The sequence below is a fragment of the Chionomys nivalis genome, chromosome 1 (genome assembly GCF_950005125.1).
Source record: "Chionomys nivalis chromosome 1, mChiNiv1.1, whole genome shotgun sequence".
Taxonomy (NCBI): Eukaryota; Metazoa; Chordata; class Mammalia; order Rodentia; family Cricetidae; genus Chionomys; species Chionomys nivalis.
The window spans coordinates 112255330-112327418 of record NC_080086.1 but is presented as its reverse complement, the minus strand read 5'-3'; the positions used below and the strand labels follow the sequence as shown (position 1 = coordinate 112327418).

Here is a 72089-nt window from a genome sequence, read left to right as displayed (position 1 = left end):
TTTTCTTCCTTGCCTCCATTTCAGTTTTCAAGTCTTGAACTGTTTCCATTATCTGTTTGATGGTTTTTCCTTGGTTTCCTAGGGTATCATTCACTGATTTATTCAATTCTTCAAACTTTCTGTTATACTTCTCATCCATTTCTATAAGGGCATTTTTTACATGCTGTTTAAGGGCGTCAATCGCTTTCATAAAGTCAATCTTTTTCTACTTCTTCTTGATTAAGGTGTTCATGTCCTCCTGTTGTGAGGTCGCTGGGTTCTGGTGGTTTCGTGTTGTTTTTCAGATTGTTGGTTGAATTCTTGCATTGACGCCTGCCCATCTCTTCCTCCAAATGCTCCCCTGTGGATCTTCCTTTACAGGATCAGGTCTCCTTGTCCACCCATGTACCTTCCCAGTGATGTCACTCCCCAGTGATGGCTCTCCTGATGCCTAGATCAGATCTCCGTGCTGGTTGGGTAGCTCGTAAACAGAGGGCTTACCTTGCTTGCTGCAGGCAGGCTATTGAGACAAAGGAACTCCCGCATGATTCGGCCCCAGCGCCCAAACAGGCTGAGCTGGGTGATATTATGTGCCCCAAGAGGGGAGGGAGGCAGAAGAAAGGGGGGTTCTGGATGCAAGCTGGGTGGGATAAAAAGCAAGAGGCAGTATCCGGGGAGTCTAGCCCCTGCAGGAAGATCAGGAAGTATAGGGGGGGATGAGGAACGTCTGAGTTCCGTGTTCAGGCTGCTGCCGCAGGTCCGAAACCCACTCACCCCAGTGATGGCTCTCCTGGTGCGGAGATCAGATCTCCGTGCTGGTTGGGTAGCTTGTAAACAAAGCACCTACCTTGCTTGCTGCAGGCAGGTTATTGAGACAAAGGAACTCCCTGCCCACCTGGCTGCCCCGGTTGCCCTCATGATTCGGCCCTAGCGCCCAAACAGGCTCTGTAGAAGTATTTCATAGGAAGTTGTGGAACACACAATGTTGAGTTTGAGTGACTTTAAAAACAGAATACCACATTTCTAATGTTACTATACAGAAGGCGTAATATAACCTGCAAGGGGAAGAATACTATCCCTTCCCCATTTACAGGAAGATCCATTTTTATTTTTTGAAAGTTATGTACTAGTATTTTAAATTAATTTATGTTTTTATTGAGCAAAAGACATAGTTTTATAAATGAAGGTTGTTTTGTATCTAGTAATTGCATAATTTATATTCTAAGTTTGTAACCAGCCTTGCTTAAGTTGATTTTATTTTTTCATTAAATTTATTTATTTATTTTACATCTCAACTACAATTTCCCCTCCCTCCTCTCCTTCCATTCCTTCACCCCATTCAACCCACATCCACTCCTCCTCTGAAAGAGGCAGGCCTTCCATGGGTATCAACAAAACTTGACATATCAAGTTTCAGTAAGATTAAGCACCTCCCCTTGTATTAAGACTGGGCAAAGCAACCCAGTGAAGAATGGGTTCCCAAAAGCCAAACGAAGCATTTGGGACAACTCCTGCTTCTACTGTTACAAGTCAACAGACAGACCCAGCTACACAGCTGTCAAACACAAGTCAGTCCCATGCAGGCTTTCTAGGTTGATGGTCCAGAATGTGAGCTTCTATGAACCCAGGTTAGTTGTTTCTATGGGTTTCCTTATAATTCCCCTGAACCCTCTGGCTCAATCCTTCCTCCTCTCTTCAACAAGATTCCCTGAACTTGGCCTAATGTTTGGCTGTAGCTCTCTATATTTGATTCCATTAGTTGCTGGATGAAGCCTCTTTGATGCAATTGGGGAAGTCACCAATCTATGAATATAGCAGAACATTTTTAAGCATCATTATGTTGATATTCTTTTCTCCAAATGTGTTTGGTTTTATCCTAGATCACTGGGCCATCCAACCTCTGGGCCCTGGCACTCTAGGCACTCTAGTCATGTCATGGATGGGCATATTCTCATAGCATGGGTCTCAGGGTGGACCAGACATTGGTTTGCCATTCCCACAATTTCTGTGTCACCTTACTACAGCACATGCCATAGGCAGGACAGACTGTAGGTCAAAGTTTGTGGTTGGGTTGGTGTCTGAATACCTCCACTGGAAGTCTTACCTGGTCACAGGAGATGGCCAGTTAAGGCTACCTATCTCCTATTGCTAGGAGTCTTAGCTGGGGACAACCTTGTAGATTCCCGGGAGTTTCCCTTGCACCACGTTTCTAACTGACCCTGAAGTGATGCCCCTCCATTCCAGTCATCTCTTTTAGTACTCTCCCACTCCATCCATCCCCCAACCTGATCCCTCATGCTCCAATCTCCACCCACCCTCCAGTTCCCCCACAAGATCTATTTCCCTTTTCAGGGAGATCCATGCATCTGCTCTTTGTTACCTAGTCTCTCTGGGTCTGTGGACCGTAGCATGGTTATCCTTTACTTTATAGCTAATATCCACTATAAGACGATTTATTTTTATTAGCTTAAAAATGAATGTCTATCAATCAGAACAGCCAATGTACAGGTAATTTTGGGCAGGCAACTATTTAAATATGATAAATTCAGTGATTTTCTGACCATAGAATAAAAACTATTTGTATTTACATCCAAATGATTGCCTTTGGTGGAGTCTAAACTATCCTATGTTTTTGCAATTCAAATAATGAGCTGAGTGTTTTCAAATTTATTACTATTACCCAGCATTCAGCCTAGCTTCTCCCCACCTAACTCTGTTCTACCCTATCAGGCCAAGCCAGTTTCTTTATTCATTAACCAATAAAAGCAACACATAGACAAAGGGACCTCCCACACCACTAGTGTGTTAGAATCTAAGTACTCTTGTGGGCATTTTTCATGATCAGCCCTACCCACATCAAGTGAAAATAAAACATATAACAGGCAATTATAAGTGACAAAAATGTGTCTTTGGGGCCACCTGGTACAGAGAAGAAAACTGTATATAATATCACATGGTCCAAAATAACCTGAAGAAAATATGACCAGAAACAAAGGGAAGACCCTTGTCACAAGATGCAATTTCAGTCCTAAAGCGCACCTACATGGCATTGGGACTAAGATCAAGTCATCTGGCTTGTAAGTCATAACTTAATGCTGAAGGATTTCCAGAAATTTACTGACAAAGCTCAGTGTTTCAATGATAAAATTTTCTGTGTCTGGTCCACTCCTACCATTCTATAACAAGTTAAAAAATGTTGATGTCATAGAGTGTCTGGGTACTTTGTCTTCGGGGGATAAGTAATTCAAACTTCCCTCCTTTGCCTTTGCAACTTCCCAAAATGTCATCAAAGGAACCTTCACGTTCTCTCACACCGGTCTTCCTCACCTATGGAAATTTGTAAAGTTCAAGCAGTGTCCCAACATTTTCAGAGACCGCCAGTGGCGTTCCTATGAATGCAGTGCCGGACTTACTCTCCTTTTCACATCTGTAATTAGGGATGATGCTTTCACACCCTGTGCCTATGAGCCAAAAACGCTATTCTTCGGGTTCTCTTTCACTGAATGAAATATTATGTACCCAGAGTACTCAAAATGAGGTGAGTAAAAGATGGGAATTGTTGCTGATCTCCTAGGTGGCAAATACCATGGGCAAAATAAACAAGTAGTTTCTCAATTTGAGACTGTACAGAAGGCACAACAATGTTTATTTGGCAGACTCATAACTACAGATGTCAGTAAATGTTATACAGTAGCTGTTATAGGAATGATGCTAGGGTTTTCAAGACACCTATATTTTAAAATATCCCCGTGAATTTGTAAAATTAAAATAAGAGTGTTATGTCATCAGGATTTGGTGAAATGTGGAATTTGACTCCCTCATCTTCTCCAGCTTCACAATAGCTTGCATGATTTGCCTACAGACATTCAAAATTTGGTTCATGAGTCAAAATATCAAATCTTTTGGTACATTTTTAGCATGCGCAACTACAAAAACCAAGTATTTCTGCATTAAGCTAACAGTTTATTAATACTCTGCATTTCTAGCAAATCAAAACCCCACTACAAGGAACAGCTTGCCTCTCTCTGAGTTGTTGACTACTGAGTTCATATAGGACCCCCAAGCAATACAGGTTACTGCCAATAACCTGTATTTTTGGCTGTTCTTCAAAGCATGACAGGAAGATTTTGCTGCTAACGACACTGCATGCTTAAGTCACAACATGGGAAAAATCGAGTTGTTTCTCAGTTGGAAAGTGTATCCTTATTGTGTAGCTTGTAATGCCAGAATGTGCTATACTTGTTACTAGAGGAGAAAAGTGACTCTTAGTCTACAGAAAACCTACAAGATACAAAATGACTTATCTGACCAGATATGCCTACCAATGCAAGATTGTCAGGAATGTCATGGGAGTAGCCAGCTGCTTTATTATCACATCTGAGGTCCAGCACATATGGGAATCCATATGTACTGTTAAAGGGTCTAAGAACCTGTGGCTAGATCACAGGTTCACAGGCTCTAGGGGAGAGCTCACACTATGAGTCTGTCAAAGGCATTAAAATGACTCCTTGAATTACTGCTGTACTCATAGATCAGTGTATCTTTCATACCTCTTCAGAGAAGTCTCTCCTTGCAATGGATGGCAGTTAACACCTATAAGTTAGGACACAGACAGTAAGAAGGTTGAATATTCAGCCTAACTGGGACATGCACATCACACTCCTCCTTCCAAGACTTGGGGCATCCCAAAAGAGGAAGAAGGACTGTAACAGCCAAAGGTAGTCAGTAACCTAAATGATATAATAAATAAAATTCCAGACACAACATGGACATATGAACTCACAGCTATAGTGAGATCATAAATAAGACATACATATGTCCCCCCTAGACAAACTTCGTGCATTTAGGGGGGGGGCATAAAGTTCTTTCACTAGCTGAGGTGATCTTAGCTTATGATAGCTTCTGGGAGTGTCAGTTTTTAAATAATGGGACTCCTAGCAGGTCAGTCACATTCCATGGCAGGCTCCATTCCCCAAATTAGCTGGTCAACACAAACTGGACTCAGTGGGGAAAGAAGAAATAAAAATATCTCAGTACTGTCCTGGAAGGGATGGGGGAGGGCAGAAACTGGTTATTGCAAGAGTTGGAAATGGGGCAAAATTTTCAAAATACATTATATGGAATCCTCAAAAAAAATAGAAAGTTAAAATGTTGTTTAAAAGATGCACAGTTCATCTAACATATCTTTGCAACAATTGACATAACAATAGAATTTATCTTAGTGTATACAAGTGATGTGTGTTTGTTATATGTGCACGTATGTCTCTGTGTGTAAGTGCATGTGTGCTTGACATAAAAGGACCTCTGATGGTGTCTTCAGTTTCCACCTTGCTCGATACACTGTCTCTGTGTGGTTTCCACTGCACATACCAGGCTAGCTGGCCCATGAGCTCCTGAAAATTCTACTGCCTCTCTCCAGGAGCCATGGGTTTACGGGTATGCAATGCACCACCTGTTTTTAAGTGGACGCTGTCCTTCTACACCCAGTCCTCACATTGCAGTGTAGCAGTTACCCTCTGAATTGGCAGTTCCTCATTGTAATACTGATTTACAGTGAGAAAATGAACTTGTGCTATAGAAGGATCAAAATTATATGGAGGGCTATTATTACATTTTACAAAATAATGGACTATTCAGACAGGTTAGATTGTTCAAGGCTGTATTTTGTAAGTTCTTTGATTTGCATACTGAAGTATTTGTCCATATCCAAATTCTTTGAAGTGATTCATATAAATATAACATTATTTTCTTTATGTTGGAGAATCAATGGAGCCAGAGAAAAGTGCCCCTTTTCAGAAAACAGTTAGTAACCAAGGCCTCTCCTCTATCAAAAGTAATAGTCTAATTTCATCAAAAACTAAGTAACATTGTACAGACATGATCACATATCAATTTGACATAGGCAGTTCCTTAACTCAGGATCTTTGAGTAGGTTTATTAGTAAGCCTACTCTATTCCAAAGCATTTTAGTAGTATCAAAGCTTATTTTCTATTATTGTTCGAAACCAATTTCCTTACATTCTATGTGTTGCCTTCATTGGTTGAATAAAGAAACTGCCTTGGCCTTTTGATAGGGCCGAACTTAGGAAGGTGGGGTAGACAGAACTGAATGCTGGAAAGAAGGACAGTGTGGCAGACACCATGAATCTCCTGCCTGATATGGACGTAGGTTAGAATCTTGCCAGTAAGCCACAATCACATGGTGATACACAGATTTAATAGAAAGTAGTTAAGATGTGAGAGTTAGCCAATAAGAGGCTAGAGCTAATGGGCCAGGCAGTGATTTAATTAATGCAATTTCTGTGTGATTTTTTTCGGGTGTAAGATAGTAGGGTGGTCGGGCCGGCAAGCAGCTGGCTCGTGCCTACAACATTACATGCTAACTTAATATTTAATTTGAAAAATGTACTGCTCTGTCACACATTTCTCTGTCTGCCTGTTGTATACCCCCTCTCGGGGGGTTGCTTCCCATTTCAAAGCTTAGACTGCCTCTGCAAAAAAGGAAAAGAAAAGAAAAAAAGAATTGGACAAAATTGCAGGAAGGTTTTAAAACTTGTCACATCATTTTCTATTTAGGAATGGAAACATGTGCATTCATATATAACATAAGCTTATACGAGTTCGTACACAAAGTTAAGTGCCTCTGTGTAACAGGGCTCTAACTTGTTCAGAAAGTCCTGCCTTAAAATACCTTCAACAAAACCCTTCTGGTTTCGTTCACACAGTTTGAATGGGTATAATATACTGTCAACCAATGGCCACTAGAGGGCGAGAAGTCACAGTACTGTGGGATCCTTTGTGAGCAGCGAATGGCAAGTCAGGTATTGGCATACATCCCCAAGCTTTTGAGGTCTGGACGCCAGGGGAGACTATCATACAAGTCCCCCTGTGCTGAGCTGCTGGGGAGAGACACCTCTGGGAGGATGCAGATGTCGCCAGCACAGCTGGCCGTGGTGAGGGCAGCCCTGGCACTGGTAAAGGATGGAAGACTTGAAGAATTCTGAGGATTCCTGGAGGCAGGATTGCTGAACATGAGACTTGTCTCTTCTCATCTTATAGCCCTCTCTAGTGCTAGGATTAAAGGCATGTACCACCACTGCCCAACCTCTATGACTAACTAGTGTAACTGCTGGGATTAAAGGTGTATGCAACCACTGCCTGGCCTGTGTGGCTGACTAATGTGGCTGCTTTGTGCTGACCTTCAGGCAAGCTTTATTTATTAAAACACAAATAATATGCCACTATATTGCCCTTTTTGTCTAAAATAAAAAGGAAGTCTATGATTAACATAAAACTATATACAATAAGTACAATAACTATATACAATATATAGGCAATAAATAAATCAACAATATCTAGTACATTTGCACTTGACAAATTCAGAGAAAATACTCCATTATCTATCCTATCTTGGTGAGTCCAAAGTCTTTTACCTAATTTGCTTTCTTTCATAACTTGTTCTCTACATCTAGTAAACAAGGAAAACTATAACTATCTAGTCTTCAACTCACTCAGAGGCCCAAGAAGGAAATAATATTAACTGAGTAAGCAGAAAGTGCAAGCAATCAACTTCCAAAAATTGTGAGAAATGACAGAAACAGCTGACTGCCTGGACAGTCACCCACAGTTCCTCTGCAGCATTAGGGCATCCATTTTCAGCTTACAGACCTAGTATATCTGACAGACTTTCCTATGAGGCAGGCTATTTGAAGGGCTGTCCCACTTTGTCTTGGCAAGGTTTGTTAATCACTCTCTTTTGTGTCCTGCTTGTTCTGTTAAGACAGCATACTGTCAGCAGTTGAGGCAAGGGCACTTTCTTGCCCAATGGCTTACTTATTCCACAAAGAAAGCAAACTCCATGGAGTTTCTTTGATGCCAATCATCTTCTCTGAAGTAGATTGGTGCTGTCAGGAAGAGACATGTCTCGTCATAAAAAAAAAAAAGAATTGATGTTATTAAAACATTTTAAATGCCATATTCTGTAGATCTATGAAATATTTGAAGATGACCTGTCTACTTAAAATATATCTTTGTTTGACCGTGAAAACATACCTAATGTGAATACAAGTTCAATTATAATAGGTGGTTAACTACTAACCTGCATTTCCTTACTATCCTAAACAGCTGATAATAATAATTTCAAGGACAAGAAATTTGCATTACATTGTTAAATGAGTTGTATAGGCACAATACCTTGAACAAGAGTATAAATGTAAGCACAGTATGCTCTAACAAAATTAATCTCAAATTTGTATCAATATATAATTTGCATACAGTATGCAAAAATCCAATCCAATGTAAAACATTTAAAACTACTAGTTGCTTTTTAAAAGTAAATTCAATAATCCTTTTATCCTATTATATCTATATACTCCATCTTTCTTTTCAAAACAAGAACCTTGAATCTAATTTCCTTTGTTTAGCTTTTTCTTCTGTCCAGTACCAACAACAACTTGTAACCAACCCCCTTAAACAATAACAAATATCTATAACCCATTGAGTGACCAAAAACCACCCACTCCACAGGAATTGCTCTATGTGTTTGGGGTTTATATATCATTACACTGGATTCTAATTGTGATCGGTGCTACAATAAGGTGGTTTCCAAGAAAGGAAACTGAGGCGCCAGATCATGAAGTTTGTTAAAGGTTCGTCTTCTGTAGAGATGGGTCTCTATCTCTCCAGTTGTGTTTTCCATGTACACACTTCATGAAACTGTCAGCTCCTCTTGGCCTGCATGACTATAACCCTCGTGTGCAGAAGCTGAGGCAGAATGACCCCAAGTTTGAGGTCAGACTGAGCCATATAATGAGGCCAGTATGACACTCTGTCTCATAATAAAGCAACAAGCAAATGAAGCAACATGCAAATGCACACAAAGCAAAAACCAAAAAGGGAAGAAATTGCTTTTGGTGGCACAGGCCTACATGTGATCCTCGGGTGTGAGAGGTAGGGGTCAGGGAATCTGGAACTCAAAGCTATGATTGGTTATATAGTGAGTCTGAGGGTCTCATAGCCTTAGCTGACCTGAAACTTAACAGCCTCAGCTTGGGGTCCAACTGAGGTCTCCATACAAGTCTCAACTATCATTGTGCTTGCGACTTCTAGGTATCTAATTTACCCCACAGAGGCCCAACTCTCTTATCTGCAAAGTGAAACAACTCAAGAAAACATGCTAATTGTTTTTCTAGACAGGAGCTTGTACATAGCCCACACTGTTCTGGAACTAAATCATATAGCCCAGGGTGATCTCAAAATCACCATAATCCTCCAGCCTCAGCCCCCCCCCTAGGTCTGAACTGCTACACTCAGCTTAAGACAACATTTTTTTATATCTTGTAGAGTCTCGTAAAGAGGCAGATGGAGTTGGGTGGCACAAGTTAGGAGGGAGGTAGAAGCATGAGGCTTAGAAGTTCAACAATACATCAGTCAGTCTTGGCTACATGAGACCATGTCTCAAAAACTATAACAGCAAAATAGCTAGTCATACAGTAGCTGCTGATAGCACTGCAGGACTTATAGTGCATGAAGAGAGTTGCTGTTGTTTCTGGTTAGACTGTGAAATCAACAGCAGAACACTCTTGGAGGAAAACAAAACAACAGAGAAACAAAAACATTGTCGCTAGAGCCCTGTTTGCTACTTGTGAGGTTTTGGAAAGGTGGTTTTTCTCTCTGACTTCAACACTAGGATGATAACAGGCGTCCTGGTCAGTTCTTATTGTCAACTTGGCACAGGCATTCTGATAAGAAAGTCTCTCCTGAGCAATGGCCAAGATTAGGTTGGCCTGTGGATACGTCTAGGAGGAATTACCTTGCTTATTTATTGACATAGCTCCCTGTGGGCAGTGCCATCCCTAGGCAAGGAGGCCTGGCCTATATAAAAAACCAAACTGATCATGAGTCAGCAAGTGAACCAGCAAGCATAGTTCCTTCTTGGTTTCTGCTTCAGTTCCTGCCTGAAGTCTCTCAGTAACAGGCTACTATCTGGGAGTATAAGGCAAATAAATCTTTCCACCCCAAAATTGCTTTTGGCCGTAGAAGGCAAACTAGAACAGTGGTTCTTACCGCGTAGGATTACTGAGTGGGTTGAAACCAGAGTACAGTATGGATGAAGGAATGGTGTTCATCTCTATTACTATAATGCTTATATTTTATTATTTTTTTACTTGTTTTTTCTCAGTACCTAGGACTAGAAGTCATCCATCATTTTCAACTCTATTTACTTACTTAGCCTGTTTGAAATGTAGTCTCAGTATATACCTAGTCAGGCCCCAAAGTCATGGCAATTCTTTTGCTTCAGCCCCCCAGCTACTGAAGTTACAGTCAAGCAATACTATGGCTCTCTACACTGCTGTCTTGAATCTTATATATATCAGGCCAGTGATTTTTATCTTCACAATAAAAAACTCTGAAACCTTAAAAAGTTTTACTGCTGTGTATGGGTGTTGGTGTTGCACAATGCAGGGCATGAATGTATAGGTCAGGGGATAATTTCTACGTAATTGGGTCTCTCCTTCCACTCTTAGGAGGATGTAAGGGATCAAACTTGAGTCACTAGGCTTTGGAGCAAGTGTCCTTATGCCCTAGTCACTTCATGGCTCCTATTTTGGAGACAAGATGGGCTCATTCACCCTGGACAACTTCTGACCTGGAATTACTCCATTCACTCCCCTCGACAACCTAAGAGGAAAATTCAGTTCTCATTTGAAGTCACAGCAAGAAACTGGGAGGCAGCAGACTGTAAGACTGTGGCTCTAGCATCCAATTGCCAACTAGCTGACCTGAGTAGCTTTAGGCTGTGGGGGTCAGATGTTTCTCAACTCCTTATCCCTGGCAAGGAATGGATTCAATGGGGTCACTGAGACATACAAGAGTCAAGTCTTGGATTTGAGAGCATCTGCATGGATCTGACAACAGGGATCACACTCTAGTTTGGCTCTGCTGTTGCCAGAACATGAAACAGTGAGCTGGTGGAGAAATTTCCATTCCAACAGGCAAGAAAGGAGTTCAACCTTACTCACTCTCAGAAGGAGCAATAGTCTCAGCAAGAGCCAGAGGATTATACTGACATGACAAGATGAGGAGACCTTGCTCAAAATCAGGAAGTCTCCAACTGGGTCTGAGGCCTGGTTCTCCAACTTGCCTTCTGCCCTGGTTCTGACTCCTTCAGGCTGCCTTGCCCAGCAGGGGTGAATTCAGGACAGCTTCCTGGATCAAGGCCTGTACCTCCAGTTCCACCAGCACGGGAGCCTTGGCAGCTCCAAATTCCTGTCATCACACCGATAGTATCTGTCAGCACAGCACATCTGGAATAGGAGTTCATTAAACTCCTTTCTTCTTGGACTGGATCTACACATTGGAGCTGAAGCATGACATTGTGACATCACTGATCTCTAGGTATCCCAGGAAACTGATACCTTGTGCCCCTCCACAATAGCCTTGATCTGATAGTGGGGACAAAGCAGGAGTGTTGCAGTATGGCATTTGCCCTCAATAGGTGCTTGGCAGAGGACAGGGGTGTTCTTAGGAGATATGAGGTGTACTGAAGAGGTAATGTTCAAGCAAAGTAATATGGGGTGATAGTTTCTTCATCAGTAAATGGAAGGCTCATAGGTTGTTTAGCTTCAGCCAGGCTTTATGGTAAACTTACAATGCCAGAAGTGTGGAAGCAAAAATTCAGTGGGATCTTGAGTATGAGGCAAGTCTGTGCTACATGATGAGATCTTGTCTTTGATTGTAAATTTTGCCTGTGGGATCATGGGCAGGCAGTTTGCCCTGTCTCTCCGAGCTATAATTCCTACATTTGTAAAATGCCTTCCCATAACATGGTCATGATTGCCAAAACAATACAGCATCTGTCAGCAGACTCAGCACAGTGTAAGCTTTGGGTACAAAGCTGGCCTCGGTGATATTCCCCTGTAGTCACAGCACCAGAAAGCAGACATGGAAGTTTGAGTAACATAAGATACTAACTCAAAGAATAAAAGGACTTGGTGCAGAGTTCACTTGTCACACACTTACCTAGCAAGTGCAAGGTATTCAATCCCAATCTCAACAAAATATAAAGCAAACAAGCAAACCACCCAAACAGGACTGGGGAGATAGTTCTATGGATAAGAACGTGTGCTCTCTACGAACAGAGACCTGAGATGGAATCCCCAGCACTGGTATCAACAGCTAGGCATGGCAGTGCACACTTGCAACACCAGAATTACAATGTTAGAGACAGGCAGGTTCCAAAAGTTTACTGGCCAACAAGCCTAACTGAAACTGAACTTCTGGTAAGGTGAGAGACCCTATCTCAAAGAATAAGACACAATTTCTCTGCCCTCTGCGTGTTCACACACAGGCACAATCTCAGGTGCACACAACATACCACACACACACATATACATACACACAGACACACAATGAGAACAAAAAGTTTTATTAGGAGAAAGGTGACTTTTAATTAAAATTAATTTTATAAATAGTTCATGTGTTTGGTGGGTGCACGTGTGGAGGTCAGATAAGAGATAGTAGCAGCCACTTCTTTCTATCACGTGGGTCCTAAAGATTGAACTCAGATCACAAGGCTTGCTGTCAAGTACCATTTTGCCAGTCCAGAAAATGTTACTTAAATGATTATTTGTTAAAATAGAGCAGTGGAGCAGTTTTCACATAACACATTGCTCAACTCTACCTTCAGGAACGGTCTTGTGGTCTCCTTGGTAGGCATGTGGATTGATGCCTGCCTCTAGTGGTAGCTAGATACACAGAATGAACAGCAGAGGAGAGGAGGCCTTGGTTGCTTTCATCCCCATGAGTCTTTTCTGGTCGATGCGATTCTCTCAGCCACTGGTCTTCCATCCAGTGCTGTCCCTCTTTTTTTCTCAGATGCTGCACCGAGTCAGATTTTTGTTCCTGTAATAGTAAGTGTCTGATCCTTCTAACCTGGCTTGGAAGACCTAGCTGTATCTCTTAAGTGTCGAGCTCATTCCTCTAAGTTTCATCCCCTGAGTCATCATATAATGACTGAGAATTAAGTGTAAAAGCAGCGAAAATGTAGTGGGTGAGAAATCAAGTTTTTGGCATAGTTTCTTTACAGGCAGAGCCACCGTGCAGCATCTTCATCTTCTTCTGTAAAGATCCAGGCTCTTTTGCCAGACAGATCTGGAGTTGGCCTCTATTGTACCCTGAGCTGCAAGATTCTCTGGAAGCAAGTCCTCCTTCCTCACTAGTGAGGTTAGACACGGAGCCTGTCATAATTTTTTCTCAGGACACTCACTAAACAGCTGATGTCATGGTACCCTTGGGATAATAGGTGAGCAAGGGTCTTCCTAGGAGAGCAAGTCTGGCTCCCAGGAAGCTCAGGATGGGCTTAGATTGGATGTTCCACGCCAGGAACTGGGGTTAGCTACAGGTAGAAAGGGAAAGCTTGATCATCCAGTCAGCCAGAGAGAAGGGAAAAGGAGCAAGGACAAAGGTCCTGGCCAGGCGAGACAGTGTAGAGCTTTCATTACAACACACAGGAGGCTAAGGCAAGATGATTGCCATGAGTTTCAGACTAATCCATTTCTACTGACCTAGAATTCAATATGCAGCTTAGTCTAGGCTGAAATATGTTAGAATTCTTCCACTTGTTTGTCTGTTTTCTGCCATGGACCGGCTCAGGGGAGCCACTCAGACTGTGGGAGAAGCAGGGTCTTGGTAACAGAAAGGCACAAGTTTGGCAAATGACAGACAGACACAACACACAAGAGAGTGGTTGGAATCTGCTGCGATTTTACTGAATTCATGTTTTCATTATATAGTATTCAAACAAAGAACAAATCAGAAGGTCATATATCATTGGTTGCCATAGTATGAAAGCTTCTTTTAGTCACATCAGTGATATTTAAGAAAAGTATATTATCAAGAACAGGTGTTAGACATAAAACATCCTTAGAAGAGGAAATCTTGTCCTTGGGAATGTAAACCTAAGACAAGTGGTTTCATCTTATGAATAGAAAGTTTCTGTCTCATTATTGCTATCATGGCCCTTCCTCTTTCTAACCCTTTATTCCATCTAGTGACCAAATATACCTAATCAGTTCTCTGCACCTGTTGAAATATACTTTTCCATACCTTCTTATGCAGCAGACACTATAGGGGTTGGAATCTAGCAAGCCTATCCATAAAGTTCAAAGTATAATATAACAGTCTTTGTCCATCAACATTAACCCATCTATTCCCTTGCTCATCATACAACCTCTGTATGACAGAGGTTCTGCTGTAGTCTTATACATTCCCATACTGTGCTTCCTTATCCCAGAGCTGTTCCTGAAGAGAATGATCCTTGTCTTGTATATATAAAGACTATCATTATCATAAAAGAAATTGTGCAAAGCTCATATTCCACATAGCCAGCTACTCGAGAAACCCCGTCTATGCCTCAGCGGTGGCTAATACCGGGGCCATCTGCCATTGACCTCCAGGAAGCCTAGTCCCATAGGACACGTAGCTCCCGTCCGGTATAATGACATATGTCATGTCACACAGATGACACTGGAGTTGGTGTGGCAGTTTTCCCTGCCTAGCTCTGTTCTGCCCTGCTCTTCTATAAGCTCAAGACAGTTTCTTTATTAACCAATGGTATTCACAGCATACAGAGGGGAATCCCACATCAGGTCTGGTTTCCTGAAGTTTAACAAATACACAGAGCACTTCCATGCACTCTTTCATGGCTCAGTTTCCAAAATTGTCATTAGCATCCTCTGTGAATATTTGTTACAGTCCCAAACCATAAGATTACATATGCTGATGGTCAAAAGTAATACATTATTCACCATTCACGAGCATCCACTCTGTATGTCAGAGTTCATTCACTTGTCCCTTGCTTAATATACTTCGCAAGGGTTTATTCCTAAACACATGTCACATGCCTGCCATCACATACCTTAAACTAGTATGAAGCTTTTGTAGTAGCAGAGGGCACACATATCACTTGCTTCTTGCTCATTGCAGAGCCCAGTGTGTACTCTCTGGGAGCACACTGGACTGTGCCAATTGTGTTTCTAATAAGACAACTTTACTGAGGTGTCACTTCCCATCTCCATCCAAACCCCAAACGAGTTTCCTGGCAGCCGCCAATCTTTTTCAGTGTCTCTGTGGATTTCATTTCTCGTCATCTTAAACATTTGGAAGCACGTCTGCAAGTCTGATGGCAGAGGCTCATATCCTTTCTTTGGAGAGTTCTATGTCAGGGATGAGTAGGTATTTCACATTTGTGATACAAGGTGGTTAAGAAGCTGTCAAGGTCCCAGTGGTATCAAAGCTCCCTGCAGCTCTTAGACTGAGTGCCATTTCACAATGTGACATTCTTGTTAAGACACTTCTTTTGACTGTGCAGTTGTGTGGTTTTCATTACTTTCAACATATTTTATTAGGTTTCCATGATGTAAATTATGCACGAATATAACTGAGTGCTGAGGGAGGGTAAGCAAATACATGCTGGCAGAAACAAATCCTCCTGGAGAAACAAGTGGACCTAAGAGATTTCATGGTAAAAGCTTAGCATTAGTCTTAGGACAGTAAAAGAACTCCAGTTTGAAACCCAACTACTCACTTTAAGAAAAGCAAAGAAGGGACAGGAAAGATCACTTAGCAATTAAGAGCACTGTCTGCTCTTGCAGAAGACGAAGATTCAAGTCCCAGGACTCACATGACAGCTTACAACTATCTATATCTCTAGTACCAGTGGAATTTCATGCCCTTTTCTGGTCTTTAAGGGCACCAGGCATACATTCAATGCACAAATATACATAAAGGAATAATATCCATACACATAAAGACAAATTACAAACAAGCAAGCAAACAAATGGAAAATCTCAGCTTTTAGGCAAAGCAGAACAAAATTAGCAATATCAGCACTGTCCTGTGCAGATGGGAATGGCACTTGCAGATAATATATACTTCACAGCTCACACTTAAAGTACAGGTATCTCTGTATTTCAAACAGTAAAGATTTGTTGTCATTTCTATGACACCTCAACTCAATATGTGACTAACATTTAAATGTTTCTAGGTACTGGAGGATCTGAACAAGTCTCTCTCCCTCAGTGCATCAAACAGAAGAACAACATTCTCAATTCCAGATTCAGAGAGAAAGATGTTGTGAGTGGACTGAGGACAAGTGGGGATGGGAACATGAGCTACCAGATGGGGGAGGAAAGGGGAAGAATATCTAATGAGACAGTTGGGAGGGCATTTCAGGGTCAGGTGAAAACCTGCCACAAGGGAATTTCCCAGGAATCTGCACAGATGACTCCAGCTAAGACTCTTAGCAATAGCCTGAACTAGCCATCTCCTATGACCAGATTGATACCTAGCCCAATTGCCATCAGAGAGGTTTTGTCTAGCAACTGAGGGAAATAGAAACAGACTCACGGACAAACATTAGGCAGAGTTTGGGAATCCTGCAGAAGAGGAAGAAAAAGGATTGTAGGAGCCAGAGAGGTTGATGACATCACAAGAAAACTCGCAGAATCAACTAAGCTGGTCTCATAACGGCTCACAGAGACTGAACTGACAGCCAGAGAACTTGCATGGGACTGATCTAGGCTCTCTGCATATATGTTACAGTCGTGTAGCTTGGTCCTTTTGGGGGGACTCCTAACTGTGGGAACAGAGTCTGTCTCCTAACTGACTCTTGGGACCCTACTCCTGATACTAGGTTGCCCTGCTCAACCTTAATATATGGCGAGATGCTTATTCTTACTGCAACTTGATAGGCATGCTCGTGAGGAACTTGCCCTTTCCTGGACTGAAATGGAGGGGGAGTGGATGGGGGAGTAGGGATTTGGGAGTGGGGTGGGAAGGAGAGGCTGGGAGGGGGAGAGGAAACTGCAGTTGGGATGCAAAATAAATTAATTAATTTTAAAAATAAAATGAAAAAAAAACCAAAATTCTCAGTTCTGCCATAAAGAGGTATTTTGTGCAATCTGTTGCTCACTTTAACTATTGCTCTTTAGTGGAAATATAATGATTATCCAGTGCTCATGTAGAAATTTCCCACTTCTTTACAGTAAAAAAAAAAAAAAAAAGACGAGACCTAAACATGTATGCAAACTAGCACTCCAGGAACAAAAAGGAGCTACATGATTTTTCAGGAACTGAATATTAAGTGTAGAGATCTTTATTTAATCTCTCTCTCTCATCTGTGTGTGTGTCTGTCTGTCTGTCTGTCTCTCTCTCTCTCTCTCTCTGTGTGTGTCTGTCTCTCTCTCTCTCTCTTTCTCATACACACACACACACACACTTTTGTCATTTTCAAACATAATGTCTATTTTATAGTTATTGAAAACAAATGTGAAGCTGAAATAAGTTTTTTAAAAAAGAAAAAAATTAGTGACAACCAAAGTCATATTTTCAGTGCGGCGGTTATGTGGAGGGAATGGGAAGAGGGGAGGGAGTGGAAACTTGGATTGGCATATATAGTGAAAAAATACAGTTTGTTTTCTTTTTTAAAAAAATTAATTTTAAAAAAAGAATATGCTAGGGCAAAGGTGTCACCAAGCTTGTGGGTGAAGGCAACCAATGTCTGATTTAACTTAAGACCCACTGCACAAGATGGAGCTCGTACCCAACACTACTCAGGTGACCAAAAACCAGAGACTGTATAGCCCAGAGACCTAGGGTAAAACCAAATACAATAAAAGTAACAATGAAATGACTCCTAATGATATTCTGCTATAGTCAGAGATTAGTTCTTTATTCAGTCATCATCAGAGAAGCTCCTTTCTGCCACAGATGGGAACAAATACAGAGATCTACAGCCAGACATTATGAAGAAAGAGAGAGAGGAAGGGGGGGGAGGGAGGGAAGAAGGGACGGAGGGAGGGAGGGAGGGAGGGAGGGAGGGAGAGAGAGAGAGAGAGAGAGAGAGAGAGAGAGAGAGAGAGAGAGAGAGAGAATATCCTTGGAACATACAGATCTAAATGAGGATGTCTCCATCAATTCCTCCCCTCAGAGTTAGGGAACCCTAGGGAAGAGGTAGAAAGTGTAAGAGCTGGATGTAGAGGACCCCGGGAGAACAAGGCCCTCTAAATCAACTAACAAAGCTCAAATGAAGTCAGAGACTGTAGCAGCAAGCACAGAGTCAATATAGGTCTCCACTAGGTCCTCTGTGTTTGTATTAGAGCTTTCAGTTTAGTATATTTTACTATTTTTATGGGACTTCTTAGTGTGTGAATGAGTGTGTCTCTGCGTCTAGAGCCTTCTCTTGAGGCCTTTTGTCTTTGTGTGTTTGCCATGTCCAACCTTGATATGATGGTTTTTGTTTTATCTTATATTTTATTTTACTAAAACTGTTTCTAAAATACAATACTTTATAAAGAAAAAAAGAAAAATTAAAGAAGGGGCTTCATCTTAAGCCTTATAATGAGCTGGGGCTTGGCGATCTCAGCTCCAGAAATGTGCTGCCATAGCAGAAATTTGAGCAGATACCCTAAAAATAGCCAATAAAGAAGATAGGGAGCAGGGCCATAAAATTTAATGAGGTCCAAATGTTCCTAGGAATCCTGTCCTTGAAGATACCTTGTCAGTTATTAATGGCTCTTTGTTAGGTTATTGCGCTCAAAAATTGACCAATGGTTTCAGAAACCACCTTACTCTATCCCCTTCTTACCCAATCCCAAGATGACAGGACAAGAACTCCCCTGATTATGGTGTTTCCCCTTTAAAAGTTCTACTGTCCCCGGGCTCCCTGCCACACTTTCTGCACCCACCATGCTGGGGTCCAAATTTGAGTTTGAATTAAAAACCCTCATGTAATTTGCATTGGAAATCCGGCTCCGTAAATTCATAACCTGCTGGGGTTCCCAGCAATCAATACTCACCAAAGTCAACCCAGGCCAGTGACCGGGTGTTTTGTCTTATGAACTCAGAGAACAATTTTTATGGTCAATGAAAGGGTTAGTTTTAGAAAGTAGTTTTAATGTCAGATGATAGGGGGCACTTCCAATATAAGAAGCAAACAGAATTCCTGTAGAGCCAGAACAAGTCTGAGAAAGAGTTGCCACAAAGAGTCATTGCTGAGGACACTGTAAGGTTTGCCAGGAGGATACAAGCTGGCCAGCCTGGTTGTTACACCCGCTGTGTGTTCATGTACCTCTCCATCCTGGTACCTTGCCTGGAGTTTGGGGCACACCCATATATGTAACTTCCAAGAAATGTGCTCACTGCTGTGTGAAAGGACATGATAATAGCAAGAAACCAGAACACCGAACAGTGCTGCTATTTGCTTTTCTGTTGCTGGGCTATAATATCATTATCAAGGCCACATATAGAAGGAAGGGTTTATTTAGCTTTTGGTTCCAGAGAGTGAGACTCTGTCATGACAGGGAAGCACTGAAGTAAGCAGATGTCATGGCTAGAGCTGGAGATTGGGAATAAAGCATGGAATGGTGCATGACTTTTAGACCTCAAAGTCTACTACCAGCAACACACCTCCTCCAGCAAAGACTTACCCCTAAAACATATATAAACATTACCACCAAGCGGAAGGCAAACATTCAAGCACCTTAGCCTATGAAAAGACGTTCTTATGCAAGCCACTGCAATTGCCCTTAAGTTTTTTGTTTTTGTTTTGTTTGTTTGCTTGTTTGTGTGGCATTTGAAATGGTGGTAAGGACAAAACTGTGAAGAGAACTAAGACACAACTGGTAGTTAATGATAAGAAACAGAATGATAGGTCTTAGACCTAAAATGCTTGACCAGCTTTCTTCTCCTGTTCTCATCACTGGGCAGTCTATGCAAGAGACTGACACTCACTAGGTATCCTAAGAGGCATGGGTGTGGTGATGGTCAGACCCAAAGTGGCTGTCTTGAAACACAGGACAAAGAAAGGACTGCAGAGTGAATTGAGACAACACCATCTCATTAAGTACAGAGAGAGTCTCAACACAAGGGCTTTCTGTTAGTGTTTTTTACAATGGAAAAGAAAAGCCAAACCATTTGCTAATTCAAGTGTCATGTCAATGCATTATTCTCTCTGCATTAATCTCTTAGGAAAAGTGATATAAAGAAGGCTGGGGTATAACTTGTTGGTGGAAAGCTTGCCTCCCATGCTCCAAGTTAGTCACTAGTTTGGATCCCCAGTATGATAGGAGACAGAGTGGGGCTTTATACTCTGTGTGATGGAAGCATGTCTGTACTTCATTTGTCAGAAGGGATCAGCATGTATGCTAGTCGGTAGACAGAACTGACACTGATAAGGGCTGGTTTAAAGCTAATCTTTAAAGGTAGATATCACGCAACCAAGGAGCCTGCATGGAACTGACCTAGGCCTTCTGCATACATGTTACAGTTGTGTAACTTGGTCTTCATGTGAGACTCCTAACTATAAGAAGCTGTCTCTGACTGTGACATGATTTGGAACCCATTCCACCTACCTTGCCTTATCCAGCCTTAATAGAAGAGAAGGTGTCTAGTCTCATTGTAACTCGATATATCATGGCTGACTAATATCCATGGGATGCCTACCTGTATCCAGAGAAATAGTGGAGAAATGGATGTGGGGGTGGAGAGGATCTGGGAAAAGGGGAGCTGGGGGGGGGTAACTTTGATTGGGATATAAAAACACAAGCAAACAAAACAAAAAAACTTAGAAAGTACTATAATATTAAAAGTTAAAAAAGAAAGATAGAAAAGGTATATGTCATCCAAAGCCAGGTAAGGAAGAATCCAGGAGTGGCCTTAGCATATGCAGACCCTTCCTGGCTACACATGAAAAGACAATGACGAGGGAAAGTTTGGAGTCTCTGAGACAAGGCTTCCCACTTTGTCAGAGGGACAAGACTAACTTTCCAATGATGTATTGCTTTGTTCGGGTCGGTTATAAAACATGGTGAAGAGAGAAATCGTGGGAAAGAGCTTTTCCTCCGTCTCCCCAGATTCATTACTCTCTGAATAAAGTGGAAAGTTTAAAGATTTGATTCTTGGTTCTTTATTAATTGTGATAGATACTAACACTACACTACACACACACACACACACTCTTACACACACACCAAACAAACAAACAAAAAACCTCCACAAAAACAGAACAGGGTTTACTCCTAGAAAATAACACAAAATGGCAGTGGCTATTCCATAGATCCCAGGGCAGAGACACAGTTCCACTCTCAGCATACAAAGGTGTTTTCCTAACATTTTAGGAGCTTCAACTAAAACAAGATGTATATGACTTGGGCACATAAAAGAACTTCAATTGTAGTCAGCATATAAAACAAAGTTATGGATATTAATAAAGTTATTTTAACAAAGTTATTTTAACATATGCCTGAGCACAATATTTAAGAGAGATAATCAGAAGACAGACAGGTATGGGAGCACGGTAATGGGAATCACGGAGAGCGAGACACACACACATGTGGGTACCAATTCCTTAAAGGACAGTCACGTTCAATCATCTTAGTATGAGCTATGTATATCATTTTGGTGGCTTTCAAGTTACATCTGAAAAGATGCTAAGAAAACTTTCTTTTCTTTGTCTTTTTTCTTTCTTCTTTTTTAAAGATATATTTATGTATCTATTTGCTCTATTTGCACTTCTGTCTTCATGACAGAAGAGGGCATCAGATCCCATTATAGATGGTTATGAGCCAATTTGTGGGTGCTCAGAATTAAACTCAGCGCCTCTGGAAGAACATCCAGTGCTCTTAACCACTGAGCCATCTCTCCAGCCAATCTTTTTTCCTTCACATGTGATTTTATAGCGTAGTTCTCAAAATGCCTTATTTTGAGAATAATGAATTGTAATAGGATAAGGTAAACCCTTGCTGTGGCTATTCCATAGATCCCAGGGCTGAGCTAGGTTGGGAAATCCCTTCTGAAAGTCACAGGAGAAAATATGCATTTCATATAGTTAATAATAATATGGATAAAAGAAGTGAAGTGGAGGTTTACAAACATCGGGAAAGGCCACCACTCAGGTATCTATTACCTTCCTGGGAAGAGAGGGTGGAGGAAGGCAGAGGGCACTTCTGATATAACTTCCCATAAAACCATACTCCACTAAAGAGAAGGGAGACAGTGGGGATACTAAGGACCCCAGCTCCTCTCATATGGTAACCTCATAAGGACTCTGGGGCTCCAGTGACTATCACCCCAGAGCAAAGTTTGGGGTGAAAAGCTGTTTTAGAATTACAGGTCAGAAAAAAGCCTAAACTGTGAAGATCAGAACCACATGGCAGAATGGAGCAGCCATGGACTAAGAGGCACTTCTGATTATGAGGCTATCTCTGAGAGGCCCAACAGGCTATGGCAGGCGGCAAGACTCCACAGCCCTAACCTGTGACTCTGCCTCTGTCCCAGGCACCATGTCACACTGTCTTCCTCCACAGGCTCCTGTGTGTGTTGCAGACAGGTGACATATACAGTCATGAAGATCCTAGATTTGAAAGTGGGCAAAGCTCACAATGTTAAGGGTGGGGACTCAAATATGTGCTGATTCAGTTCTCTTGCAGGTGGCACACTACTCCAAAGCAAAGTGCTGAGCCTTGGCCAGACTGGAACAGCAGGCACTGTTGTCCCCCAAGGATTATCATAAATCCTTTGTCTCTTTTGGACGTCTATGGTTTACAACGTTAGCATTTAAGGATGACTTCATCCTGTTAACACAGTCTTTCTTCATTCTGTCTTGAGGCAAAATTGACCACAACAGAATTAACTGATTACAGAGACTCTGTGTGACAAAAAAAAAAAAAAAAAAAAAAAAACCTCACAGGCTCACAGGTATTGGTTTCCTCCTCTCTTCTACTCTGTCCCCTCCTGTGTTTCTTTCCTTCTTCCCTCCCTTCATTCATTCCTTTTTCCATTCTTTCTTTGCTTTTCCTCCCTCTTCTACCAGTACCTCCTTCCTTCCCTTCCTCCCTCCTTACCTCCATCTCTTTCTGCCCCCTTCTTCCTTGTTCTATTTTTTTAGCCTCTTACTTTTTCACTTCTGAACCTATACCCAAGACACCGTATAAGACAGACAATTATTCTGTAACTGAAATATGGACCCAGCCAACACTGAAAGGAAATTTATTGTTAGTGATTTCTAAAATAATTCTTTAAGAAATGTTGAAATATACTTCAGCAAATGGGCTCTCATTTCAAAGGTATAAGGGAAAGAAAAACTAGTAGGGGCTGCAGACAAGTCTCAGTGGTTAAGCACACTTCCTCCCACCCAAAACACTAGAGTTCAATCCCCAGTACCCATAACCACCTGAGATCCACAGAAGATCCAAAAATCTCTTCTGGTCTCCTTAGGCACCCACACACATGAGCATGTGTGCGTGCGCGAGTGCGCGCACACGCGCACACACACACACTCACAAAATAAAATTTAAAAATTAACAAAAGAGAGTTTCCGACCCGCGGCAGCAGCCCGGAACACGGAACTCAGACGTTCCTCATCTCCCCCATAATTCCTGATCTTCCTGCAGGGGTTAGACTCCCCGGATACTCCTTCTTTCTTCCTATCCCACCCAGCTTGCATCCAGAACCCCCTCTCCCTTCTGCCTCCCTCCCCTCTTCGGGCACATAACATCACCCAGCTCAGCCTGCTTGGGCGCTGGGGCCTAATCGTGCAGGAGTTCCATTGTCTCAATAGCCTGCCTGTACCAAGCAAGGTAGGTGCTTTGTTTACGAGCTACCCAACCAGCATGGAGATCTGATCTAGGCATCAGGAGAGCCATTACTGGGGAGTGCCATCACTGGGAAGGTACATCAGTGGACAAGGAGACCTGATCCTGTAAAAGAAGATCCATAGGGGAGCATTTGGAGTAAGAGATGGACAGGCGTCAATGCAAGAATTCAACCAACAATCTGAAAAACAACACAAAACCACCAGAACCCAGCGACCTCACAACAGGAGGACATGAACACCTTAATCAAGAAGAAGTAGAAAAAATTGACTTTATGAAAGCGATAGATGCCCTTAAACAGCACATAAAAAATGCCCTTATAGAAATGGATGAGAAGTATAACAGAAAGTTTGAAGAATTGAGTAAATCAGTGAATGACACCCTAGGAAACCAAGGAAAAACAATCAAACAGATAATGGAAACAGTTCAAGACTTGAAAACTGAAATGGAGGCAAGGAAGAAAACACAAACAGAGGGCCAGCTGGACATGGAAAATCTAGGTAAATGAATAGAGACTACAGAAACAAGCATAACCAACAGAATACAAGAGATAGAAGAAAGAATCTCAGATTTTGAAGATACCATAGAGAAAATAAACACACTGATCAAAGAAAACAGCAAGTCCAACAAACTCTCATCACAAAACATTCAGGAAATCTGGGACACAATAAAAAGACCAAACCTAAGAATAATAGAAGTAGAAGAAGGAGAAGTGCAGCTCAATGGTCCAGAAAATATATTTAATAAAATTATAGAAGAAAACTTTCCCAACCTAAAGAAAGATATACCTATGAAGGTTCAAGAAGCATACAGAACACCGAATAGGCTAGATTTAAAAAAAAAATCCCTTCGTCATGTAATAATCAAAACACAAAGCATACAGAATAAAGAAAGAATATTAAGAGTTACAAAGGAAAAAGGCCAAGTTACTTATAAAGGTAAACCTATCAGACTTACACCTGACTTCCCTATGGAAACCATGAAAGCCAGAAGGTCTTGGATAGATGTACTGCAGAAACTAAGAGACCATGAATGCAAGCCCAGACTACTTTACTCAGCCAAGCTTTCATTCACTATAAACAGAGAAAACAAAATTTTCCAGGATAAAAACAAATTTAAACAATATGTAACCACAAATCCAGTCTTACAGATAATAATAGAAGGAAAATCACAAACCAAGGAATCCAACAATGACCACAATAACTCAGACATCGAGAGACCCTTCACCAGCACAACTCAAAGAAGGAAAACACACAAACTCTACTACTAAAAAAGTGACCGGAGTTAACAAATACTGGTCATTAATATCACTTAATGTCAATGGACTCAACTCACCTATAAAAAGGCACTGGCTAAGAGATTGGATACAAAAACAGGATCCAACATTCAGCTGTTTACAAGAAGCACACCTCAATCACAAAGACAGGCATGTACTCAGAGTAAATGGCTGGGAAAAGGCTGAGCAAGCAAATGGACCTAAGAAACAAGGAGGAATGGCCATACTAATTTCTAACAAAGTTGACTTCAAACTTAAATAAATCAGAAGAGATGGACAGGGACATTTTATACTCATAACAGAAATAATTCATCAGGATGAAGTCTCAATCCTGAATATCTATGACCCTAATATAAAACAACCCACGTATGTAAAAGAAACATTACTAAAACTCAAGGCAGCCATCAAACCGCACACACTAATAGTAGGAGACTTCAACACCCCTCTCTCACCAATGGACAGATCAATCAGACAGAAACCTACAGAGGAATAAGAGAATTAATGGAGGTAATGGATCAAATGGACTTAACAGACATCCATAGAACATTCCACCCAAATAGGAAAGAATATACCTTCTTCTCTGCAGCTGATGGAACCTTCTCAAAAATTGACCACATACTCGGTAACAAAGCAAACATCCACAGTTACAAAAAAATATTAGTAACCACCTGTGTCTTATCAGATCACCTTGGATTAAAGTTAGAATTCAACAACAAAGCTACCCCTGAAAGCCTACAAACTCATGAACTGAACAGTCAACTACTGAACCACACCTGGGTCAAGGAAGAAATAAAGAAAAAAATTAAAGTCTTCCTTGAATTCAATGAAAATAAGGAAACAACATATTCAAACTTATGGGACACTATGAAAGCAGTCCTAAAGGGAAAGTTTATAGCACTAAGTGCCCACTTAAAGAAAACAAGAAAGCACACGTTGGAGACTTAACAGCTCACCTGAAAGCTCTAGAAAAAAAAGAAGCAGACTCACCTAGGAGGAGTAGAAGACTGGAAATAATCAAACTGAGGGCTGAAATTAACAAAATAAAAACAGAGAAAACAATCCAAAGAATTAATGAAACAAAAAGCTGGTTCCTGGAGAAAATCAACCAGATTGATAAACCCCTAGCCAAACTAATAAAACAGCAGAGAGAGAATATGCAAATTAATAAGATCAGAAATGAAAAGGGTGACATAACCACAGACACAGGGGAAATTCAGAGAATCATAAGATCTTACTACAAAGACCTATATGCCACAAAACTGGAAAATGTAAAAGAAATGGACACTTTTTTAGATAAGTACCATATAACAAAGTTAAACCAGGACCAGGTGAACAATCTAAATAGACCTGTTAGTCGTGAAGAATTAGAAGCTGTTATCAAAAACCTCCCTACTAAAAAAAGCCCAGGACCAGAAGGTTTCACTGCAGAATTCTACCAGAACTTCCAAGAAGACCTAATTCCTATACTCGTTAATGTATTTCACAATATAGAAACAGAGAAGTCATTGCCAAATTCCTTTTATGAAGCTACAGTTACTCTGATACCAAAACCACACAGAGACTCAACCAAGAAAGAGATTACAGGCCAATCTTTCTCATGAACATCAACGTAAAAATCCTCAATAAAATACTGGCAAACCGAATCCAAGAACACATTAGAAAAATTGTCCATTATGATCAAGTAGGCTTCATCCCAGAGATGCAGGGCTGGTTCAACATATGCAAATCTATCTATGGAATCCATCATATAAATAAACTGAAAGAAAAAAAACATATGATCGTTTCGTTAGGTGCTGAAAAAGCATTCGACAAAATTCAACATCCCTTTGTGATAAAAGTCTTGGAGAGATTAGGGATACATGGGTCATACCTAAATATAATAAAAGCTATTTACAGCAAGCCGACAGCTAACATCAAATTAAACGGAGAGAAACTCAAAGCCATCCCACTAAAATCAGGAACACGACAAGGCTGTCCACTCTCTCCATACCTCCTCAATATAGTGCTTGAAGTTTTAGCAATAGCAATAAGACAACATAAGGGGATTTGAATTGGAAAGGAAGAAGTTAAACTTTCGTTATTTGCAGATGATATGATAGTATACATAAGCGACCCCAAAAACTCCACCAAAGAACTCCTACAGCTGATAAACACCTTTAGTAATGTGACAGGATATAAGATCAACTCCAAAAAATCAGTCGCCCTCCTATACACAAAGGATATGGAAGCAGAGAGGGAAATCAGAGAAGCATCACCTTTCACGATAGCCACAAACAGCATAAAATATCTTGGGGTTACTCTAACCAAGGAAGAGAAAGATCTATTTGACAAGAACTTTAAGTCTTTGAAGAAAGAAATTGAAGAGGATACCAGAAAATGGAAGGATCTCCCTTGCTCTTGGATTGGGAGGATCAACATAGTAAAAATGGCCATTCTACCAAAGGCAATTTATAGATTCAATGCAATTCCCATCAAGGTCCCATCAAAATTCTTCACAGATCTTGAGAGGACAATAATCAACTTTATATGGAAAAACAAAAAACCCAGGATAGCCAAAACAATCTTATACCATAAAGGAACTTCTGGAGGCATTACCATCCCTGACTTCAAACTCTATTACAGAGTTACAGTAATGAAAACAGCGTGGTACTGGCATAAAAACAGAGAAGTCGACCAATGGAATCATATAGAAGACCCGGATTTTAACCCACAAACCTATGAACACCTGATTTTCGATAAAGGAGCTAAAAGTATACAATGGAAGAAAGAAAGCATCTTCAACAAATGGTGCTGGCACAACTGGATGTCAACCTGTAGAAGAATGAAAATAGACCCATATCTATCACCATGCACAAAACTCAAGTCCAAATGGATCAAAGACCTCAATTTCAACCTGAACACACTGAACCTGATAGAAGAGAAAAGTGGGAGGTAGTCTACAACATACGGGCACAGGAGATCGCTTCCTATGTATAACCCCAGCAGCACAGACATTAAGGGCAACATTGAATAAATGGGACCTCCTGAAACTGAGAAGCTTCTGTAAAGCAAAGGACACTGTCACTAAGACAAAAAGGCATCCTACTGACTGGGAGAAGATCTTCACCAACCCCGCAACAGACAAAGGTCTGATCTCTAAAATATATAAAGAACTCAAGAAACTAGACCGTAAAAGGCTAATCAACCCAATTATAAAATGGGGCACTGAACTGAACAGAGAATTCTCAACAGAAGAAGTTCAAATGGCCAAAAGACACTTAAGGTCATGCTCAACCTCCTTAGCGATCAGGGAAATGCAAATCAAAACAACTTTGAGATATCATCTTACACCTGTCAGAATGGCTAAAATCAAAAACACCAATGATAGTCTTTGCTGGAGAGGTTGTGGAGGAAGGGGTACACTAATCCATTGCTGGTGGGAATGCAAACTTGTGCAACCACTTTTGAAATCAGTGTGGCAGTTTCTCAGGAAATTCGGGATCAACCTACCCTGGACCCAGCAATACCACTCTTGGGAATATACCCAAGAGATGCCCTATCATATTACAGAACTATTTGTTCAACTATGTTCATAGCAGCATTGTTTGTAATAGCCAGAACCTGGAAACAACCTAGATGTCCTTCAATGGAAGAATGGATGAAGAAAGTGTGGAATGTATACACATTAGAATACTGCTCAGCGGTAAAAAAAACAATGACTTTTCGAATTTTGCATGCAAATGGATGGAAATAGAAAACACTATCCTGAGTGAGGTAACCCGGAACCAAAAAGATGAACATGGGATGTATTCACTCATAATTGGTTTCTAGCCATAAATAAAGGTCATTGAGACTATAATTTGTGATCCTAAAGAAGCTAAATGAGAAGGTGAATCCAAAGAAAAACATATAGTTATCCTCCTGGATAGGGGAAGTAGACAAGATTGCCCGGCAAAAAATTGGGATCTTGGGGGTGGGGCGGGATGGGGGTAGGGGGAGATGGGGAGAGCAAAGTGACAAGGGGAGGATGGGGGGATCTTGTGGAGATGGGATGATTGGGATAAAGGAAGGGCGCATAAGGGAGCAGAGAAGCACTTATCTTAATTAAGGGAGCCATCTTAAGGTTGGCAAGAGACTTGAACCTAGAGGGGCTCCCAGGTGCCCAGGGCGATGTCCCCAGTTAGTTCCTTGGGCAGCTGAGGATAGGGAACCTGAAATGGCCCTATCTTATAGCCATACTGATGAATATCTTGCATATCACCATCTGGCGTTGGATGGAGATAGAGACACAGTCCCACATTGGAGCACCAGAACGAGCTCCCAAGGTCCCAATGAGGAGCAGAAGGAGGGAGAACATGAGCAAGGCAGTCAGGACCGTGAGGGGCGCACCCACCCACTGAGACAGTGGAGCTGATCTATTGAGAGCTCACCAAGACCAGCTGTATTGTGACTGAAAAAGAATGAAATAAAACCGGACTCTCTGAACATGGCGGACAATGAGGGCTGATGAGAAGCCAAGGACAATGGCACTGAGTTTTGCTCCTACTTCATGTTCTGGCCTTCTGGGAGCCTAGCCAGTTTAGATGCTCACCTTCCTAGACTTGGATGGAGCGGGGAGGACCTTGGACTTTCCACAGGGCAGGGAACCCTGACTGCTCTTTGGACTGGAGAGGGAGGGGGAGAGGAGTGGGGGGATGGAGAGAGGAGGGGGAGGAGGGGGAGGGAAATTGGAGGCTGGGAGTCGGTGGAAATTTTTTTTTCAATAAAAAAAATACTTTGACTTGTCCCACACACACACACAAAAATAACAAAAGAAGAAAAGCATTTTGTTGTAATCTAAGCTATTATGTGTTGAAAAGTTGCCTGGAAATTGCTTTAAAAAGGTTCTGTAGGAGCCTGCTTGCTGGGGCAGGACACAGACTCCATCTGGGGTCTCATTTAGCCTGTAAGGCCGTGGTTTTAGTGACTTCATTTGTGTTTGCAGTGACCGCCACAGTCGATTTTAGCACATTGTCATCTCTGAAATCAAAGCAATGCAGGGTCATCCTTAGTTTTGGCTTCACCCCCTCTCCACATTCTCACACTAGATTCCAGACAAACAGTAATCCAGTTTTGTTAGATGTAGTTGTCCTCTTCTGCACTTTCTAGGAAAGGGATTCAGTATCATTTGGGCTCTCAATGGCCTACTCCCAGAGCATGGTGTTCTCTAGGGACATCTATGTTGTAGCAGGGATCAATACTTCATGAAAGTTTAGCATCCTTCTGGGGGTATTAAGGATTAAATTCAGACTTTGTCTTAAACAAAAAAAGGATGAAACTCTTATTTAAAATAAACACTAGGCACTTTGACTCTGTGGAAACAATAACCAAAAATGCTTGGAAAAGTGTGCATGAGACTGTCCTAGAGACAGAGAAAATATTGGATACTTATATCCCCCAGCATCTTAGAATAACAGCTGCGTGCTATTAGGTTCACAGTGGGACATAGGTGTGTGGTGCTGCACTGGCTTCAGAACTCAGGGTGGTGCAGGGAATATTGCGAGTTCAAGATGAATCTTAGTTGTGATGTGGCTTTACGGCAGTGACTACTTTAAGAACAAAAAGGAAAGAATAACTAAATAAGATTCCTTGACTTTTATCCTTGTAGTAAACTCTTATCCTTCCAGAATGGATTTTAGTATTTTGGGTCAGTTATTAATATTTTAACACGGCAAGGACCCCTATATATGTCCATTTTTTGCTTTAATTTGGTGAATGGCGTGCTCTTCTTTCACAGTTTTTTATTTAAACCAAATGTTCACTCTTAAATGTTCACTCCATAAATATCAGTTTTATGTTAGGGCACTTGGCACAGCACCATGTACACATAATTGGACACTTGTAAAACTGTGTTTAATCCGGGACAAAAATGAGTAGCAGAGTTTGAGTTGGATAAATTATGGTAAATGGTTAGTGGGCACGAGTGAAAGGCCACAACTCATCAGCAAACATGTTCGTATTTAATTTAGGAAACCATTGGCAAGTAGCTGGATGCAGAGGATGCTTGCGCATGGTGGTTTGGGAATGGCCTGCCATGTTATTCTCACCTGGAGAGTTCCAAACAATGTCTGTGCCAACGTCCTACTGCCTGGATTCTAATTTCATTGTAAGTGATGTTTGGAAGACTTAAAAAGTCCTAAGGGCTTATAATGTTCAGCCATCAGTTAGAGCCATGAGTCCAGGATCTTGGATGAATTAACTGTGCATTACACCCATGTGTGCTACAGGGCTTTGCCCACCACCGCGCATCTCATTCTCAGGTATCAAAACTGCTTTGCCCAGCAAAAATCAAATTCAAGACACACTCTTCATATAGAAACGTTTCTGCTAAACAAAATGCATTCTCAGTGGATGACACATCTCTCTTAATGTCCTTAGCGTTCCTCCAAGACTTTTCAACAACAGTTTTGAAATTGTTTGGTCATAAATAGAACACAAAAAACAAAGGGAATAGAAAGAATTTGCATGAATGTAGGGGTTCTTTATACATGTTTTAATTTTTTCTCGTGCAATGAGACATAAATTATGTCATTAATCTTTGATATTGTTGCTATTACAGTCAGTTTTACCCGTTTAGATTGTAAAAACCTGACATTTCTCAGAATACATGTGAGCTGGAGCAGAGACACGGGAGAGAATACAGAACAGAGAATGATGAGAACAAAGTATAACGACACTCTTCGGAAGACATCACGGTGCATACTAACCTAAATAATTAAAGGACTTTTAAAATTCTGCCTGCCACGTTGCTTGTATCGGACATTGCTGCCTTACAGAACTGCTTCCCATTTCAAAGCTCAGAGTTGGGAAAACACAGATCAAAACTGCCACGATGTGATTTCCACTTGTGAATAAGATAAATACGTGTATTTCAGTCGTACATCCGTAAATCCTTCCGTTGTAGGTCGAGGGCAATTGTTCAATACGCGGCTCTGATCTAACACGGGGTGGGGGATGGGGGAGGAGCCCTGCCTGGCAACACCTGTGAGCTAGAACTTGCTTTTATATTTATTTATTTACTCATTTATTTATTTATTTTATTGCTTGACTCACGCACTAATTGGTGCTGTCTACTGTCACTCTAGCCAAGCCCGAAGTCCTGTCCAATCGAATGCAGCAACATGCGATCTGCCCAATCAAGCACACAGACTGATCGCTGCGGGCAGGCCTTCGCTGCTTCCGCTGTGGCCTTTGTCTGTCCCCAGCCATCTTAGATCTGTAGTTTATTCTCCGGTAAGCGATCTGGAGGTTTGGAGACTGCTGAGCCCTCTGTCTCTCGTGACAGTCGCTGCGGGGAGGTCCGCGGAGGACGACAGATGTCACAGCTCGCTATGGTGAGTGCGGGCGTCCCGCAGCGGTGAAGCTGTCTGCAATCCCCTGCCACGGTCCTGGGCCCGCCCCTCCTGCGCCTGGTCCGCCATCCCGGGCCTTGGGTGCTGGGCCAGGGTGTGTGTGTACTGTAATCCGCAGATTGCCCGAGAGGACCGGGAGGGAGATGCTTTGAATCTCTTCTCTGCATTGGGGGTTGCTTCCAGAGAGGAGCTGGGTCGTAGAGTCTGCAGTCCCTCATCTGTCAAGGAGTCGCAGCCCAGTGCGGCGACTAGTGAGCTAAGTAGAATCCCCTTCGGGGACCTCCCACTCACGTAAAGCTATGACAGCAGCTGGCCAAGAGAATTTCATGATAAGTTCGAAAGAAACAAAATTAATTTATTAATCAGGGATAGATTAAAGCCCGCGCTTTTAGAGAAAGTAAGATGCCCTTAGGGCTTCGCAGTGGCTTTCTCTGTGTGTCATCTTGTGGATTTCTCAGTTAAGGTTCCCTGTAAGTTGATGTCCTTACATCAAAGTACGGTGCTTAGGCAAATACTAAGAGTCAAGTAAATTTTAAACACTAAGGTAAATGTTTGGTTTTCTCATTTGTCTGTAGAAATCTCAGATCTCACCTTAAAAGGATTAGGAAAGAGTTTATTCTGGGACAAATATGAGTCACCCTGTTCAGAAGCATGTATTTAAGTTGCCCTAAATGACAAGTTCCAACGTGGATGTGGTTACATGAGCTTTTATAATGCAGAACAAAGGAAAGTCATAAGTCAAGGGATTTATCAAAGACACTAGTGGGCACATTAGGTTAGTTAGATCACAGCCAGGTGGTGGGAACTGCTGCAGATCTGAGATATTATCTGATGGCGGTCTTAGCTTTTGGTTTGGTGGAGGCTGGTGGTCTGCTCTGTGGATACATGCCCAAACTTTAAGCTAATAGTTGATGTTAGGCCTCATAGAGCTAGCGAAGATGAATACTAAATGGCTGTTAAAGGAGCTAACAATAACAACCAATTCTGGCTCACTTACAGTGTCTGACTCTCCAAAATCATGATGTTCCAATCAGGCAGGAAGGCTTATAAAGGCTTTAAAACACATTTGGAATTTTTTTCTCAGGAGGAAGGAGACTTGAGTTTCTACTCTTTAAGAATTCTCAGGCTGAGGAGTTACCATCAAGCCTGACAATGTGAGTTCCATCCCTGGGACTCACATGCTGGATGGGAAGAACTACTTCCTATGAATCGACCTCTCCACTTACGTGTTGAGGAATGATGACAGAAAGTAATAAAAGTCATTGTTTCAACAATTAAGCCACCATGCTTCTATAAGAGCAGAAAACTATAATTTCTAGCATACTGGTCTCAAATCAGAACCAAAGTATTTCTGTTGGAGTGCATGCTGCAGTGCCATGTGTGGTCTGAAGGAAGGTGGCAGGGAAGGTGCCAGATGTAGCCTGCATGAGCATGGCCAGAAACACCTGGATGCACTAGGTCTTTGGTTTTGAATTCATTTCAAGTCATTGGGTATTACTTTTGCCCATTATTTTCTGACTCTTGTATTCAATGACTTTGTAAGGAATAGGACAATTCTGTGGTGTCTTGGATGAGGACCCCACATGCCCTTGTTCCATCTAGACCCGCTGCGTACCACTGTACTACACCACCAGCTTTGGTGATTCTTTACAGATTTCTTGTTGCCTTTATATGGTTGAGATGATTTAAGACATGTACTTAACCTGCTGTCTTACTGTATTCTCACTCAGCCTGTTTGACTTTAATGTGCTTTAAGAGAACAATCTTTCTATGCTTTGGATTACCCATGCAGTCAGTGTTTACACCCTAAACTAAAAGTATAGTTTTAATCTTAAATTATGAATTCTTCCATGCCCCTGAGTAATGTATCTACTGTGATAATCATTTGCTGAAGACAGCAAGAGGTTGAAAGTAACCTTATACAGCAAATATTCACCAAAAATGTTGGAAGTAACATGTGGATATGGTTTGATAGCATCTGTTTGTGGTTATGTTTGCTGTTCTGGTCTGCTGGGAGCAGTAAAGTAATATCTTCCCTTGTAAAACTCTGTTAAAATTTTCCATAAAGAACCCCTCATTCCTTTCCCATACCATATTTTCTGTGCTGTTCAGTAAATACACAGTGAAGCCCTTTGTAAGGGGCAGAAGGACAACACAGGGAAAGAAATGAAGAGTTAAAATTTGGGCTCTCTCAGTCAACTTAATAAAGAGAGAGCGTGTGTGTTTTCATTCCTTAATGTGTTATCCATACCCTGTAGATTGTTTCTGTCACAATTCCTTGGAGAGTTCTTTGCTCATAGTTTTGTGATTTCACGTTAACTAACAAAAACAGTGTTTGTATTGACTTTGCTTCCTACGGCGATAAGAGACACACTGAACTGCTGCTTCTTTAAGACACTGCCAAGTCACTCCTACACAGAGAAGAATAAACCCAGTTTTTGTTCCCAAGTATGAGGATTTGGGCTCAAAGGAAGTGTTGCCATTCCAGGAGTCGGTGTCATTTGAGGACGTCGCTGTGTACTTCACCTGGCAGGAGTGGCAGGACCTGGACATTGTCCAGAAGCTGCTCTACAGGGATGTGATGCTGGAGAACTATAGCAGCCTGGTGTCCTTGGGTGAGTGTGACTCCCTGTAATCCTCTTAGCAGTTGTTTTCTGTAAGTATGGGAATGCTCAACCTTAGTATTGTACTCTAATTTTAGCTGATACATGAGAATGACACACATTTCTGGAGGGCAGTGTGGTTTTGTAATATACTTTTTTTTTTTTTGGTTTTTCGAGACAGGGTTACTCTGTGGCTTTGGAGCCTGTCCTGGAACTAGCTTCGTAGACCAGGCTGGTCTCGAACTCACAGAGATCCGCCTGCCTCTGCCTCCCGAGTGCTGGGATTAAAGGCGTGCGCCACCATCGCCCGGCGGTTTTGTAATATACTTACACAACATGTAGTGATCAGATAATAATAAATCATCACTCAGAAACACTACTTCTTTGTAATGGGGAAAATTTAAATCTCTCATCTATTTTGAAATATTCAGTTTGTGTTTGCCCGCCATATATTTACTTTCATATTATAGACCCATAAGTTACTCATTTCTTTCTACATCTATCCCAGTAAATATTATGTATCCTCTCCTCCTGACCCCCATACCTTTTTCACACTGTGTAACCACAGTTTATTTCCCCAATTTCAGTTTTTCCCCTTTAGCTTTCTCATGTACCTAGAACACACAGCATTTTTCTTTTTCTGACATAGCTCACTTATATATTGCAGCTTTCCTAGGGATACACAGGATATCTGTTCACTGTGGATACAGGGGGACTCGGGGACCAAAGACATGCCCTATAACTTCCAGCTTTGCAAAGAAATGCGTTTAGTAAGGTTAAAGAATATAGCGGGGGAAATAGGTTGTCCGGAAACTTCTTGCCAAGCAAGTGTGAGGGCCGGAGTTTTTTCTTCAAGCCTGTGTATATTGTTATCTTTGTTGTTGCTGTTATGAAATACCCTGGCCACAGCTTAAGGAAGGGAGTAATTATTTTGGCTTAAAATTCCAGGACATAGTCCATTACAGCAGAGAAGTTTTGACTAAGGCCTCTGGTTACATTGTCTCCCCAATAAAATTCTAGGACATAGTCCATTACTACAGGGAAGTCGTGACATCAGGAGGCTAAGGCCTCTGGTTACATTGTCTCCCCAATAAAATTCTAGGACATAGTCCATTACTACAGGGAAGTCGTGACATCAGGAGGCTAAGGCCTCTGGTTACATTGTCTCCCCAATAAGGACACCCACTGGAGTGATGAATGCCCCTGCTCAGTTAGTTTCCTTGCCCAGGGAACCATATAACTTATCCCCCTCCACTACACCATCTCCCCAGCCCCTGTGTTCCCCTCCTAACATTTTGTTCCTAGTTGTTTCTTTTTTAATGATTTCTTGTGCTTAAGTAGCATGCGTTGTGTTTGCAGTTTCATTGTGTTTGCTTTCTTAGTCTCCTCTGTTTATTTCAATATTCATGTTATTTGGAGTTGTGTATCCTGTAGTCTAATGCCACTTAAGGATAATAGCCTCATCTGTGAAGGGGGTAAGTAAACACTTTCTAACAAAGTCTCAGATTCATGCCCTGGAGCCAGTTCTTCTCATGGAAGGGTATCTGTCATCGGGAAACCTGACTACAGATTGGCAGAAACTGGACTTGATTTCTTATTTACAGGCTGCTGCATGATCAAGCCTGAGTTGATCCTCATGTTGGAACGTGAATTTGGGCCATGGACGGCAGCAGATACCTCAGTCTGGAACATTCCAGGTCAGTCAGTGTGTACTGGATAAGGGAAAGGGTCATCAAATACCTGTCCTGGTGAGCTGGTCTTGCCAGATTTTACCCAGAGCCAGTCTTGAATGAGGCTGGCCTTATGGATCAAACAGAGCCCAAAGAGGTTTCTCCACTTAAACCCCTCTTCCTGTTTTGTTGCTCAAGTATGTTTTGTAAAGATGTAGTCTCTTTTTTGAGGTCAAGTTTAGCTAGCAAATGTAATGACAACATGCATGATTTTATGTTGTTGTTTTTCTTGACATGTTTTCTTTTCCTGTCTCAATGTGTTCCTAGGGAGTTGAAAAGAAATACTTATTTGTCCTGTCTCAGAGTTTCTATTGCTGTGATAAAAATCCATGAGCAAAAGCAACTTCTAAAAGAAAGTATCTGACTTTATGGTTTCAGAGGGTTAGAGAACATGATGGTGGAACAAAGGCATGATAGCAGGGACAGCTGAGAACTCCCAGCTCAAACTAAAAGTAGCTGGCAAAGAGGCACACTGGGAATGGCACCAGTCTTTTGAAACCTCAAAGTCTGCCCCCAGGGACACACTTCCTCCAGCAAGGCCACGCCTCCTAATCCTTCCCAAACACTTATACCAAATTTAGACCAAACATTCAAACATGGGCTAATGCAGGTCATTCTCGTTCACCCAAATGTGTAATTCCTCACTAGCCCACACAAAGATTCCATTCATTCCATTTGGTAAACAAATGAGATTTTTTAATATTAAAGTTAGAATATAGAGGTAGCTTTGAGACAGTAGTATCATGCCCAAATCTTAACCCTAGATAGTTCTTACCTCTTTATGTCACATGAAGTTGGGCAGAGGGCATCCTTAGTGAAATCTCAGTTGACTATTGCACTGGTAAACTCATAATGGCTATGATTGCCTTACACAAGATCGTCATAAGGTAAGTCAGTCAGCATTCTAGCGTGGGGTTTGTGGGGGGGGCGGACCCTGAGCCCCTCACTCCTTGTTAAGAAACTATTGATGGTTGATGACTGTTGAGGAGGTAGAGTCAGTTTTCTTTAGGGGTGTGACTCCTGATAGGTTGGGCATGCTTTGTAGATGACCCCACAGACACCCATGGGTATATAGTAACACACATTACAGTCAGTGGGTTATTAAAGGGGAGGGGAAGGGAAGATATGAAGTTATGAGTGAGGGGGGTGGATGTAGAGGAGTTAAGATGAATCACAATGGATATGATCGAAATAAATTATATATTATGAAATTCTCAAAAAATTTATAAGAATATTATAATTTTTTTAAAAAAATCTCATTTGAGGGGTTTATGTCAGCCTTTTGAAAGAATGTAAAAGCCACATTGCCACTACCATGGACCTAATATCTGAGATATATTTTTCTTTATTTCATTGCCATGACTGAACAGATGGCAATGTGAGATGGTGATGCACATTTCAAACACAGAGGAAATAGCTGTGCTACTCTTAACATAATGCCCTTCGCTCCTGCCCATCCACTAGGACAATATTTTTGTTTTAATGAATGTTCAAGTGTTGACATGTGCCATCTTTCCTTTGTCTATTCCTATGCTGATTGACATCTACATTGATGATGTATCTTGACTTTTAAAACAGTTGCTTCAGTAAATGGGAGTACAACTGTCTTGGCATAAGACTGACTTCATTTTCTTTTCCTCCATATGGCCAACTGGAAGATCGTGACAATGTATTTTGATCATATAGTCCACCAAATCCAGTCAGTGCCATGCTTATGGAACAAGGGCACCCAGCCAGGGACTATTTCACTGAAGAGCACTGGCTTTCTTTCTCCAGCAGGCTTCAACTACCAAAGCTCCTCAGCTAGGAGTGGAGATTTATGAGTCCCTCTCCATCCATGATGGAAATTCTGTCCTTGATCTTGTGCACGTCCTGTGTAGGTCCAGTTAGTGCTGCCAGTAGATCCCTGTGTGTATTACCACCTACTTGTCCGTAGGTAGTCATTCAATGACCTCATCTCTAAAGAAAATAGACTGTCCTTTCCCAAAGGCATTAATTTCCCAGAAGCCAATCACCACTCAGCTTGGGTGGAGGGAACTTTATGACCACCTCCCCTCTCCATGATGGTATTTTGCCTGGCACAATCTCCATGAGTTCATATATTTGGTTTCTTAGAGGCAGTGCTTATGCGTTAAAACATTCTTTATTTCTTTTTCCCAGCTTAAAAAAAATCTGATTATATTTATTTTAGTTGAATGAGTATTTGCTTGGATGTATATATGTATACCAGGCATGTTTCTTCCCCTACAGCTTTTTTTTTTTTTTTTTTTTTGGTCTTTTTTTGCTCTGCCTGCTTTATTTTCTATGAAGTTATTTTGTATTTTACTTACTTCACTAGTTGAGCTATTTCCCCTGCAAATTTTCTGGGTATTTTTTTGTTGTTGTTGTTGTTATTTTTGATGTTTTTATAACCTCATCTAATTCAATTGCCTTAAGTATGTGTGGTTTTTCAATTTCATTGTGTTTTTTATTTTTCTATTCTGTTTACTTAAGTTTAAGAACAGTCATTATTTTAGGCTATAGTGCAGCTTAATGCAATTTAAGGGCAATAGTCCACTCAGTAAAGAATCTGAATATAAATTGTGTCTCCAGAGAACTTCAAAATTACACATCTTAGCAGAATTCCTGAAGTGAGCTTGCTGTCTTTCATTGTTGGTGCTAACTTGGCACATTTGGATAAACTACCTCATTTCCCTTTTGCAGGGTACTGCTTGGTAAGACCAGAGTTGAATACCAAGCTGCAGCATGGATTTGAGCCATGGAGTGCCTCACAAGCCTCACTCTGGAGCATCCCAGGTTTGTTGGCACATGCTGTCCTAGGGAAGGCAGCAGGGTAAAGCTCAGCAGATACTGGTTATGTTGATTGATCTCTCTATACACACTCTCACTGAACTTAACCTAAGAGACAACGGTCTCCTGGATCTCTCAGACACTTTATGCAGTGCCCAAAAATGGTTCCCCATGCCTTCCCATATCAGATCTTCAAAGAAGATCTAACAGTAACACTCAAGTTACTCAACAAAATAGAAACCAAAGGAACATTTCCAGATTCCATTCATAAAGCCACTATATGATACCAAAGGGACCAACGGAAAAGGAAAATCATAAACTAATATGTCCCTTGTGAAGACAGATGCAAAAATTCTCAATAAAATACTTTACAAACAAAATCCAAGAACCCATATAAAAGATTATCACACAGTCAAGTCAATTTGACCCCAGAGGTGGAGGGCTGGGTCAACATCTGTCAATCAATAAATTTAATCTACATAAACAGACTAAAGGTTAGAAAACACATGATCATCTCAATGGATGCAGAAAAGGCCTTTGACAAATTAAAACCCCTTCATGATGAAAGTCCTGGAGAAACTAGGGATACATCAGGCCTATAGCCAGCATCAGTCTAAATGGAAAATCAAATTGTTTTCCCCAAAATCAGGAACAAGAAAGACTGTCCACTCTCTATATCTTTTCAGTATATAGTACTGAAAGTCTTAGCTAAAGTGATAGGACAATGGAAATCAAGGGGATGCAAACGGGAAAGAACCCAAAGTTATCTTTGTTTGCGTATGATATGATTTTATCCATCACCCTATTTTATTTTTATGTTAAAGTGTGTCTTCCTAGATTTTTTTTTTCCAGCACATATATATGTTGGGTTTCTTTCCTCCCAGTCCTGCAACCATTCATGTGGCTTGGTACCTTTATCAGTGAGGCATTCTCATCTTGCTTGCTCTGCATCTGGGTGATGGCTGCAGACTGTCTTTTTCTCTTCCCAGAATTCTCCTGTTCTCGTCTCTCCACCTCTACTTCCTGCCTGGTCACCCTGCCTATACTGCCTGCCTGGCTACTGGCCAATCAGCATTTTATTAAATTAAACTATGTTAAAACAATACAACTGAGAAATCTTTAAAGGGTTTAAGATCATTGTCCCACAACACCCCCCCCCTGTTTTTCAAAACAAGAATTCTGAATCTAATCTCCTTTGTTTAGCTTTCTTCCTGACCATTATCCATAACAATGTATAACCAACACTCTAAACAAAGAAAAACATCCATAATCCATTTTTGAGGAATGTAGGCATAGTTTTCAAGGCTACTTCCTGCTGATTGGGGGTACTGATAATCTTATGGGGATCTAAAAGAAAAGTTTGAATTATGGTCAAGTCCTGACTAGAATATTCTGTGAGGGTTGATCATCTCAGCCAGCATTCTTGAAAATGTTCTGGAGGCAGAAACTCCAGCAGAGGTCCTCTGAAATGTTGAATCATCTGGACCATATGCTCTTATTGAAGATTCTTTAGGGCGTCTTCCTTGATCAAACCTGATTTTTCTTAACCCAGAATAAATTCACAGCCTCTCATTTCCTGTGGAAACCAAAGAAAAGCCTCTTCTCCAAAGTAACATATCTTTTGAAGTCAAGGTATTTTTAAAATACCTATCTTGGATTAATTTAGCAGCATTTATAAACAAATGTCTTTTAGCAGCTGTTGCTCCTTTCTCATCATTCAAACAATTCAAAGAGAACATAATAACATATAGTATCCAGGTTCTCTGTGTTTTCTGTCTTTACGTGACTTTATTTTAAATTCTATTTCTTTTAATTTTACTTTTAATTTTTGGTTTTTTGCAACTACATTTCTCTGTGTATCTTTGACTATCCTGGCTCTTACTGTATAGACCACGTTGTCCTTGAACTCACAGAGATCTGGCCTACCTCTGCCTCCCAAGTGCTGGGATTAAAGGTGTGTGCCACCACACTTAACTACTCTCTTTCTTTCTTTTTTTATTTTAAGGACTTTATCCTTTTTCTTTTCTCTAGCAAGCCTACATATATTTTTAAACACTCTCTAAATTTTTTAGAAGTTTTCTTCATCTTTGAATCTATCTTTACTGTATATCTCGCTTTTTCTGACCACATGAGTCTCTAATTTGCTAAGCGACATGGCTAGCATTAAGGTCATGACTTTGACGGCTAGATATACCCCATTCCTAAGCTTTCTGAGAGTCTAGCCTCATGGTGGAGGTATTGACCAGAGCCATGTTTATTGCTGCAACTCTATGGAGTTTCAGGGTCCCTGCCACCACCAAGAAGCATGCTATTGGCTACTTATACCCACCATTTAAGCATTTGGTGATGGAGCCTCTTAAAAGAGCAGCAAGGTTTTTGCTTCTAGAACTGAGTCAGGAAGCCTCTCTTAAATGAGGTGCACTTACCTTTAGCAAACAGAACTCACCTGAGAAAATGCTACCAAGAAGCCATGCTTAACTCTGTTCTTTTTTGTCTAGAATTATTTCCCAAACTCTCTCAGGTTTTAAGTGGATTTAGTTGTTCACGTTGGTGCCATTCTCTCCTGCCTGGTCCTGCAGCCGTTCAGCCCCAAAGAAACACACAGAGATCTACATCTATGATAAACTGGTTGGTCTAATTAACCAGGCTTCTAATTAATTTGTATAATTTATATTAGCCCATAATTCTTGTCTGTGTTAGCCACGTGGCTTGGTACCTTTATCAGCAAGGCATTCTCATCTTGCTTCCTTTGTGTCTGGGTGATGGCTGCAGACTGCTTTTCCTCATACCAGAATTCTCCTGTTCTCATCTCCCTACCTCTACTTCCTGCCTGGTAGCCCCACCTATACTTCCTGCCTGGCTACTAGCCAATCAGCATTTTATTAAATTAAATTACATTAAAACAATACAACTGACAAATCTTTAAAGGGTATAAGATCATTGTCCCACAGCATATATAGGTCTTTAAAGATATTTTTGTTGGTTAGCTACTTTACCTAACAGCTTATTTGCTTTCTTTCCTTTTAAATCATAGTGGGTTTTGTTGACACACTATTCTGTTTTCTCTTTGATTGCTTTGTAGACAGTTTTCTTTGTGTTAATGAGGAACCAATAACAATAACAAACATTTTCTTTAAAGGACTTAAAATCAGTGAGACAAAACTGAAGGACAGGTATGATGTATAGTGGTGAGATGTAACTACAAAGAATGTTTACCTGGTGGAAAGGAAAGAAATATATGTTTTGTTTGTTTCTTTTGTTTCTAATCTTAGAGACGATATTAAAGTGACCTACATTTTAAGTAATTATTCATTGCTTTTATTTGAACTTTGAGATGACAGATTTTTTCTTTTATCAAAAACGGATTTTTTTTCTCACATAATATATTCTGATTATAGTTTCTCCTCCCTCTACTCTTCCCAGTTTCTGACTACCTCCCTTCCCATCCAGATCCACTCCCTTTCTGTCTGTCATTTCTAAGGGCTAATTAAGTAAAATAAGAAAAACCAAAAACTAACACATTGGAATTGGATAAAACAACAAAACAGAAGGAAAGGATCCCAAGAAAAGGCACAAGAATACGAGAACCCTTGTTTACACACTCAGAAGTCTCATAAAAACACTAAAGTGGAAGCCATAGTATATACCCAGACCTGTGCAGACTCATGCAATTCCTGTGCATGCTGCCTCAGTTTCTGAGCTTTGATCATATTGATTTAGAACATCTTGTTCTTCTGATATCCTTTATTTCCTCTGGCTATTAGACATGTTATACCCACTTTTCCTTGGGGTTCCTTGAATTCTGAGGAGCGGGATTTGGTGGAGACATCAAATTGAAAGCTGTGAGTTTAAGATCTCTCTTTCTCAGAATAATACATAATTCTTGCAGTGGGTCTCTGTATATGCTCCCATCTGCTGCACAAAGATGATTCTCTGAAGATGATTGAGAAGGGACTGATCTATGAGTATAGCAAAATGTCATTAGGAGCCATTTTATTGCTTTTCATTTTTTTTTTTAATGTTTGATTTTCCCAGAGGTCTCTGGACTGTATAGTCTCTGGTTCTTAGTCACCCAAGCAGTGTCTGGTTTGGGTTCCATCTCGCTCACAGAGTTGGACTTAAGTTAAATCAGACATTGGTTGGTTACTTTTGCCACCATTGCCCTAGCATATCTCCCAGGCAGGATATCATTGTAAATCAAAGGATTTGTGGCTGGTTTGGAGTTTACATTTCTCTTTTGATAGTGTAGTATACAGAATACCTCTCTGTGCCAAAGATGTCAGAACCTAAGTGATGTGGGATTCCCCTCTGTGTGCTGTGAATATTCTTTATTACCATTAATTAGCAAAGAAGCTGCTTTGGCCCATGGCAGGGCTGAATAAAACTAGGTGGGGAAATTCAAGCAGAAATGTATGGAGAGAGTAGGCAGAGTCAAAGAGATGCCATGTAGTCTTCTTCCTAAAATGTGGAATTGCTTTGAGTTTCTTTACATTTAAGTTAATGTTGAATAAAGCTAGCTGTAAACTACCATTATTATGTTAAGGTATAGTCTTTGTGTCCCTAATTTCTCCAGGTCTTTTATCATTAATGGGTTTTTGGATATTGTCAAAGATGTTTTCTGCCTCTAATGAGATGATCATATGCTTTTTTCTTTCAGTTTGTTTATATGGAGGATTCCATTTATTGATTTACATATGTTGAATCATCCCTGTATCTCCAGGATGAAGCCTACTTGATCAGTGTAGATAAACTTTTTGATGTGTTTTTAGATTCATTTGCAAATATTTTATTGCGCTTTCCTATCTGTGTTCATAAGGGGCTCAGTCTGTAATTATCTTTCTTTTTGGAGACTTTATGTGGTTTGGGTTGCAGGATATCTGTGACTTTGTTTTGAAAAAAAAGTGGGTGAAGAGGACAATGTTCCTTTTTTTTTAATTTTGTGAAACAATTTTTGAATTTGTGAAATAATGAGAATTGATATTAAGTCTTTGAAATTCTAATAGAATCCTATGCTAAAATTCTCTGGCCCTGGCTTCTTTTGAGTTAGCAGAGTTTTAATAACTGTTTTGATTTCACTGGGGCCTATAGGTCTTTTTAAGTTGCTTATCTATTTTCATTTAACTTTGGGAAGTGATAGATATCAAGAAAATTATGGATTTCTATTTGATTTTTGAGCTTCCTAGAGTACAGATTTTTAAGGTGTGTTTATTCTCTGAATTTCCTCATTGCCTGTTGTTATGTCCCTATAATTTTTTCATTGATTCTTTGTCTTTTTTCTTTTTTGTTTGTTTCTATTTTATTGATTTCAGCCTTTAGTTTTATTCTTTCTTGCCATCTACTCATTTTGGTTATGATTTTTCTTTTCTCTTTGTTCTAAAGCTTCCAGGTGTGCTGTTAAATTACTAGTATAAGATCTCTTCAATTTTTTTAAATGTAGGCATTTAATGCTATGATTGCTTCTTAGAATAACTTCCATTGTGTTCTAAAAGTTTTGGTGAGTTATGTTTTCATTTTCTTCAATTCTAGAAAATCTTTGATTTCTCTCTTGACCCATTTTTTTCTTTTTTTTATTAAAAATACTTTTTATTTTACATACTGTCCTCAGTTACCACTCTCTCTTCTTCTTCTGCCCCTAGCTCCCCCTTCCCATCTCTTATCCACTCCTCAGAGGGGTTGAGGCCTTCCATGGGGAGTCAACAAGGTCTGTCATACCAAGCCCCCTTTCCCATGAAGACTGAGTAAGGTATCTCACCATGGGAAATAGGCTCCAAAAAGCCAGTTCATGTACCTGGGATAGGTGCTGGTCGCACTGCCAGGGCTCCCCTCAACAGATCAAGCCACATAACTGTCACCCACATTCAGAGGATCTATTTCTCTTGACCCATTTTTTTGTTAGTAGTGAGTTGTTCATTTTTCATGAATTTGCAAACTTTCTGTTGTTGTTTCTGTTGTTGTTGTTATTGTTGTTTTGTTGTTGTTGTTGTTTATATCCAGGTAGATTTCATGGTGGTCAGATAGGATGCAGAGTGTTATTTCAATTTTCTATTACCTGTTGAGACTTGTTTTGTGTCCAAATACTTGGTCAATTTTGTAGAAAGTTCCATGAGGTCTAAGAAGGTATATTCTTTTGTGTTTGGATGAAATGTTGTGTAAATATCTGTTGGGTATGTTTGGTTTATAATATCAGCTAGCTCCAGCATTTCTCCATTTAGTTTTCGTTTGGATGGCCTGTCTCCCCTACCAATGTTTTTCAGTGTGTGATTCAACCTGTAGTATTGTTTCTTTTATGAACTTAGTACCCTTGTGTTTGGTATATAATTGTTAATAATTGCAACATATTCTCTTTGTGGAATTTTTTCCTTTGATGCATATGTAGTTTTCTTCCCTATTTCTTCTTATTAGTTTTAGTGTGAAGTTTATTTTATCAGACATTGAAATGGCTACACCAGACTGCTCCTTAGGTCCGTTTGCTTGGAATATCTTTTTCTAATGCTTTTACCCTGAGGTGATATCTATCCTTGATGTTAAGGTGTGTTTCTTAGATGCAGCAGACAGACTGACTCTGTTTTCAAATATAATATGTTAGTCTTCATATTTTATTGGAGAATTGAGGCCATTGATGTTGAAAGTTATCAATGAGCAGTGATTGTGAATTTCTGTTACTTTGTTATTGTTGTTGTTGGTGTTGTTGTTGGTGGTGGTGGTGGTGGTACTGTGTGTCCCTTCTTTTGACTTTGCTGGTCTGAGACAATTCCCTGTTTATTCTTGTTTATAGTTAATTTCTTCAGGTTGGAATTTTCCTACTAGTATGTACTGTATGACTGGATTTGTAGATATTGTTTAAATTTGGTTTTGTCTTAGAATGTCTTATTTTGTCCATGTGTGGTGATTGAAAGGTTTGCTAGGTATAGTAATTTGGGCTGGCATCTGTGAGTTTGCAACACATGTGTCCAGGCCCTTCTGACTTTTAGAATCTCCATGGAGAAGTCGGGTGTATTTTTAATACTTCTGTCATTATATGTTTTTTTCCCTTTTTTTCCCCTTACAGCTTTTAATATTCTTTCTTTGTTCTGTACACTTACTGTTCTGATTATTATGTGTCATGGGGACTTCTTTTCTGGTCTGGTCTATTTGGTGTTCTATGTTCTTTTTGTACTTTGATCAGCATCACCTTCCTTAAGTTAGGGAAATATTTTCTATGATTTTGTTGAAAATATTTTCTGTGCCTTTGACCTATGTTTCCTCTCCTTCCTCTAGTCCTATTATTATTAGATTTGGTCTTTTCATAGTCTCCTAAATTTCCTGGATGTTTTGGGTCAAAAGTTTTTTAGTTTTAACAATTTCTTTGACCATGGTATCCACTCCTCTGTTGTGTGATCAATGCCTGAGGTTCTCTTTTCCATCTCTTGTATTCTGTTGGTGAGGCTGACTTTGAAGTTCCTGTTAAAGAACCTAAATTTAAAGATTTATTTTATGTGTGTAGTAGGGGCTGCGGGCCTCTTCCCACAGCCCGGCTCATGGTTGCCTGGCTAGCTTATGCCCCAAAATAACGACACACAAACTCTATTCTTTTAAACACTGCTTGGCCCATTTCTGTTCATGTATGTAGAACCCCAAGGAGCGCTTACCGGGAAGATTCTAGCCTACGTCCATCCTGGGTTGGAGTTTCATCGCGTCTGCCGGGGAGAGGGGAGCATGGCGTCTGCTCCAGATAGCAGAGCTGTCGAGTCTGAGCTCACTTCCTCTTCCTTCCAGCATTCTATTCTGTTTACTCCACCTATCTAAATTCTGCCCTATCAGATGGGCCAAGGCAGTTTCTTTATTAGCCAATGACCTTCCTCCATCATTTCCCCTTTTTCTGTTTAAACCAAAAAAAAAAAGGAAGGCTTTAACTTTAACATAGCAAAATTACATACAACAAAACAGTTATCAAGTAAAAATTACAATATTTACATCTATTTTATCTTTATCATAACTAAGGAAAACAATAACTATCTATATATTCTTTAACTCCCTCAAAGACTCCAGAAGGATATAATATTACCTAAGCAAACAAGAAATAAGCAACTTTCAAACTCTAGAAATGACAGAGACATCTTGCTGCCTGGACAGCCACCCAAAGTTCCTCTGTACCGTTGGGGCATCCATCTTCGGCTTACAGGTCCATAGTGTCCAGCAGACATTTCCATGAAGCAGGAAATTTCAAAGGCAGTTCAGTCACTATCTGCTGTGTCCTGCAGAATGTCTCTCATGAATTCATGTCTCTTTCATGAATCAGGAACCCCAAAAGATCATTTCACCTTTAGGCAAGTTCAGCAGTCCTCTCTCTGCGGGTTCTTTGTGTCCAGTTTATACAATAGTCCAGGCAAGAGCAGTTTCTTGCCCAAATAGCTATCAAACTCCCTAAGAATCCTCTTCGATGCCCATCTTCTTTCTTCTTGAAGTAGATTGGTGCTGCCAGGAGCAGAGTGTCTCATTGTCATGAAAAACCCTAAGTTATTAAAACATTTAAAATGCCATATTCTGTAATCTTTGAAAGATATGATGAATGCCTATCTGAAATATATCCATGCACATCTAGAAAATCTAACTAACATGACTACAAACTTGACTATTATAGATAACTATTCATTAACAACTTATATACATTACATTTTTAAGTGAACTACACAATCACAATACCTTAATATCAGAAATACATATACATATAATAAAATTGACCTTAAATTAATATCAGTAAACCAAGATTCATATCAATGCAAATTATTCACATCTATATTATCTCCCTCTTTAAGTGTAAAAGAACATTTATGAACAATATATGGGAACATGGGCGCAGTTTTTTCTCTCCAAACTGCTTCCTGCTGAATGGGGGCGCTGTTATTCGGGTCTTTTATGGGATAACCTGTCTGCTAGGTTCATCTCAGTTGGCAGTTGAGCGAAGCAATTTTTTAAGGGTGTTCACAGCAACCCTTCAGGAGGGCGTGGTCTATCATACCATATTGGGATCGAAGAAGCAATCCACAGTGTCCCATCCTCTGTGAAAACAAAAGAAGAATCTCTTTTCCAAAGTATCATATCCTTAGATCCAAATTCTGAAGTCAAGGTATTTTGAAAATATCTATCTTGGATTAGTTCAGCAACATTTATAAACAAATATCTTTTAGCATCTGTTGCTCCTTTCTCAGCATTAAAACAATTCAAAGAGAGCATAATAGCATACAGTATCAAGATTCTCTGTGTATTTTCCATCTTTGTGCAGCTTTATTTTAACTCTATTTTGTTTACTTTTACTTTTGTTTTATATTCTCTGTATATATTTGTCCTGGAATAACTCTGTAGACCAGGCTGTCCTTGAACTCACAGAGATCTGTCTGTCTCTGCCTCCCAAGGAAGTGGGATTAAAGGCGTGTGCTACCACACCTTGAAGTCTCAGAGGTCAATCTCCCTCTGCCTTCCAAGTGTTGGGGATTAAAGGTGTGTACTACCACACCCAACTACTCTCTTTCTTCCTTATTTTACTTTTAAGAACTTTAACTTTCAGCCTGCATATATTTTTAAACACACTGTAAATCATTTAAAGTTTTCTTTTGTCTTTGAATCTCTCTTTACTGTATATCTCTCTCTCTTTTTCTGACCACATGAGTCTTTAATTTACCAAGCAATATCAGTAGGACGAAAGTCGTGCCATTCCTTAGCTTTCCAGCCTCATGGCGGAGATACCAGCTGTAGCCATGTTTATCACAACTCTGTGGCGTTTCAAGGTCTTTGCCAACAAGCAAACTGCAGCATTACATCCACAGACAACAATCAAGTCCTCTCTCTGTAGTCGGCCCTCCTGCCTCAAACAGTCAAGAGTTTTCCCTGGCAGGATGGCCCAGAAAGCCGGCATTTTAAAACAGCACAACTTTTTTCCTGCTACGGCTGAAAACCGAAAAGCATGCCTTCAGCTTTTCACCAACACCGTTTTAGGTATTTCGTGGCAGGACCTCTTAAATGAGCTGCAAGGTTTCACAGCTGAAGCTGAGTCAGGAAGCCTCTCTTAGATGAGAGCACTTGCTTGCCTCTAGCAAGCAGAGCAGACCCGAGAAATTGCTGCTACCAAGAAAACACACTTTACTCTATTCTTTCCCAAGCTTTCTCAGGCTTTCTGTGGATGCAGTTATCCACGTGGGCGCCATCTGTAGTAGGGGCTGCGGGCCTCTTCCCACAGCCCGGCTCATGGTTGCCTGGCTAGCTTATGCCCCAAAATAACGACACACAAACTCTATTCTTTTAAACACTGCTTGGCCCATTTCTGTTCATGTATGTAGCACCCCAAGGAGCGCTTACCGGGAAGATTCTAGCCTACGTCCATCCTGGGTTGGAGTTTCATCGCGTCTGCCGGGGAGAGGGGAGCATGGCGTCTGCTCCAGATAGCAGAGCTGTCGAGTCTGAGCTCACTTCCTCTTCCTTCCAGCATTCTATTCTGTTTACTCCACCTATCTAAATTCTGCCCTATCAGATGGGCCAAGGCAGTTTCTTTATTAGCCAATGACCTTCCTCCATCATATGTGTGTGAATATATATATATAGTATTCTGCCTGCATGTATGCCTGCAGGCCAGAAGACAGCACCAGATCTCAATATAGATGGTTGTGAGCCACTATGTGGGTGCTGAGAATTGAACTCAGGACCTCTGGAAGAACACACAATGCTCTTAACCACTGAGCCATCTCTTAATTGCAAAGAACCTAAATTTTTAATTTCCAGATTTCCCTTAGTTTTCTTTTATTGATGCTATTTCCACTTTCAAGTTTTGAGTTGTTTCACTTATCTCCTTCTACTTTTTTGGATTTTTCCATACTTAATGGATTTGTAAAAATACTTTTTAAAGACCTCTGTTATATTCACAAAGCATATTTTAAGGTTGTTTTCTTGCTCTCCAGCTATGATGGAATACTCGGGGTCTGCTGGACTATAGTGGAAAAATATAGTTCTGGTTGTTATCGATTGTATGTTTACCCTGTGGGCTAGGCATCTGGTATTGGCTCCAAAGCTACAGAAAGACCTTGTCTTGAAAAACCATTTTTAAAAGTGTCAGGACAGTTCTAAAGGGAAAAAACAGAAAGGAAGTAGGAAACAGTTCATACTCCAAGCTCCCAAGGCCCCAAGGCCAGAACTGTAAAGTAAGCCCAACTGTAAGGTAAGAACAAAGATCACCAACCAACAAAGCCAATCAACCGACCTTTACACCTCTTTTCCAGAAAGTGTCAAATACATTGCTCCAGTATGTCAGACTGACTCTGTCTGGCAGCTTAGGCTTGGAGAAGAAATTGATTGCATTTATCTTGGAGTACCTTCTAGTCTTGGGTCCTGAAAATGAGGAGCTCACACAGCAGGAAGACTGGACACATTGACACCATGAGAGATGGCCACATGAGGAAATTGTGGAAACTGCAGGTTCAGATGCCAAATCACTGAGAAACTTAAGCAACAGGAAATGTGTGCTATGAAAGATTTGGTGGTCACAAACTGTGAGAAGTGAGCCCTGGTCACTGTTTGTAATTCACTTCAAGGAATGGGAAGCTGAGAGCATCATTAGCAGATGGTTTGGCCTCTGGGCCCTCCTCCCAGCAGCATATGCTTGGCGAGCATAATAAGACAAGGAACTCTGAATTTAGTTATATCAGATCTAGATTTTCAGTCTTCTTTCTGTGGTGTGATTTCCTGTTGGTTGGTTGGTTCTGAAAGCATCAAGACCTGCCAAGTCCCAGTTTCCTCTGGTCTTCCACAGTCCAAAACCTTTGCCTTAGACTTCCCTTATTGAACAAAAATGGGGCCTTTGAAAATGATTCTGCTCGATCCATAAATTAGAACTTGTCAGTATCAGAATTGGCTCCTTTGATGTACACAGGGAGGTTTCTTGACTGAACACAGCCCTGTTGCTCACAAAACAGTGCCCATTTCAGCTCTCAGCAAGCACATAGCATCGAGGGTGAGTGAGAGGAAAAAAGAAAAGCATTAAATTTAACTTAATCCTAAGTATCCCAATAGTAGAGAACACAGGTAAAATGTTTCTCTGATAATTTATATGCTTTCTTTCTTTTAACGTATTTTTACTCTATTGCTAGTATTTTCTCTCTAGGAAAAAAATATCTCTCCAAGACTATTTTAAAATAGTCTCCAAGAGAACATTTTGTTGTTTTAGGAAGCCCATGTAAATCCAGAAAATGGGGGGGGGGGAATGGGAAAACTTATACTAAGTGAAGAATTTGAAGAGCTGCCTTCTTATTTTTTTTTTGTTTGTTTTTCACACAAAAAAATCTGCATAAGTAAATAATTGACTGTGTCTCAGGACAAAGGAAATTAATTGAATTCCACATGCATAGAAATCCTTTCGCTAGCCTTTATTCTTGCTTATTCAACTATGCTTACATCCTTTAAGAAACTGATACCGACAACCATTAGTTCATTTACAAAAGAGGTTCAGTGTAGAATAGCACCTCAAGCCCAGATAATATATTAGAAAAATGGAACAAAGGATAAATGACAGGTCAAATTGATGTGTGGAAATCTACAGCTGAGAAGGAGATGGATACTTTACCTTTCTTGTTTGAACCAAGCACAGCAAAGCCTCAAAGAAGGCTGACTAAGTCCTGGGAATGCCTATTATTGAAATTGTTAAATTAATTCATTGAAGACTAATATATTTATTTATCATAAGTTAATATTTTAAAACTTAGGCCTTGAAGATACAAAATACTACTATATATTTGAATTTCCTAAAAATTCTTTGTATGATTCATAGACATAATTTTTGTTTGTTTGTTTGTTTAATGTCTTTTAGATGTCCATAATTTAAATGACTTGGGAAATCAAGAGACACGCTTGTGGCAAGTTGAAGTCACCAATGGCATTACATCATATGAACAGATGGTTGAAGTAGGTACAATTTTTTTTTTTTTGTATAAGCTAGACCACATTTAAAGTCTAAACATTCAGTAGTGCTCTACTTACTCAGGAACTTAATCCACAGCAGACTATACTAACTCTCCACAATGAGACTGATAAGATGCAGGTTGGAAAAGAACCTGATAATTTTAATGTAACTGAGACTAATAGAGCATCTTAGTGTCCATTTTAGAACCAAACTTTGCAGTATATACTTACTTGGAGCCACTGAAACTCTTCCATTAAAAGAAAATTTTGCTGATGTATAAGAAATGTCATGTGTGGGAGATCTCTAAATAAAGTTTGGTGAATATGGCAGTCCTTTGGATGATGTCACATTTCTTGCCCAAGACATGACTTAGGTAAGACAGAAAATTTTTGAGTCTCATATATACTAAATAACATTTGGTAGCAAGGCTAAACTCAGTAAAGAATATGAAATACACAAAGAGTAAGAAATCAGACTTGAGAAATATCAGGAAACAGATGCTAATATTATCATGGGTTATAAGAATGTAACAAATTTTTATGTCTCAAGGCAGAACTACAGATTCAAGAGAAAATGCATCAAGGGGCAAAACCATATGAATATAAAGAATGTGCGGAAACACTTTATCAGAATTCAGAGCACACCTTGAATCAAACATCTCAGTCATATGAGAACTTTTTTGGATGGGAGGAATGTAGAAAATCTTTCTATTACCAGTCCACCCTTACTCAACATCAAAGATTTCATATAGGTGAGAAGCTCTATGAGTCTCCACAATGCTGGGAAATTTTCCCCTGGAAGTCCCAAGTCAGTGTACACGAGACATTTTGTGGAGGTGAGAGACGCTATGAGTGTGAAGAATGCAGGAAGTCTTTCCACCGGAAGGCAAACCTTATTCGACATCAGAGAAGAACACATAGCAGAGAGAAGCCCTATGAATGTATAGAATGTGGGAAAACTTTCTACTGTAAGTCAGACGTCACTCGACATCAGAGAAGAACTCATAGTAGAGAGAAACCCTATGAATGTGTAGAATGTAGTAAAACTTTCTACTGTAAGTCATACCTCATTCGACATCAGAGTAGAACTCACAGTAGAGAGAAGCCTTATGAATGCACAGAATGTACTAAAACTTTCTACTGTAAGTCAGATCTTACTCGACATCAAACGACTCATAGTGGGGAAAAGCCTTTTGAATGTAACGAGTGCTCTAAAACATTCTACTATAAGTCAGACCTTGCTAATCACCAGAAAACTCACACAGATGATAATCCCTACGAATGTAAAGAATGTAGGAAAACCTTCTGCTCCAAGTCAAGCCTCAATCAACATCATAGGATTCATACAGGTGAAAAGCCCTATGAATGTAATGAATGTAAGAAAAGTTTCAATTCGAAGTCAAACCTCACTGAGCATCAGAGAAGAACTCATACCAGAGAGAAGCCCTATGAATGTAACGAATGTTGGAAATCCTTCTACTGTAGGTCAGAACTCATTAATCATCAGAGGACTCATACAGTGGAGAGATACTATGAATGTAAAGAGTGTAATAAAAATTTCTACTGTAAGTCAAACCTCAATCAACATCAAAGAACTCACACAGGAGAGAAACCGTATGAATGTAAAGACTGCAACAAAGCTTTTTATTGTAAGTCAAACCTCAATCAACATCAAAGGACTCATACAGGTGAAAAACCTTTTGCATGTAAGGACTGTAGTAAAGCTTTCTATTGCAAGTCAAGCCTTGTTAAACATCAAAAAATTCATTCAGGTGAGAAGCCATATGAATGTGAAGAATGCAGGAAAACTTTCTTCCAAAAGTCAGATCTCACTCGACATCAGAGAACACATACCGGTGAAAAACCCTATGAATGTAAAGACTGCAGCAAAACTTTCTATTGTAAGTCAAACCTCAGTCAACATCGGAGAACCCATACACATCCAAAATCTTATGGGTGTAAAGAATGTAGGGAAACATTCTATTCTAAGTCAGAGCTCACTGAACATCAAAAAAGTCATACAGATGAGAAACCCTATGTGATGTTTAATATTGATTGTCAACTTGACAAGATCTGGAATCATCTGGGGGACAGACCCCTAGCCATGCCTGAGAAAGATTATCTAGATTGAGTTAGCCTCTGGGGATGTCTGATTGATAATCTTGGTTTAATTAATTGAAGTGGGAAGACCCTCCATAAATATGGTGGCATCATTCCCTGGCATGGGGTTATGTACTGCATGAAAGGGGTGGGGCACCATTCTGTAGACTGGGGTTCTGAACTACATGAAAAAGAGAAAGGTAGATCAGGCATGACCATTTGTTCTTTGCTGCTTCCTGTCTGGATGCCATTTGACAAGCCACCTCAAGCTCCTGCCACAGTGACTTTCCTACCATGAAGACCTGTACCTTCAAACCAATACAAGAAATTAGTTCTGAGAAGTGAGGTCATTGCTCTGATAAATTTGACTATATGGTTCTTAAGCCATTGACAGTGGTTTTCATGAGGAATGTAGAAGATTTTAGAACGTTGGGCAAATAAAACTTTTGAAAGCTATGCTACAGAGGTAAATGATAGAAGTTTATAAGACCAGGAGGCAGAGGGAAGTACTGACTGGAGGCCTGGCTCACAGTCTTCAGAGGGGAATGAGCACTGCCAAGAACTTAACTGGAGACCATTTGTGTGATCCTTTCCAAAAATCTGGCTTCATTTTACCTGTGCACTGGGAACTTAAGTAAAGGTGAGCTTAAAGGAAATGTGCTGAATTGTTGAGTGAAAAAATTTTCCAAGTAGGAGTGCATTCAGGCTGTGGCATACCTCCTGGTAACAGCACTTAGAAAGGTTTACAGTGAAAAAACTTCCATTGAGCAGAAGATAAATACAAAAAAGATTAAAACTTGCAGCTTTTCAAGGATTAAGAAATCTAAAGCAAAGCAACAGCTGTAGGCAAGGCAAGTATGGAAAGGGAGGCTGTGAGTGATAAAAGAGAAACACCCTGCTCTGCCCCAAAACAGTAGGAAATGCGTCCCAAGTGCTATGCTGCACCCATCAAAGGCTTCAGCTTGTGAAAATGCAGATTTATTTGAAAGAAAAGAGCCTGGAGTGACAATGTTACTGAAGGAATGATCTACTTTTGAAGACAACATCCTAGGGAAGAGTTTCTGAAGGGTCAACACACTCTAGGTAACAGCTGTGATCCAAGAGGGCACTTCACAAGTTTTATGTATGTGATATTAGTTTCATATGAATATTGAGGGGGTCAGGTAGACTTGCTTCATAGTTTCAAAAACCAGCTGAGGGTAGGCATAGTAGGTCAAGACTGGAGTCTCTACATGGAGGCTCTGAATGCCCACTGTATGAACTTGTGAAGATGAACTCTAAGTTGCCATGGAGACTCTAGTATATAAGTGATGCAAGGACCATGGAGGCCTACACCAAGGAAAACTACAGACAAGTAGTGGGGCCAATGGTTGTATGACATCGGCAGCAGAGATGGAAGGATGGGACATCTCAAGTATTTTGGAATCCAGATGATTCTATTACAAGTCTCAGATGTTGGACATAGAGCATCAAGATTTACTGTTTTATCTTCTGGATTTCAGCCCCGATCTTTTTTTTCAAGAATGGAGATGTTTACTCTATGCTTTTATGTATTGGAACCATGTAACTTGCTTTTTGGTATTAAGGGTCATTGCAATTGTTTCAGATGAAACTTGGACTTTGGATATTAAAACTGTGTTGAAACTATTGAAGACTAGAGACTTTTGGTGTTGTACCTAACACATTTTGCATTATGAAATGGCCATTAGCTTATGGGGACAAGAGAGGAAAGTTATTACTTAACAGTGATAACCATGTTAGGTTTGCAAGGAATAAAGTTGTGATGGCTAATATTGCCAGCTTAACAGGATCTGGAATCTCCTGGTAGATGGACCTCTGGGAATGTCTGGGAGAGATTAATTGGAATGGGAGCAGTTGCTTTAAATGTTTGCAGTACCATTCAATGGGCTGGAATCTAGATTGCGTGAAAAGGAGAAAGATGGCTGAGAATGATTCTTGACTGTGGATGCCATTAGACCATCTGCCTTGAGCTCCTGCCACTGTAACCTCCCTGCCTGGATGGATTCTGCCTTTGAGCCATGAGACGAAATAAACCCTTCCTTAATTTGCTGTGTCAGGATATTTTATAAAAGTCACAGGAAAAGTAGGTAACACACCCAATGAATGTTTAAACGTGTAGGAGTGGGGTTGGAGAGTTGGCTCAGCCATTAAGAGCATTGACTACTCTTCCAGAGTTTGGGTTCCCTGCTCCAGCATGGCTCACAGCTGTCTATAAATCCAGTTCCAAAGGCTTCCATGAGCAATGCACCCATGTAGTAGTGTGCATACATGTATGCAGACAAAATACTTGCATACATAAAATAATTTTTAAAAATCTGTTGAAAACTTCCTCATGTAAGTCAAACTTTATGACATCCCAGAATTCACATAAGTGAGAATTCATTTTAAAGTAAAGAATTTGGGAACCTTTTTTATCAAAATTCAAATTTCAGTAAACATCAGAGAATTCATGGATGAGAAAAAAGAAACCTTCATGTATAGAACCCAATCTTTGCTTGAATCAGAGAATACATTCAGTTAAGATACTGGAATGTAAAGTGAACACAATGTGTCTGGGAGACAGAAGCCCCACCCATTTTCCTAGAAGGGCTGTATCCCCTGGAGACTTATTAGTCTTACTACCTTGGTGAATACAGCATTAGAAGGTTCCAACTAGGTCCATTTTTCCTGTTGAGCACATTGTGCCCCGGAATCTCCCTCCCTACCTGTCAGTTTACTGAGAATATACACAGCTGTATCCATTCCTTGTCACTCAGGTGAGGGCTGCCCATCTTGGAGACTTAAGCTTGTTCATTCCCCACTTGAGGACTGTATCCTTCCAGGAAGCTCCAGTCTCTGTGAGCCCGTTGTTCCTGGGAGACTTCAACCCCTTTCATCTCCCAGGTGAGGGCTGTATTGTGATAATCTCCAGCTTCACATTGTCCCAGTAATCACAGCATAGCCACCAGCTTCATGTAAAGCACACTTGGTGAGCTCCATCCTGTCAACACAACGCATCTAAGAAGCTGCAGCCTCACCTATTGCCTTGGTGACCAAAGCAGTTCTGAGTGGCTATTGCCCATCTCTTCATGTCAATAGGCACAGGATGCCTGGGAGTCTCCAGTCCCATCCAGTATATATGTTATACTCAGAAGCCTCCAAACCCATTCATCACCCAGTCAGGGCTATATGCCTAAGAGACTTCAGACTCATATGCCACCTCTTTGAGCACAGTTTGTACCTGGGAGACTACAAATAAACCTGTGGTCCTGGTAAGCACAGGGGGCCTAGGATGTTCTATCCCTTGGCTCATTTCCTAGGCAGAGGCTTTATGTCTACAAAGCCCTAGTGCTGCCCATCATTTCAATGAGCACAGCAGACACTGGCTTTACTCAATACCCTGACAAGAATAGCACACCTGGAAGTGTCCTGTCCAGACCAAACCATCTTGGAGAGAATTGTGTGGCCAGTCATGGTGAACACAGCATGAACATAAGCTTGAGTCCTGTCTCCTGCATGAAAATAACCCAACACCTGGGGCTTAGAGAACAAGGAGTTGACATGAAGAAAAAAATTCAACCAATGACCTGAGTCCAGACTGCAAGTCCCAATATAAAAGCACAATTTCTACAAAAAGGCAAACTAAAAATTATGAATTTTGCAATAATAATATCTAGTTTAAGTAAATAATTAAAAACTTTAAGGATGTTCAGATAACTCAAGAAATATGCTTGACGACCCCAAAAACTCCACCAAAGAACTTCTACAGCTGATAAATACCTTTAGTAATGTGGCAGGATACAAGATCAACTCCAAAAAATCAGTCGCCCTCTTATACACAAAGGATATGGCAGCAGAGAGGGAAATAAGAGAATCATCACCTTTCATGATAGCCACAAACAGCATAAAATATCTTGGGGTAACTCTAACCAAGGAAGTGAAAGATCTATTTGACAAGAACTTTAAGTCTTTGAAGAAAGAAATTGAAGAGGATACCAGAAAATGGAAGGATCTCCCTTGCTCTTGGATTGGGAGGATCAACATAGTAAAAATGGCAATTCTACCAAAGGCAATCTATAGATTCAATACAATCCCCATCAAGGTCCCATCAAAATTCTTCACAGATCTTGAGAGGACAATAATCAACTTTATATGGAAAAACAAAAAACCCAGGATAGCCAAAACAATCTTATACAATAAAGGAACTTCTGGAGACATTACCATCCCTGACTTCAAACTCTATTACAGAGCTACAGTAATGAAAACAGCGTGGTACTGGCATAAAAACAGAGAAGTCGACTAATGGAATCGTATAGAAGACCCGGATGTTAACCCACAAACCTATGAACACCTCATTTTCAATAAAGGAGCTAAAAGTGTACAATGGAAGAAAGAAAGCATCTTCAACAAATGGTGCTGGCACAACTGGATGTCAACCTGTAGAAGAATGAAAATAGGCCCATATCTATCACCATGCACAAAACTCAAGTCCAAATGGATCAAAGACCTCAATATCCATCTGAACACACTGAACCTGATAGAAGAGAAAATGGGAAGTACCCTACAACATATGGGCACAGGAGATCGCTTCCTATGTATAACCCCAGCAGCACAGACATTAAGGGCAACATTGAATAAATGGGACCTACTGAAACTGAGAAGCTTCTGTAAAGCAAAGGACACTGTCACTAAGACAAAAAGGCAACCTACTGACTGGGAGAAGATCTTCACCAACCCCGCAACAGACAAAGGTCTGATCTCCAAAATATATAAAGAACTCAAGAAACTAGACGTTAAAATGATAATTAACCCAATTAAAAAATGGGGCACTGAACTGAACAGAGAATTCTCAACAGAAGAAGTTCGAATGGTCAAAAGATACTTAAGGTCATGCTCAACTTCCTTAGCGATCAGAGAAATGCAAATCAAAACAACTTTGAGATATCATCTTACACCTGTCAGAATGGCTAAAATCAAAAACACCAAGGATAGCCTTTGCTTGAGAGGTTGTGGAGAAAGGGGTACCCTCATCCATTGCTGGTGGGACTGCAAACTTGTGCAACCACTTTGGAAATCAGTGTGGCGGTTTCTCAGAAAAATTGGGATCTGCCTACCCCTGGACCCAGCAATACCACTCTTGGGAATATACCCAAGAGATCCCTTATCATATGACAAAAGCATTTGTTCAACTATGTTCATAGCAGCATTATTTGTAATAGCCAGAACCTGGAAGCATCCTAGGTGTCCTTCAATGGAGGAATGGATGAAGAAAGTGTGGAATATATACACATTAGAGTACGACTCTGCGGTAAAAAACAATGACTTCTCGAATTTTGCATGCAAATGGATGGAAATAGAAAATACTATCCTGAGTGAGGTAACCCAGACCCAAAAAGATGAACATGGGATGTATTCACTCATAATTGGTTTCTAGCCATGGATAGGGCGCCACTGAGTCTATAATTTGTGGTCCTAAAGAAGCTAAACAAGAGGGCAAACCCAAGGAAAAACATACAGTTATCCTCCTGGCTATGGGAAATAGACAAGATTGCCGGGCAAAAAATTGGAATCTTGGGGGTAGGGTTGGATGAGGGTAAGGGGAGATGGAGAGAGAAAAGTGTAAAGGAGAGGATGAGGGGAACTCGGGGAAACGGGATGATTGGGGATATAGGAAGGTTGGATAGGGGAGCAGGGAAACTCATATCTTAGTTAAGGGAGCCACCTAAGGGTTGACAAGAGACTTGAACTTGGAGTGGCTACCAGATACCCAGGGCAATGTCCCCAGTTAATTCCTTGGGCACCTGAGGATAGGGAACCTGAAATGAACCTATTCTATAGCCATACTGATGACTATCTTGCATATCACCATAGAACCTTCATCTAGCGATGGATGGAGATAGATACAGAGACCCACACTGGAGCACCGGACTGAGCTCCCAAGGTCCTAATGAGGAGCAGAAGGAGGGAGAACATGTACAACGAAGTCAGGACCACGAGGGGTACACCCACCCACTGAGACAGTGGGGCCGATCTATTGGGAGCTCACCAAGGCCAGCTGGACTGTGACTGAAAAAGCATGGGATAAAACCGGACTCTCTGAACATGGTGGACAATGAGAGCTGACGAGAGGCCAAGGACAATGGCACGGGGTTTTTATCCTACTTCAGGTTCTGGCTTTGTGGGAGCCTAGACAGTTTGGATGTTCACCTTCCTAGATCTGGATGGAGGGGGGAGGACCTTGGACTTTCCACAGGGCAGGGAACCCTGACTGCTCCTGGGACTGGAGAGGGAGGAGAAGAGGAGTGGAGGGAGGGGGAGAGGGGCGGGAGGAGGGGGAGGGAAATGGGAGGCGGGAAGGAGGCGGAAAAAAAATTTTTTTCAATAAAAAAAAAGAAAAACAAAAAGAAATATGCTTGAAAAAATAATCCCAAGAGGGATCTTAACTGATCGAAATAATATTGGCACACTATTTATAAAAAGGAATTTAATAAGGAGATAGAAAAAGTATAGAAATTAAAGCAATGATAGTTGGCTGACTCCAAGGAAACAGTGTCTTTCAAACACAACAGGACTGATGCACATGTGAACTCAGAAACTGTGACAGCACACGCAAGACCTGCACATGCTTAAGCCAGACAGAGTTCCACACTGAGAAGGGGAATTGGACACAGTATTCCACCCTTAACCAAGAAACTGTTTGTAATTGATACTGACTGGCAAATGGAATATAAATATTCTCCAGTGGAGTGTCACTGGGTAATATCAGTGACCTTCCAGGACCCCATGTGCAGTAGTTGGCCAACACAAAACAGACTCAATGGTACTTTTGTGAACTTCTTTTTCCATTTGTTTGGATATTTTTTATCTTACTGTTATGCCCGTTTTTATTTTGATTTGCAGGGGTTAGCTCAAATAGATATTTGTACTCTACAGCATAATTCATCAGAGCTGAAAGATGAAAATAGTTTATGACCATTAATAGTTGAATTAATTAATTCCAATTATATGCACAGAAGGATGTATTCAGACACAAAATTAAAGAATTTATAGTATGATTGGACCGACAAACATCATGCTAAAAGAGTTTAGGCAGTCACAGAATGAGTCTGTATGATTTCATGTATTTGAGTTATCTCAAATAGGCAATTTCAGGCAGTGGAATTATGATCATCAGGAGTTGAGGTAGAGATAAAGGGAAGTTATTAATGAATACCGAATTTTTATCAGTGGTTATTATGTTACAACTCTGGAGGGAAAGGTAACCTGGCTCACAGAAGCCAGGATGCACCTACAACTCTGTTCTGGTAGGAGATGATTTCCCACAGGAATATAACAATCCTCCTCCCCTCCACTCTGAGATGTAGCAATTCTGCTCCTGCTCCAGTGAAAGCTGTTGCTTTTCTGCTCCTCTCTGCTAAGGGGTTGCCCCCACACACACACCTCTTGCAGAAATGTAGCAGTTTGCTCCTGCTCCAGTGAACGTTGTTATTTCTCTGCCCTTCTCAGCTCCAGCAAAAGGTCTTCACCCAAAATTCATTCAAGAGATTTATTGCAAGGGAGGAATCGAGGAGAATAGCTGCCTCTGCCAGGGTGGAAAAAGACATTTCCCAACTGAACAGGTATATGACTTTTATAGAAGCTCTTAGGGGCAGAGTTTTTCCAGGGTGAAGATTTTTCAGGGTGGAAATTGGTCAGATTTCAGTCCCTGAGCTTGGATAAACTCAGAGATTGATTTGTCAGGGGCAGAGTGTGTTTCTTGGGCTCTGGTTTCAGGCCAAGGTATGTTCCATTGGCTGTCCCTTTTAACCGTTTGTCTCTGGTTTTAGGGCCAGGGTTTGATTCTTTCACTGCCTCTGGTTTCAGAGCCAATGTAGGTTTTGGGGACTCTGGTTTCGGGATTAAGATGTGTTTCTTTGACTCTGTTTCAGGGCTAACATGTGTTTCTTTCACTAGCTCTGGTTTCAGGATCAAGGTGTGTTTATCATCTTTTTACCCTACACTCCCCCTTTTTGTTTATTAATAAACAGCCAAGGGTTGGAAGGGGGCAACATTATCATTAGACTACTTTTTGTAAAATTGGGGCATTGAGGTTCTTGGGACAATCTTGATCTTCACCATCAGGATGTAACTGGATGCGGAAGGTCTCTGACTCCATAGCTAGGTGCCTGTAATCCTGTCAAGTTAGAAATCTTTTTGATGTGTTGTTGAAGAAATATAGACAAGAGTTTTATGAGGCAGGGTACAATTAGTAGGATTAATAAAAAGAAGAGGGATTAAGAAATGTAGCGTTCAGTTCCATATCTATCAGTGATCCACTGGATAGAGGTATTTATAGCTGTTTATGTTTTTGAAGATCCATTTAGAGTTGTTGGATCTTGCCTTTCACTATACCCGATTGGTTAACATAGACACAACATTCTTCCCCAAGAAAGAGACGAGAACCATCTCCCTCTACTGTTAATAAATGTAACCTGCTTCAACTTCATGGGGTGGCTAGTGAGTCTATTTGGCCTTAAAGGAGAAGAATAGTTTGAGCTACCCATTGGAAATCCTGGATGAATTACAAGGAAACTGGTGGTAAATAGCTAGGGAAGTAGTCAGTCCTACTCTAGTGGCTACACCTGCAGTTATGCCCAAGGCTGCTACAAAGGGTATGACCTGAATCGCTCATTTTTCATGCTGTACTGCTATGAACTTGGTGATGGGAATTGACAAGAATTTTTCACCCCTAATTTAGGAAAAAGGAACACTTGAGCACAAATCCTAGACCACCTAGCAGGTAAGCAGCAATAAACTTGAGTGCCACAAAGAAAGGAGCCATTATAAATCTTTGGACATAGGGACTAGGTGATAGTACTAAGGGGAATGTTATTATTGTAGTGAGCAGAATCCAGAGTGCCCACAAGATATGTTCCTGTGGAGTTGGAACTTGGTAGCAGTGACTTGGTAGTAGTGACTTGGCCTGAGCAGTTAACAAGTGGTAAGATGAGAGAATCTGACAATGGGTGAGGCCACAAATGTGAGTTTGACCCAGGAGGGACACACAACCAGCATTCTCCAAAGAAGTCAGACTGGGTGTTATTCAATACCCAATATGCAAGAAGTTAAGGTCTGAAACAAGAGATGGTGTGACAGGGAGATGGGATCAATATCATCAAAAAAGGGTGGTATTAATGATGTAGTTGCCTTCAAGGAACTTTGAACTATTTCTTCTGCTGTGTCTATACCTAGGGGTCAAGAGAGTGAGATGTGCACCCTCTTTATTTTGATCACGCCTGATGGGTGGCTGTATAAATGCTATAGTAAAGCTTTTCAGTGACACTCATTTCCCATCCAAAGTGTCATGGATCCTTAAGATATAAAAGATTCCCTATTCTTCAAAGAATTCAGAGTGTTTTCCTGAATATGCATTATGTCTCCTAAAGGGCCAATAAGGACAGCCTCCATAGATTTTTGACTAGCATCAAAAGTAATCTCTACTTGATCATAAGCAAACCAAGCATAGGGGACAAGTATCTTAGAAATTGATTTTGGTATATAAGGATAAGTATCTCTTTTTGGCAAGTGGTCTCCAGACCCTGCTACGTGAGTGATCTGTTTGGACTGCTGGGTATAGGTTTCCTGAACCCCATATCTCCATATAGGGAGTTCACTAGTGATGGGGGTGAGTAGGAATGAGAAGAAGAGGTAGGGCATGACCCAATGGGGTCAGGTTCGATTCTTGTGTAAAGTCTCATTTTTCTTTTCTTTTTTTTTTTTTTTTAAGTTAGAAAAGTCTTTAAGTTTTTAAATTAAAATTGCACCCTGGTGAGATGTGATTTTTTTTTTAATCTAGGAACTCAATCCAAAGGGCTCTCTCCTGAGTTGTCCTCCTCTGCGGCTAGCCAGAGGCTGAAGACCTGTGGGACAGCAAGGACAGTAAGGGATGGGACAGCCAAGTGTCCACTCAGAGGTCAGCCAACTCTTCAGTCCTAGGAGCTCAGTACACTCAGCTGGGGACAGGGTAATGAGTTTCAGGGCCACTGAGATCACCACCAGCTGAGATGAAAACGCCATCTACCACCCATGGGACAGGAAAGTCGATGATTCCAACAGGACCCTTTTGGGACCTCTCTTTGGGGGGGGGGGCTCTTAATGGCCGACGTGACTTTAAAGGCAGCATATCCACCCAGTTGCAAACTCACTCCATCTGACTATGAGCACCCTTGTTACCCCAAATTAGGCAGAAGAAGATGTCGACAAGGAGAGATTCCCTCACGTGCAGGCCCCTCTCACATACATTTATATTCATATATATTATAGTTATATATTAAAAAGAGGAAAAAACTTTCCCAAAGAGAAACTCCTGAAGAACCCAAGTGGCTCAGGACGTTTATTGTACCCCCACCCACAAAAATTCTCTTATAAAATCTTCCAGTGCGATCTTCAAGAAACCCCGCCCTCATGTCCCCTCCTCCCTAGCCCTGCTCTGTGTCCCCACAACCCTGGACTGCCCCTGATCCAGCCCAGTGCCATCCAGTCTCATCTCTGGCCATCCATGGCTGCCATGGCTTTCTGCTGGGTGGGCCCCTGTGCTGCTCCAGGGGCCCACGTGGGCTGTGGGCAGTGCAGATGATGGAAGGAGTTGGGGGAAGAGGTTGGGATCCACGGCGTCTGGTGGTTGGGTGGGGATGCGGCCCAGAAGGGGCTGAAGTTTGCAGGGGGCGAGCAGGGGGCTGTTGCTGTTCTGCAGGCTCTCAGAGGCTCGAAGCTTGGAGAACATGGCTAGTGCATCAGGGAAGTTAGATGGTGTGGCAGGGGTGTTGCTGGGAGTACACATCATCTGCGGGTGGTGGTGGCTGTTGGGAATGTTGCTCTCTTGGAAGAGCATGCTCAGGGCGGTCTCGAACTGCCAGTGCGCCGCCTGCAGCAGCTGCTGCGCCTGGTCGGCCGCGCAGCCCGAGGCCAGCACGAACTGGTTGATCATGACCTGGTGCAGCAGCTCGTCCGTGTTCACCGACATGGCGCTGGGCGGCCGCCCCGGGCTCCCACTGGCCGCCGCTGGGCGAATGTTGAGGTCCGGCTTGCGGGGCGGCGCTGACGCCGCAAACAACAGCGCGGGGCGGGGCCGCCGGGCCCAGCGTTGGGGGTGGGGGGCCGCGAGCCGCCGCCGCTGATTGGCCCGCGCGCCGCCAGCCGGCAGCCGGCTCCCACAGGGACGTTCCAGTGGAATCCTGCAGCGGGCCGGCTGCACTCAAGCCTTATTTTTCTGAGACTGGAGGCAGGCTGGTCAATTTTGGTAACTTCTGAAACTTAAGAGGGCAAGGTCCTGTTGGGGTCAAAATGTAATGAGGAAGATTATCTTGAATCGGTGGCATAAAAGAATTGAGATGAGATAAATTAATTCAGTGAGGGAAACCCTTAAGCTTAGCAGAAGTTGGGTTAGTAAGGATGACCCTGAAGGATTCTGTCAATTTTGGAGAAAGAAAAAGAGGACTGTGGCCTTGAGGAGAGAGGAGAACTAAGTCCCTGATGTGGGTAGGGGATCTGGAAGGAGCTGAGGCAAATGATGGTGGGTGAATTTCCAAAGAGTGTGAAGATAGTATAACAGGAGTAAGAAGATGATCAGGGAGCAGTGATGGCTGGGACGTGAGACCAGGAGGCATAATCAGTCATCCATGCATGAGCTCAGAAAGGAATATGATTGTGGGTCTCTTTAGAAGGGCTCTTAGTCATAGGACAGCCAACAGTAGATGTTTTATCGAACCAGCATGGAGTTCTTGGGAGATTTTGATAAGAATATTTTTGAAAGAGCAATTGTTTTGCTTGATTTTGCCTGAAGACTGGGGATGGTAGAGGATATGGAAATGCCATGGGATGTTAAGGGCTTTGCTTGAGTTTGAGAGACATGAGAGGTAAATTTAGGGCTGTTGTTTAATTGAAGGGAGGCAGAAACTCTGACATGGGGGATGGCTTCCCTAAAAAAGAGATCAGAAACTGTCTATGATCTTTTATTAGTGGTAGAGAAAGCCTCTACCAATCCTGAGAATGTATTTACTAGGACCCGAAGGTATCTGAATTGTCTAACTGTGGGTGTGTGGGTGAAGTCAAGTTGTCAGTCTCATTGAGGGAGGGATCCAATGCCCAGAGGTGTCCATTCATCGCTTGGTTTGCTCATTACTTGGTGCCCACCATGTAGATGGCCTGGTCATTCCACGGCCCAGACAAGCTTGCTTGTGCTTAAGTGGTTTTTTGTAGAATCCCCCATCACGGCGGAGTTTGCTCCGTGTGGCAACTTGGAAATTTCCCCAGGCGCACATACACACAACCACTGCATTCCCCCTGGAGCAATTCCTTGCCATGTGGCAGCTTGTGCAGCTTCTGGTTTTCTGTTCCGTGTCTCTGGTTCTGAGTTTCTTGTTCTGTGTATGGAATTGATTTAATTACCTTTAATTTGTCAAGCAACACACATTTCTCAGTATTTAATGAATACCAAGGTGGAAACTAAAGCAGCTCAGGACTGTTCCTGTCACCATTGCATTGCTTCTAGTCACAAGTCTGCAACCATGCCATCTGCTGGACAATAAAGATTGCTGTTTACCAGATCGCATAATCAGGTAATAAGCAAATCATTATGGCAGATTTTGTTACAAATGCAAACTTTAGTACCTTTTTTGCTAACACTATGGATTGTATTATGTGAGGCTTATATGACTATGGAAATACCTCAATTTATTGATTACTAGGTTTCAGTTTTATTCTCCATATTCTATCATTAAGGAAGAATATGACACTCTTAGGAACGATACAATCTTTATAGACTAATAATGAACAGCTAGTTGACAGGATTAATATCATTGAAAATCACAGGTTATCTGAAAAAGTTAATGCTATGAAAAAAATTGAATCCAAAACTAGGAAGTTATCTGAAAGAATTCATACTGTTGAATTTGACAATCAAAAGTTGTCAAAAAGTTATGATAAATTAACAGAAAGGCAATCTACACAATATTCAAGTAAAGTTATCTTTAAGGAAGAAAAATCTTGGAATCACAGGTGCAGACTGAGGACCAGAGACTAAGTACCTTGATGAAATCACTAGAAATATATACATTCCAGGAGATTTGGGCTTTGCAAAAGACAATAATAAAAAGATTTGAAATGATTGAGAAAATTAATGGAGCTGATAAACAGGGAAAGAAGACACAAGGACAGGATGCAACATCACCACCAGTCACTGTCAGAAATGGCTTATCCAGGGTTTTAGCCTCCTACCCTGTAATTTACTCTGACAAAACATCAGCTTCTAAAGGCTCAAAAGGATTCAAAGAAGGTAGATCGATACCTATAGGAATGAAGGATCTAAAAGAAATTAAGCAAGCTGTTGTAACTTATGGCTTGCATTCCACATTTGTAAAAAATGATAAAGACTTTGACTTCTAATATCAGGGCAACCCCTCATGACTTTTTTCAGTTAGTTTCAGCAGTCCTGGATGATGGACCTTCATTGATGTTTAGAATTTATTTCAGAGAAGAGTCCAAAAATATGGAACAATGGGGAAAAGCAAAAGGCCTTGAGATTTCCCAAGATGAAATTCTTGGTGAAGGCCCTTATGCTGACCCACAGGTCCAAGCTCCTTATAATGAAGAAATCTTGTCCCTATGCCAAAAAGTGGCCTTAAATGCTTGGGACAGGATTCAAGAACTAAGAAAAAGAATTGAATCATATACCAGGCCCTTGGAATTCTCCTGTATTTGTTGTAAAACAAAACCTGGTAAATGAAGAATGGTGACAGATCTAAGAGCTGTCAATTGGGTAATTCAACCTATGGGCCCTCTACAATCTGGAATTCCTCTTCCCTCCCTATTACCAAAAGGATGTTCTCTTATAGTTATTGATTTGAAAGATTGTTTCTTCACTATACCTTTACAAAAAAAGGATAGAGAAAAAAGTGCCTTCACAGTGCCTACTTATAATAATTCTCAGCCTACTAGGAGATATCAATGCACTGCCCTCCCACAGGGAATGCTCAATAGCTCCACCTTGTGTCAATACTTTGTAAGTCAGTCATTGGAAATAATATGTAAGCAATTTCCAAAGTCTATAATTTACCATTACATGGATGACATTGTGCTATCTGATTCAAATACAGAATGTTTTAGAAAGAATGTTTGAAGAAGAAAAGAAAGTTTAATGGGGATTGCAAATTGCTCCTGAAAAAAATACAGAGAGGATATTCTGTCATTACCTAGGTTATAAAACAGGTTTGCAGAAAATTAGAACACAAAAGGCACAAATTAGAAGAGACTGATTATGGACTCTTAATGATTTTCAAAGATTGTTAGGAGACATTTCCATTCTATGACCAGCTGTTGGGATAACACTTGATCTAATAATTTATTTAAACAAAACCTTATATGGTGATAAAGATTTGAATAGTCCCAGAGAATTAACAGTTGAAGCAGAAAAGGAATTGACAATTGTTGAGGAAAAATTACAGAAGGTACATGTGGATAGGGTGAATCCAAATCTTAGTTGTATTCTAGTCATATTGCCTTCCAGAATTCCTCCTACAGGAATTTTTATGCAGAGGAATGATACTATCTTAGAATGGATCTTTTAAACCACATAAACCAAGTAAAAAATTAAAAACTTATTTGGAAAAAGTCTCTGAATTAATTATAAAAGGAAAATTGAGACTTCATCAATTAGCAGGTATAGACCCAGCAGAAATTATTGTGCCTTTCGCTACTGATGAAATGAAAAAGTTATGGGAAGACAATGAACCACAGCAAAGAGCTTGTGCTAATTTTTTTTGGAGAAATTAATAGCAACTATCCCCAAAACAATAGACTTAACCTTATAAAGAGAACTTTTTGGATTCTTCCCCGAATTGTACATGATACCCCAATAACTGGAGCCTGTACATTTTTCACTGATGCAAATAAATCAGAGAGAGAGGATGTTACAAATCAGAAGAATTAAGTAAGGTGGAATAAAACCCTTATAATTCTGTCCAGAAGGCAAATTATATGCTATTCTCATGGTGCTAAGGGATTTTAAAGAACCTCTTAATATAGTTACTGATTCATAATATGCAGAAGGAGTTATTTTGCATATTGAAACCCCTGAATTTATACCAGATGATACAGAATTGACTTCATCCTTTATCCAGGTGCAAGACATAATCATAAATAGGCTTTGTTCTATATACATAACACACATACGATCCCATACATGTCTGCCAGGTCCTCTAGCACAAGGTAATGCAGAAATTGATCAATTATTGATTGGAAGTGTGTTGCAGGCCTCGGAATTTCTTTAAGAAATCACATAAATAGCAAAGGTTTAAAGAAAGAGTTTTCTATTACATGGCAACAAGCTAAGGAGATTATAAAGAGATGCCCCACTTGCTCTTTCTATAACCAAACACTGCTACCTGCAGGGACTAACCTGAAGGATACTCAAAGGAATGGGATCTGGCAGATGGATATGTTCCACTTTGCAGAATTTGGAAAATTAAAATATGTATACCACACCATTGACACTTATTCAGGTTTTTAGTGGGCAGCTGCTTTAAGCTCAGAAAAGGCTGATTCAGTAATCACACGTTTATTAGAAGTTATGGCCATAATGGATATACATTATGGATAAAGACAGCATATGTCTTTAGGAAAATGAAACAGTTTTTTGCTTATTATAATATTAAGCATGTTACAGGTGTACCACACAATCCTATAGGTCAGGCCATTATAGAAAGGTCAAATTAAATTATAAAGGACATGTTAAACAAACAGAAAGGGGTGGAAAATGCCCTCAGAAGTATATTATATAATGCTTTATTAACCTTGAATTTTCTTAATGCTAATGAGAAAGGGACAACAGCAACAGAAAGACATTGGATAATGGAAAAGTCTTCTGAATTTAATCAATTGATTTACTTCAAGGATGTGCTGACCTCACAATGGAAGCCAGAAGATGTGATGCATTTTGGATGTCAGTTTCAATCTTCCATCGTGAGTCCCAGTGTTCAAACTCAAGTCATAAGGCTTACCTTGCAAGAGCTTTTACCTGATAAGTCTTCTTGCTAGCCCACACAGCAAAGCTTAACAAATAAAGGAAAATTATAATGATTCCTTATATTCTGTCTTATCACAATGAAATAAAGCAACCTCCACGGGAACCTGTATCAACTGAACATTGGCATAACAAGACTCAGTAAGACTAAACATAAACCCTCATATCAAGGCTGAATGAGGCAACCCAGTGGGATGTAAAGGATCCAAAGAGCAGGCAGAAGAGTCTCTCTCTCTCTCTCTCTCTCTCTCTCTCTCTCTCTCTCTCTCTCTCTCACACACACACACACACACACACACACACACACACACACTTCCATTGTTACTAGTTTCACAAGAGACCAAGCTAAACAATTACAGCTTACATGCAGAATGCCTATTGCAGAACTATGCAGGTTCCATGATTGCTGCTTCAGTCTGTGAGCCCCTATAGTCTCGGCTTGATTGATTCTGTGGGCCATGTTCTCCTGGTGTCCTAAAACCGTTGGCTCCTACAACTCTTCCTTTGCTTCTTCCTCAGTTTCCCCAAGTTCTGCCTAATATTTGGGTGTGGTTCTCTACATCTGCTCCCATCAGCTGCCATAGGAAACCTCTCCAATGGCAATTGGGCTAGGCAACTGTCTTAGGATTTCTGTTGCTGTAAAGAGACAACCATGACCACAGCAACTCGAATAAATGAAAACATTTAATTGGGACTGTGCTGTAGGAACTCCTTTAGTCAGTAGCTTTGAAGATATCAGTAGCTTTGAAGATACTATAAATGCTGACATAAAGTGCACACTCGTTCTTTCTTCTGGCTGCTGGATTCATTTCCTGTTCTCTGCTTATGCATAGGACTGTAATCCGTGAGTCCACCCCTAAATAAATAACTCTTTATTATACTCAATTCTTAGCTAGCGTGGGATTTCTTCTTAGCATCCATCTTCATCTGGCACCCATTGTGAGTCCCAACTCCATGCTTACTTGGTGGATTGGCCTAAAAGGCCCAAAAGATCCATGGTTCAAAAGATCTCCATCCCTACCCACCTGGCTTGATTTCACCTACTAAGCGTTTTTTTGCAAAAATTCTGCCACAGCAGAGCTGTGCGCAGCAACATGGAAATTTCCCAGGCTCACACACACACCCTTCCCATCACTTTCCTCCAGCATGGTGACTTGTACCATACTCGTACAGCTTCTGGTTTGTGTTCCCTCCTTGTGACCTCTGGGCCCCTTAATCCAAAAAACTCTCTCCATGTACAGAATTGATTTAATTACTCTTAAGCAAAGAACAAAGAATATTTGTCAGAATTTGACCAGGCACCAAAGCAGTGTGGGACTGTTCCTGCTGCAGCTGATCGTGTCTCACTGCCACGTGGTTGCCATGACACCTGCTGGCCAATAAAGGTTATTACACCTACAACAATTTACTTAAATCTTGTAACAAAGTTAACTATTTGATTAATAAATAAATCAATAAACTTGAAAGTTATATGATGCAGACAATATTACCATCCAGAAATATTACAAGGAGAAGGCCTGCTTGTTCATCCCAGCCGCCGGGCTAGCGTAGTCCCAAAATAACTACACAGAAACTGTATTCATCAAATCACTGCTTGGCTCATTAGTTCTAG

The 72089-nt window shown here is 40.8% G+C and overlaps 1 protein-coding gene and 1 pseudogene across 1 annotated transcript; one reads left to right on the top strand and one right to left on the bottom strand.

The window, feature by feature from the left end:
- The first annotated feature begins 32150 nt into the window (after positions 1-32150).
- LOC130870048 (zinc finger protein 883-like) lies at positions 32151-56448 on the top strand. Its single transcript, XM_057762625.1, has 6 exons — positions 32151-32258; positions 34765-34891; positions 36484-36576; positions 39313-39405; positions 52229-52323; positions 52871-56448. The coding sequence occupies exons 1-6, from the start codon at positions 32241-32243 to the stop codon at positions 54449-54451; spliced, it is 2007 nt and encodes a 668-aa protein (XP_057618608.1). The 5' UTR covers positions 32151-32240; the 3' UTR covers positions 54452-56448.
- An 8448-nt stretch (positions 56449-64896) lies between these two features.
- LOC130870079 (UBA-like domain-containing protein 2) lies at positions 64897-65422 on the bottom strand (annotated as a pseudogene).
- Between the last annotated feature and the right edge of the window lie 6667 nt (positions 65423-72089).

What these genes read in the sequence shown, in the direction of transcription:
- LOC130870048 (XM_057762625.1), top strand. An exon ending in TAGCAGCCTGGTGTCCTTGG is followed by an intron (nt 34,892 to 36,483) that starts GTGAGTGTGACT and finishes TCTTATTTACAG; the next exon opens with GCTGCTGCATGATCAAGCCT. An exon ending in CTCAGTCTGGAACATTCCAG is followed by an intron (nt 36,577 to 39,312) that starts GTCAGTCAGTGT and finishes TCCCTTTTGCAG; the next exon opens with GGTACTGCTTGGTAAGACCA.